This window comes from Lithobates pipiens, unplaced genomic scaffold (assembly GCF_037356315.1).
Source record: "Lithobates pipiens isolate NorthernLeopardFrog02 unplaced genomic scaffold, aLitPip1_a1.2 Scaffold_25, whole genome shotgun sequence".
Lineage (NCBI taxonomy): Eukaryota > Metazoa > Chordata > Amphibia > Anura > Ranidae > Lithobates > Lithobates pipiens.
Window position 1 is genome coordinate 92469326 of NW_027507787.1, and position 72089 is coordinate 92541414.

At 45.2% G+C, this 72089-nt stretch overlaps 1 protein-coding gene across 2 annotated transcripts; it reads right to left on the reverse strand.

The window, feature by feature from the left end:
- Window positions 1-24458: 24458 nt before the first annotated feature.
- On the reverse strand, window positions 24459-50940 carry LOC143930398 (NADH-ubiquinone oxidoreductase subunit 8-like). Of its 2 annotated transcripts, XM_077454690.1 has the most exons (8): window positions 50810-50940; window positions 42126-42179; window positions 38532-38606; window positions 37639-37701; window positions 35475-35564; window positions 34380-34552; window positions 32853-32981; window positions 24459-26278 (listed from the first exon to the last, which is right to left on the reverse strand). In XM_077454690.1, exons 2-8 carry the CDS (start codon window positions 42166-42168, stop codon window positions 26147-26149), a joined length of 705 nt encoding a protein of 234 aa, XP_077310816.1. In that variant the 5' UTR covers window positions 42169-42179; window positions 50810-50940; the 3' UTR covers window positions 24459-26146. The 2 variants fall into 2 exon arrangements, with proteins under 2 accessions (XP_077310816.1, XP_077310817.1); XM_077454691.1 differs by lacking the exon at window positions 38532-38606 and having other exon boundaries at window positions 50810-50935.
- Between the last annotated feature and the right edge of the window lie 21149 nt (window positions 50941-72089).

Consider the following 72089-nt stretch of genomic DNA (forward strand, 5'->3'; position numbering starts at 1 on the left):
AGAGTGTTGCAGGGTATTGCTGGGTGTTGCAGAGCATTGCAGGGTATTGGCGGGTGTTGCAGAGCATTGCAGAGTGTTGCAGGGTATTGGCGGGTGTTGCAGAGTGTTGCAGGGTATTGGCGGGTGTTGCAGAGCATTGCAGGGTATTGGCAGGTGTTGCAGAGCATTGCAGAGTGTTGCAGGGTATTGGCGGGTGTTGCAGAGCATTGCAGGGTATTGGCGGGTGTTGCAGAGCATTGCAGAGTGTTGCAGGGTATTGGCGGGTGTTGCAGAGCATTGCAGAGTGTTGCAGGGTATTGGCGGGTGTTGCAGAGCATTGCAGGGTATTGGCGGGTGTTGCAGAGCATTGCAGAGTGTTGCAGGGTATTGGCGGGTGTTGCAGAGCATTGCAGAGTGTTGCAGGGTATTGGCGGGTGTTGCAGAGCATTGCAGAGTGTTGCAGGGTATTGCGGAGTGTTGCAGGGTATTGCAGAGTAATGGCAGGGAATTGAGGGGTTAGATGCAGCCCACAGCGCTGCTGACACCGATCTCTTCCCCCTCCGCTGTACCGATCGGTACAGAGAGGGGGAGGGAGGAACCGGCGTCATAACATGACGCCGGTTTGTTTACAAGTGATCACTCCGTCATTTGACGGAGCGATCACGTGGTAATTGGCCGCGATGAGCGGCCGTTTACCGTGATCCGTGATGTGCCGGGTCCACTGGAACCGGTGGTCACGGATGCTCTCGTGTGCGCGCCCCAGGGGGCACGCGAGAGCAGAATTCTGGGAGGCCGTTAATTAACGGCCTCTCAGAGTTAAACAACCGCCCTGAAGCCGTTAATCGGCAATGGGCGGTTGTTAAGTGGTTAAACTGCACAACCTGATGCTGAGTAGGTGTCTAAGTTTTACCTGGATCCAATCCCCTCGGATGCTTACTGCCCACAGCTCCTGTGTCTCCACTTACAGCCCCCTGACGCTCTGGGCTTTTTAAATCTGCCGCCTGGCGCCTGCGCAGTACAGCGCCGTGCACACTGACGTGCACGGCTCACAACCACACGCCCCCCTCCTCCATTAGGCCGGGAACGCGCCCGGTGAGCGTGCATGCCCGCGCGCGCATGCACGAGGACCGCGGGATCCAGGGGGGATAAGGAGAACTCCACCGGAGCTGCGTGGGACCACCAGACTACGTGGGACCCCTGTGTTACCTTGTTGTGGCAGGGACTGCAGTGGAGACGTGAGACAGCTGGAGAACCAAGCTTCACTGAGCGTGTGTACTGAAAGGCATGTAAGTATGCATCAGGCTGCTCTTACTTCCTCTAGTGGTGGAAACCAGGTAAGACATACAACTACTCAAAATGAAGAAATCCATCGTATAATTACATATATAGGATAACTTCCCTTACCTGTCATTGCCGCAGGAATTGCTGAAACAAATTTCAGCCTTCACCCATCACGGCGGGCAGTGTTAGCCAACCTTCAGGTTTATCTGGGGCTCTTTCTTGGAAGAGCCTCCTACCTGGACCATATAAAAGACTCTGCCAGAAACTTTTGTGCGCTCTGTATAAACAGTACACCAAGTCTGGTTTTCCCAGAGCCCAGTCTTCCAATAGGAGAGAACTTACAGGCCAAACCTCGTTTCTTCGACTGACGAGGCCCGGGTACCATACCATCTTGGGAGTCAAATATCGGCCGAGGTATGGATCCGGTTTGTTGTAGCCCTTAGGCCCCTGCAGGGACCTGCACAGAGCTAAAGTTTTATGTGACCAACCACCATAGACACTGGCGAAAAAACTGAGGTGCCTCCCATATGGGAGGGGTTATATAGGGGAGGAATTCTCCTTAATTGGGGTTAACCAGTGTCCAATCACCAGAGGTGCCCATATAACCTACTATGTAATGAAGCTCCTGTGTCCCGTGATGTATGATCAAGAAATTTTATTATTTGGCCTCAACACCAAACCATATGTCTGGTGGAAGTCCAATACAGCTCACCATACAAATAACACCATTCCTACAGTAAAGCATTGAGGTAGTAATATCCTGTTACGGGGGTGTTTCTCTGCAGCAGGGACTGGAGCACTTGTCAGGATAGAAGGAAATGGATGGGGCAAAATACATCAAATTCTTGAGGAAAATCTGCTGCTCTCTACCAGAAAGTTGTCAATGGGAAGAAGGTTTACCTTCCAACATGACAATAACCCAAAACACACATCAAAAATTACCACACAGTGGTTGAAGAAGAAAAAGATGAATGTCCTTGCATGGCCTAGTCAGAGCCCAGACTTAAAGTGGTTGTAAACCCTGGTAAAAAACAAAACAAAAAAAACACTGCAAGACAAAGGCATAACGAGCTAGTAGCATACTAGCTCATTATGAATTACTTACCAGAGAACGAAGGCCCCGCAGCCGTCCTCATCTCCCCCTCCAGCCGCCAACATATCTCCCAGGGGTTACTTCCAGGTATCCCAGCTCCGGGGCTGTGATTGGCCGGAGCCGCGATGACGTCACTCCCGCATTCATGCCATTGCTTCAGTTTGTCCCAGTGCACATGTGCTGATGTCATCATGGACATTTTTGACACTTTTTTGAGACCAGTGACATTTATACAACGATCATTGCTAAAAATAGCCACTGATTACTGTAAAAATGACACTGGCAATCAAGGGGTTAAGTGATCCTAGGGAGGTGTTTATAACTGTGAGGGGAGTGTACTGACTGGGAGTATAGAGAGATTGCTGTTCCTTATCACTATGAACAGCAGATCTCTCTCTACTTCCCTGACAGAACAGGGATCTGTTTGTTTACTTAGACAGATCCCCATTCTGGCTCTCTGTGGAGCGATTGCGGGTGACTGGCCATGCGCATTGGCTTTGGCGGCATTCACATGCCTGATATTGCTCTTAAAGCGGATGATGTACACCTACGGCGGCTGGTCGGCATGCGTTTAAAGCAAAAGGTGGTTCAACAAAATACTGACGCAAGGGGTGATCCTTTTTATCCAACTCAGTGATTCTGTTTTTGAATGTTTTTAATTTTTTTTCTGACATGTTGTTATATATTTCTCTTGGATGTTATAAGTTGCAGTAAATACAGCTAGATAAAACAAAAACTGTGACTGTCTTCATTCCAGGCTGCAAAGCAACAAAATGTGATTATTTTACAGGGGGGTGATTTTTCTCTATACCCGCTGTACATAATGTACCTGAGTAATAAAACTTCATTTTTTTGTAATATTTTTATTATAAAAGTAAAAGAGGGCAACATAAAACTAGTGCGATATTTGACCTGGTTATTGATAAACTATCGATAAACGAACACATCAATATCTGGTTGGATGGATGTAGTAGCGATTCTCAATGAATCCTCACGGTGCTCATCAGATATTTTGGTTCTAATTTTGCCCTTCGTGTACTTCATCATTGAAAAAAGTTACTCACAAATATACAGTATCTCACAAAAGTGAGTACACCCCTCACACTGCTCAGGGTCATATCCAGGGGTTGTTTTTGGGAAATAGACATATGAGTGCTGCCAGCATTGCTGCAGAGGTTGAAGGGGTGGGGGGTCAGTCTGTCAGTGCTCAGACCATACGCCGCACACTGCATCAAATTGGTCTGCATGGCTGTTGTCCCAGAAGGAAATCCTTTTCTAAAGATGATGCACAAGGAAGCCCGCAAAAGTTTGCTGAAGACAAGCAGACTAAGGACATGGATTACTGGAACCGTGCATTGTGGTCTGATGAGACTAAGATAAACTTATTTGGTTCAGAGCGTGTGTCAAGCGTGTGTGGCAGCAACCGGGTGAGGAGTACAGTCAAGCATGGTGGTGGGAGTGTTATGGTGTGGTACTTCATGAGTGCTGCCGGTGTTCTGCCGAGAAAAGTCCTCCATGAAATAGTGTCCACCCTGTACTGCGTAGACCGAGCGCTTGCGCAGTACAGAGGACAAAGGAGACACCCGAAAGTCTCCAAACATGAACAGCTGTTGATGAGCTGTACATGGCGCATGCGCAATTAACACTACATTGTGCCACACGCTCCCGATGCATGTACAACTCTGCAAGGGGCGGGTGTAGGGGCCGATGCACACAGAAGAGACCGCATGATGGGCAGAGCTCATATAATGGGGTAAATTTCTCAAAGGGGCGGGTGTATTATTGAGAAGTGTGTAAAGGGTGGCTGCCTAGCCACCCATCAACATTGAACTACCTGCCCTCTCTGGCCATCATGGTAAAACGGTTCTGTCAAGAAAGGTCCCCCATCGGATAATGTCCAATCAAAATTGCAAAACCCACCCTTCAGTTGTATAAACACGCCCCGCAAAGACGTGTAGTTTATTGATAAAACCATCCCAAAAACTACCCTCAACTTATTAGCTCTGCCCATCATTGTAAAATATGGCCTCTTCTGTAGGCATCTGCCCCTTACATGCTTCTCAATAATACATCCGCACCTTTGAGAAATTCACCCCCATCGTATAAGCTCTGCCCATCATGCAGCCTCTTCTGTATGCATCAGCCCCTACACCTGCCCTTTGCAGAGTTTCATGAGCATCTGGAGCATGCGGGAGCATGTAGCACAATGTAGTCTTAATTGCGCAAGTACCGTGTACAGCTCATCAACAGCTGTTCATGTTCGGAGACTTTCGGCGTCTCCTTTGTCCTCCGTACTGCACAAGCATTGCGCCTGCACAGTACAGGGCCGACACTATCCGACGGGGGGACCTTTCTCGGCAGAACACCGGCACTGGGGAGCTACAGTTCACTGAGGGAAGCATTAATGCCAACACGTACTGCGACATAATGAAGCAGAGCGTGATCCTCTACCTTTGGAGACTGGACCGCAGGGCAGTATTCCAACATGATAATGACCCCAAACACAGCTGCAAGATGACCACTGCCTTGCTAAAGAAGCTGAGGGTAAAGGTGATGGACTGGCCAAGCATGTCTCCAGACCTAAACCCTATTGAGCATCTGTGGGCCATCCTCAAATGGAAGGTGGGCCCAATTTAGACATGTTCACTTAGGGGTGTACTCACTTTTGTTGCCAGCGGTTTAAACATTAATGGCTGTGTTGAGTTATTTTGAGGGGACAGAAAATTTACACTGTTATACAAGCTGTACACTCACTACTTTACATTGTAGCAAAGTGTCATTTGTTCAGTGTTGTCACATAAAAAGATATAATAAACTATTTACAAAAATGTGAGGGGTGTACTCACTTTTGTGAGATACTGTATGTGCTGCCAAAATCTGATGAAATAAATAAATAAATAAGGCGTGATTATGAAGAGTGGGATCATTTTCTTTGAGAAGATAAAACTTACACAAATCCAGAAAAGAGACACTGTCAAATTTCGGCCACATGTGTTTGCTGACTGTAAACGCATTTTTACAAAAAAGTTTAACATTTTCTGTCAGGCCACATTCACAGCTGCCTGGGGCCACAGGTTGGACACCCCTTTATTGTTTAGTACTTTGAGTTGATGACCAGAACAAGTATACAGAAATTGAATTTTTCTATGATGTTCCTTATCTGAGTACTTGCTCCAGTCAGGGACTTAAGCAAAAACATTTATTCATGATATCAGCATTGGCAATCTTTGTCCATCACTCCTGTGATGGTGAAGGTGAACAGTAACTACTAGGCATTTTTTAGCAATGTCCTTGGAGTTTTCCAGCCACGTTTCATGAGGTACATAAATGGCCTAAACCTATAGGAAGGACATTATTCTACTTTAGTCAAACCTGCACAGTTTGTGTTTTAGTGAAGGTGAACTATGCCTTTAACCACTTCCCATCGGGAGGGCGTATATGGACTTCCTTCTATTTCAGTGGTTATACCGGGATGATGCCTGCACCTACAGGCATCATCCCAGTTTTGATCTTTTCAGATGGCGATTCTCTTTAAGGCAGAAGAAAACTGCTAATTGGCTAATTAGCCACTCTATCACTTCTGTGGGTGGTGGAAGTGGGTCCCATCCCACCCCCCTCCCGCCACCGCCGCCTCTCCTGGGCTCTCTGGTCCCATCGCAGAGGCCGGGAGCCATGCGGTCAGCAGTGATGGCTTCCATGAACAGAGAGAGAGGAACTGACGTCGTTCTCCTCTCTCTGTAACCCTGGAAACTGGGAACAACAAGTAAGTCGCCACTTCCGGTTCTGCACCTTTGTTTACCGGGGCAGCAATGGCCAGGTAAGTAGCCGATCAGATCTGTGTCTGATCGGCTACGTGGAAGGTCAGTGAAGAGATTTGGTTTCTAATATACTACAAATCTCTCCATAAAGAGTACCTGTCATGGCCCATGCTATCACAAGGGATGTTGTTCACCCCTTGTGATAGCAATAAAGTTAGTACAAAACATAATGTGTAAAAAAATATATTTTTGTAAAAATTAAATAAAAAAAAAAAAAATAATTTAAAGTGCCCTTGTCCCACCGCGCTAACGTGCAAATGTGAACGCATACGTTACTCCCACCCGCATATGTAAACGGTGATGGAATCACACATGTGAGGTATTGTTGAAAATGTTAGAATGAGAGCAATAATTCTAGCAACAGACATCCTGTGCAAATCTAAACTGATAAAGGCGTTTAAAGCTTCACCTATGGAGAATTTTAAGAACCGTAGTTTGCCACCCTTCCACGGGCAGACATAATTTTAAAGCGTGACGTGTTAGGTATCTATTTACTCTGCGTGATATCATCTTTCACATTATGCATAAAAATTGGGCTAACTTTAGTGCTTTTATTTTTTTATTCATGAAAGTGAAAATTGCGTATGAAATACAGCTGCGCAAATACCCTGTGACATAAAAAAGTGCAACACCCACCATTTTATTCTATAGGTTCTCTGCTAATAACAAAATATATATAATGTTTGGGGGTTTTAAAATTTTCTAGCAAAAAAAATAGATTTTTACATGTAGGAGTGAAAGGGTCAGAAATGGCCCGGATGGTAAGTGGTAGACTTGAAATATGAAGGAAGCATATCCCTCTATACTATAGTGTATACTTGTTTTGATCCAGAGCACTAAGGGGGTTATTTACTAAAGGCAAATCCACTTTGCACTACAAGTGCACTTGGAAGTGCAGTCGCTGTAGATCTGAGGGGAAGATCTGAAATTAGGGGAAGTTCTGCTGATTTTATCATCCAATCATGTGCGGTTTTTTATTTTCCTTGCATGTCCCCTTCGGATCTACAGCGACTTTACTTCCAAGTGCACTTGTAATGCAAAGTGGATTTGCCTTTAGTAAATCAACCCCCAAGTGTAATTTCTGTCTGGTGCCTTGCTCCTCTGCTATCTGTATGATTTACATCCACTTCACTGGATATATGTGTAAGGGTTTTCAACCACTTTACATCAGAAATTACAAATCCTTCAAAGAACCTAATAAAGTGTACAGTTTTCAGAGCGGCCATTTTGTCCTAGTTGCACGCGATCGGCTTTGTAGCCGATAAGGACCTCACTAAGATAGCCGCAGGAACTAGCAACTTCGAACCTATCCCTTGTCATAAAACATTTGTGAAATGTGTTGATATATTCTACAAAAGCAGAAGGCTAACGGTTTCAATTTAAGCCCTTGATTTTATGAGACGTTCATGCTTGGCCGTGAAGTCTGGCTCAATATTGGCCTGGATAGGAAATCCAGATGTTCCAGCTGCCTTCAAAATTGAAGGGCAAAAAAACAAAACAAATATTTTTTCTTTTTTTTTCTTTTTTCGAACTCCAACTTTATTGTTGAATCTACACGAGTGATTCGGCGTTGTTGTTATACAGGCAGCGTCGTGAAGTGCCAGGCCCAGCACTCGGGCCTATAAACAACATGTTGAGCTGGTTAACGTTCAAACTCATATACTAGGCCTCAATCCTCACATGCCCCGTGCGAAAGACACGGATATTGCCTGTCAGAGCGCGAGTGAACTTGCGTAATTAACTGAACCAGTAATTGCCCCATTTGTTCTCAGGCGGGAACGCCTTTAGAAGTCGCCGCATTCGGCCTCCATAAATTCTGTCGTAAATTCCACAGAGACCTGCAAGAGACGGCTGTGCTGACGGGACGCTTTTGTAAAGCCCTGCGCTTTTATGGATATTCGTTATTAATTTTCCACCTTCACATTTGACCCCTGCGGGTTCTGAAGGGTACATTTTCAAAATTAGAATTTTTCAGGCAGAGAAAATATGCCCTGGTTGACTTCTGTATTCAAATAAATCACACCTTTTGGCTTATTGGGGAAAAAAAAAACATTCTCCAAACAGCTTGTAAAATAAGTCTGAACACCTAATTTTGCTGGGAAAAATGCAACAATTCCAGGTCAAAAATGGTAACATTATATAGGTCATGGCAGACAGATTCAGCAGGCTTTTCTCCGTGCTCCTGTGCAAGTATACAGCCATTTGTCACATGATGTTCCTTTCTACAAGGGAAGGCTTGCTTATATGTTCGGATATAGAAAGATTGGCAACCCATTGTGTCACGTACACAAGATCGAACTTTCCAGCAGACTAGGTCTGACGGCCTTCCCGACAGACTTTCGGCGGCGTTCCGACATACTTTCTGAACAAACGGACTTGGCCACGCACAATCACACCAAAGTCCGACGGATTTGAATGTGATGACGTACGACCAGACTAGAATAAGGAAGTTCATAGCCAGTAGCCAATAGCTGCCCTAACGTCGTTTTTTCCGTCCATCGGACTAGCATACAGGCGAACGGATTTTTCAACCGGACCCGAGGCTGTCGGAAAGATTTGAAATATGTTCTAAATCTAAAGTCCGTCTGATTTTTAGACAGCAAACGTCCGATGAAGCCCACACATGATCGAATTGTCCGGCGGATTCGTTCCGTTGGACTTTTGCTGTTGAAAAGTCCGGTCGTGTGTACATGGCATTAGATTAATTTATAACCAGCAATGTGCACGCTGGCAAGGCAATCCATTAAACAATATAAAAAAATTCTCCAGAAATGAATCCTTATTAATTTAAGGTCCGGTTCACATTCTAACACCCGGCCTTTGCATTCCTTTTTGGACAGTCCATTCAGATAACCACTTCAGGCCTGGAAGATTTTACCCTCTTCCTGACCAGAGCACTTTTTGCGATTCGGCACTGCGTCGCTTTAACTGACAATTGTGCGGTTGTGCGATGTTGTACCATACCAAAATTGATGTCCTTTTTCCCCCCATAAATAGAGCTTTCTTTTGGTGGTATTTGACCACCTCTGTGGTTTTTATTTTTACGCTATAAACAAAAAAAGAGCGATAATTTTGAAAAAAAAAAGCAATCATTTTTACTTTTTGCTATAATAAATATCCCCCAAAAATATATATAAAAAAAATATTTTTTTCCTTAGTTTAGGCCGATATGTATTCTTCTACATATTTTTGGTTAAAAAAAGTTATAACATCTACAAAATAGGGGATGGTTTTATGGCATTTTTTTAAAAAAAATTTTTATTAGTAATGGCAGCGATCTGCAATTTTTATCATGACTGCGACATTATGGCAGACACATTGGACACTTTTGACACTATTTTGGGACCATTGTCATTTATACAGTGTTCAGTGCTATAAAAATGCACTGATTAGAGTGTAAATGACACTGGCAGGGAAGGGCTTAAACACTAGGGGGCCACCAAGGGGTTAAGCGTGTCTTAGGGAGTGATTATAACTGTGGGGGGGGGGGGGTGGACTACCTAGGACATGACAGTGATCACTGCTCCCGATGTCAGGGAGCAGTGGATCTCTGCCACAACACAAGGCAGAACGGGGGAAATGCCTTGTTTACATGGGCATCTGCCTGTTCTACCTTTCCACATCACAATCGTAGGCCTCTGGCGAACATCAAGTTCCCAGAACCCACGGGCTTGCTCTAGCGACATGCGGTAGGCATGCGTGCTCGTGCCTGAAAGACGGCAAATTTAAAGGGACGTTCCTGTACGCCCATTTGCCTGCTTGTGCCATTCTGCCAACGTATATGTGTGTGCGGCGGTCGGCAAGCAGTTAAATGAGCTGCAAACTGCATTAGAAAGTGCAAAAAGTAATGCAAGCACTACTTTTGCAAATCGCACCGCATCGAACCGAACTGCATGGTACTGTGGTACCATGCAGTTTGGGGGTTGCAAGCAGGCTTTGTTTGCGAGATACGTTTGGAGTGCCGTTAAAGTGGTTGTAAACCCTTTCATATACCTAGTAAAGGGACTATGCTCATTTGATACAAAGAGATTAAACAAATCCTCCTATAAGTTGTATCGGTCTATCTGCAGTCTTCTGAGAGCTGATTGGAGGGAAGGGACACCCCCACCCTTAAAACAGCTCACAGGAACAGAGCTGAGGCTGTCAATCTGCTGGAGGTCCCTCCCCTGTCACAATTTTTCTCTTTGTGTCATGAAAAAATGTCAGAAGTGATTCATGCTGATAGTAGAGGAACAAAGCGGCAAACAGAAAATACACTTAGTGCTAATTGAGACGAGTACACACTATAGAAGGATATGCTTTTGTTCATATTTCATGTCTGAGGTTTACAATTAATTGGCACCCACGCAGGTCTTCCAAGGACAGTGCATTCATATGGTGCAGGAAACGCCCATGGAATGCGCCTTTCTTGCACCTCGTTCCTGTGTAAATGGGACCTAAAAGCAGAGGATTTATTTACAAACCTTTGCTAATACAAGTTAAGCCAGAAAGTATGGTCCTTTATGGTGGCCATACATGCTTTGATGATTAAGGCTGGGGTCACACTATTGCGAATTGGATGTGGATTTTCGGCATCCAATTCACATGTCAGGAGATTGTGACCGGCTCTCTATGGAGCCGGCTCACACATCTCCGGAGCGAACTGCTCAGGAGTCCTTGTGTCTTCTGGAGAGATAAAGAGGAAATGTCACCAGCACACCAGGAACTCCAAAAATGGGTATAAAAACTTTAATCACATAGTAGCAAAAAGCGACATTTAGGAGCCACGCAGGACCCCTTCATTAGGCATGCGACCTGGTGAAGGGGTCCTGCGTGGCTCGGAAACGTCACTTTTGCTATTATGTGATTAAAGTTTTTGGACGCATTTTTGGAGATCTTGGTGTGCTGGTGACATGTCCTCTTTATGACTGCATTCGGTCCCAGCCGATGGTCACTTCAGCACCCAATACAACCATTTGTGCAGCAATCTGTGCATTGGGAGTATTGCATTGGAGGTTCTGTGTGTCTTTTGGTCTGTTTCAGGTCCGAACTCAGCCAAAAATTCAGACCAAAATCGGATCGTGAAGGAGTGATGGTCCTTAACCTGGACAATGGACAATGGACTCTCATCTAAATATTAAATGAGATAACTGCAAGGAAAGGGAGTTCTGGATGGTCCATTATTTAACTAGTTGCTTAAAAAGAAACAAACTTCAGATGCCATCCACTTGGCTACAGAATTGCACTTGGTTGCATAGTTGTCAAATCAAGACAAGGTACACAGAATCAAAGGACTTCTGTCAATGGCATTGGCATCTCTTTAGCCCCAAATCCCAAGATTTATTTTTATTGCGAATCTCAATCTGGAGAGGAGTTTGGCCTTTCTTCATGCATTTTTGGTAGTCATCACAGTTATAGGTCAACATCGGGGCACATTAGATGGTGGGCCCAAATTTTCACTCCGTAACTCATATCAGTATCTTCATATTGAGCCCTCTCCTCCTAGTTTTCATAACACCAGAGGGGCTCTCCAATCAATCCCTTTTATGTGGACTGCCTCTTAATGCATTGATCCCCAAGAACATGTATTATGTACAGTAGTTAATGGAATCTATGACCTCTTTTCACAGCCCAGACTACTAAAAATAGTAAGAAGGGCGTCGGAAATCAGCAAATAACCCACTTACATTTACCAATTTTGTTGTGGCATAAAGTGAGCATGTAAGTGGTCTATCCCAACCATTTATGGGTTCATGCTCCAGCGGATCAAGGACATACAGGGGAGACATCAGGGGTCTATTTCACTTCCTCTCCAGGGAATGGGTATCACAAGAGGAACTAAGGGAAAATTTCTCCAAAGGGGACGCAAGCAATCCGCATCTGAGAGAAGACTCTAATATATTTTTATTGCTGGTTCTCTTCTCATGGGGAATCTTCTTCTCACTTCCTGACAACACTCAAATGGTAAAGCGAGATTTCACAATGGGGACAAAGACAGCAATATAAATGTGGGTTTGCAAGGAGGAAAATGCAGAGCGGAAAAAAAAATCCAGATTTAATTTTAATTAGACTCTTGTCATAAAAGGTCCACGCATTTCAGGGATTGCAATGGTCCCTTTTCATCAGGGCTTGGAACTGTTAAAGTATGTACTGACTGATAAAATTGGAGGTCCTGTGGGGTAATCAGTATGATCGCTCAAATGCTGGTTAAGTCTTAAAATAGAAGAAAAGTCTAACTAAAACTATCCTTAAAATCACATGTGCCACCGCATGGAGTCATGACATTGCGTGTACATGCCAGCGTGTGACGTCATCGTTCTGGAACGTGGGGAGTGTCCTTTGGGGTCCTCACAATCATGTGAGTTGAGGGGAGAGGATTAAAAATAGGTATCATGTTACACATGCATTGTCTGTTCGTTTTCCTTTAATAATTTGATCCCTTCCTTCCTCCATAGGTAAGAGATGCTCTGTAGAGATAGTCCCAACCTCTTTTCAACGTGGCTTTAATTTCTGTTCTGAGCACATGTAATTGCTGGAGCAAGACACACTATGATTTTTTTTTACCAATCCGATAGTCATCTATGACGATCTGCACAAGCTTTCTGCAATCTGCAAGGTGTCATTTGGATTGAGTCACTGTCTGACAATTCTACCAAGACTGTAAGTTACAGCTATCTTGCCAAAACTGGGTTGGTTATAGAGATAGCACTTGTAATACTTAGACTGGAGAAGCAGAACAATAGGTAAGTAGACAAATATATTTTATACAGGTTAAGCAGGATAGTTCGGAAGTGGGGGAGGGAACATTTTTAAGAATAGTCATAGTGAGGCTTTCCTTCCACTTACTAATCCCCAAAATGCATTGGATTTCTATGACATAAGAGGTTAAATACAATTAAATCTGGACTTTATACATTTTGCTTTTGCTGTGTCCTTGTAGATCTAGTCCCGACTTTAAGTGTTCCAACTGCAATTATTATTATTTTTTTAAGTCAGCAGCTACAAATACTGCAGCTGCTGACTTTTAAAATAAGGACACTTACCTGTCCAGGGTGCCCACAATGTCCTCACCCGAATCCGACCTGTCCCTCGGCTCCGGGCAGAGGCACTGGCATCTTAAGTAAGGGAATCAGGAAGTGAAGCCTTCCGGCTTTGCAGTCTGTTTCCATGCTGCCCATGTGTGAGTCACGCTGTACGTTCTGACTGGTCCCTGCTGTCTTCTGGGACCTGTGTGTCTCCCAGAAGACAATGGGGGGGGGGGGGCAGAGGATGGGCCGGACATAGCGTAGATCGCCATGGAAACTGCGGCAATCTCTCGCCAGAAGTGGGAGCAAATACCTGTGTTTCTGCCCACCCCCTACTCTGAAAGGTGCCAAATGTGACACCGGGGGGGGGGGGGAGGGAGGAGGAACCGGATAAGAGGAAGTTCCATTTTTGGGTGGAACTCCGCTTTAAGCAAAAGGCTGACCTTCAGCTACTATTCAAGGGAGAGCAGCCTAATGTGGCGTTGGTGTGATTATGCTCATGTGGCAGAAGCCTTTTTCAACACTTGCCAGTTATGCCAGCCAAAACTGCATTTTAGGGTGTGGCAGCCCACTCTTATTAAACAGAACAAAACAGTTCACATAGAAATCCGTTCCACATGCAGAATTTTCCACCATCAACATGAGAAGTCAGCTGAAAGTACCAAGCATTGGCTTACTTGTCAGCAGCACTGCTGCTCACCTTACCAGTCTTACCCAGCTCTCCTCGTTCATTTGGCTCCTTTAGCCTTTAGTCACAGTGCCCTGGTGCACAGCTTACTCTTGGCCTCTGGATAGGGCTTCTCCTGACACCCGATAGGAGCCCACCTGACTCCTGGGACTAGACCTCCTATGTCTTGGCTGGAGCACCTCTGACCCCTCAGTGGGACCTCCTATCTCCAAACTGCGAGCCCTGAGCTATACTCAGGCTTGAGTATATAACAACCCAGCACAACTGTGTAATAGCATAGGCTGCATAATATCCAGTAAATCCAGACACAGAATTTAAGGTTCTGTCCCACCCAAGACACTTTGGAACCTTCAAGTTCCAGGCCCCAATCTGGGACTACAAAAACACATCTTTCTCTGCTCAGAAATGATAGTATGGAACTTCACATTAAGCCCTAGTGCAAATCCTGTGTCATTTTCTCTTACGTTTTCAGAGGCAGGGTCTCACATTGTCACACTAAAGGGAATCATTTCCTCTACACTGCTTAAAAGACCCAGCACCCCTCACCTTTCTTCTACTTCCCATGCAATGTGAACTTGTTAGAGGCTCTAACATTTCCCTTATGTTTTTATTGCTCTGCCCCTAATGGAAAGATTCTCTTCACTTCCACCAAAATTCAAAACGAACGACAGATTGCAAAAGATAGTAGGACAAACCCCAAAAAATTCTTCAAATATATTAATAGTAAAAAGGTCAAGTCTGAGCATGTAGGCCCTTTACAAAACAATCTAGAGTTGGTGACTGGGGACAAAGAGAAGGCTAATTTATTAAACACTTTCTTCAGCTCTGTGTACACAAAAGAGCATGGGGGAGCGCATTTCCATAATGGGGGTGATAGTGACATAGCCCCAAATGATCCACAATGGCTCAAAAGTGATATGGTCCAGGAATATTTAGACAGAATAAAGGTGGATAAAGCACCTGGCCCTGATGGCATCCACCCACGGATCCTAAAAGAATTGAGCTCTGTAATTTCAGAGCCGTTGTATCTAATTTTTAGGGACTCACTAATGACGGGAATAGTCCCACTGGATTGGCGCAGGGCGAACGTGGTGCCTATATTTAAAAAGGGATCAAAGTCTTTACCAAGTAACTATAGACCTGTTAGCTTAACTTCTATAGCTGGGAAGATACTGGAGCGTTTAATAAAAGACCACATCGACGAGTTCCTTGCTGAACAAAAACACTTTAAGCAACAGACAACATGGATTCATGAAAGACAGAAGTTGTCAGACAAATCTGATTTCTTTTTATGAGGAGGTAAGTAAAACCTTGGACAGAGGGGTGGCGGTGGACGTGGTATACTTGGATTTTGCAAAAGCATTCGATACAGTTCCCCACACACGGCTCATGTGTAAGGTAAAGTCTACAGGTTTGGAAATATCAGTTTGTAAATGGATAGAAAATTGGCTAAAAGACAGAATTCAGAGAGTAGTGGTTAATGATTCTTACTCTGAATGGTCTAAGGTTATCAGTGGTGTACCCCAAGGTTCAGTGCTGGGACCCTTACTTTTTAACATCTTTATAAATGATATTGGGTCTGGGATCAAAAGTAACATTTCTGTCTTTGCAGATGACACCAAGATATGCAGTGGAATAACCTCCTTACAGGATGTCTCCAATTTACAAGCCGACCTCAATGCTCTGTCTAATTGGGCGACTATGTGGCAGATGAGGTTTAATGTTGATAAATGTAAAGTTATGCACTTGGGGGCTAAGAATATGCATGCATCATACATGCTAGGGGGAGTACAACTGGGGGAATCCATAGTGGAGAAGGATCTGGGGGTTTTGGTAGACCATAAGCTCAATAACAACATGCAATGCCAAGCTGCTGTTTCCAAAGCGAGCAAAGTCCTTTCTTGTATTAAGAGAGGTATGTACTCCAGAGAGAGAGATATCATTTTGCCCCTGTTCAAATCATTAGTAAGACCTCACCTGGAATATGCCGTTCAGTTTTGGGCACCAGTTCTCAAAAAGGATATCGAGGAACTGGAGAAAGTGCAGAGAAGGGCAACCAAACTGATAAGAGGCATGGAGGAGCTCCGCTATGAGGAGAGATTAGAGGAACTGAATTTATTCACTCTTGAGAAGAGGAGAATAAGGGGGGATATGATCAACATGTTCAAATACATTAGGGGTCCATATAGTGAACTTGGTGTTGAGTTGTTCTCTGTACGGTCAACCCAGGGGACACGGGGGCACTCTTTACGTCTAGAGGAAAAGAGATTTCATCTTCAAGTACGGAAAGGTTTCTTCACAGTTAGAGCTGTGAAAATGTGGAATAGACTCCCGCCAGAGGTGGTTCTGGCCAGCTCGGTAGATTGCTTTAAGAAAGGCATGGATACTTTCCTGATGGTACATAATATAACTAGGTACTAACATAGGTAAAGTTGATCCGGGGAAAATCCGATCGCCTCTTGGGGGATCAGGAAGGAATTGTTTTTCCCTGCTGTAGCAAATTGGAGCATGCTCTGCTGGGGTTTTTTTTCGCCTTCCTCTGGATCAATTGTGGGCATAAAATTGGGTATTTGGATTGTACGATTATTTTTTATTTTATTTATTTGTTTTTAAGGTTGAACTGGATGGACTTGTGTCTTTTTTCAACCTGACTAACTATGTAACTATGTAACCCATGATGGCACAACAGGATGCAAATGGAAAACTCTACAATGGGGACACAGAGGCCAAAAAAAAACTGACAGTAGTTCTAACTCTTCTACCTTTATCCACGACTTAAAGCTAAAAAAAAAAAAGGTTTTGTCTGTTGCTTCAACTTCTACTTGAAGTAGAAACGGGGTTAATCTTTGGTTTCCAAGCTTTTAGGAAGCATGCCTGCGATTCCTCAGTGGTCATTTCTGAGAACGCAGCATTAAACTAAATAGAGAACTAGATGCAAATTTTCATTTACTTGAAAGAAAACTACTAAACACTTGCTCCAGGCAAAATATAATTATAGCGAATCTTTAATATAGATTCATTTTAAAGGGTGAATGCACTCAAATTAAAAGTAGAACCATATGCTTTATTGCTTACAGGTTGCCTAGTGGAGCCTGTAGGATTTGTGCTGCCATCACTCCCCTCCCCGATGCTGTTCCATTGGGTGCCAAAGAGTTCCTTTTTAATTTGAAGGCGTGAAAACGAGTTAAAGCTAATATAAATGTTGAAAGGAAACTTGTAATATGTACAAAGACTCAGGCAATTTTCCTAACACTTCTAACTTAAAGGGAAAGCACTTTGTATTATCGTGAGAGTATACTTTATGTCTTTGTTGCAGCGTTTACCTAAAATTAATTTTGTTACATAATTTTTAAAATTTTCATGCGCTTTCTCTCTCTTTTTAAAAAAAATGTTTTATTGTATTAAAAGTAGTTTAACCTCCAGAGGGAGCTCGCAGTGGTTCAGTACAATTACTGTTTTTCCTAATTGATATCTGCCACATGGACAGTACGTTGTTTTCAATGCTTTGGCTGACTCATAGACTTTGAAAAGCACAATGATTGTATAACACCACAAAACAGGAAACAGAGTCTGAGTATGTCATTTACAACTATGGATGCCTTTGTGCACACACAAAACTACAAACTACACCAATTCTAGAGTAGTTACTTATAAATATTACATTTTAATCATATGTTGTGCATTAGGAAACACATCTAACCCACTCATAAAGCAATCTATCGAGCTTCACAGCTCTTATGCCGCGTACACACGATCGGAATTCTCGTTGGAAAAAGCTCTGATAGTTTTCCCGTCGGAATTCCAACGGAATTCCACTCAAACTGTCTTGCCTACACACAGTCACACCAAATTCCGACCGTCAAGAATGCGGCGACATACAACACATACGATGGGACTAGAAAAAGGAAGTTCGATACCTAGTAGCCATAGCTTCCATCTCGTAGTTGAATCTAAGCATGCGTGAGTTTTTGCGCTTCAGAATTGCATACACACGATCTGAATTTTGCTGACGGGAATTCAGCCAGCTAAATTCTGATGGAGCATACACATGGTTGCATTTTCCAATGAAAAGCTCTGATCGGTCTTTTGCTGGCCAAAATTCAGATCGTGTGTACGCAGCACTACTGTAAAGAACCCTTTCTGTCTACTAATGTATTACCATATTTTTCGCTCCATAAGACGCACCTGACCATAAGACACACCTAGGTTTTAGAGGTTGAAAACAAGAAAAAAAAATATTCTGAACCAAATGGTATACTAAAATATTTTCCAGTGCCCATGAAATGCAGAGTGACCATTACCATAGAAAATATTGACAGGGTATTGGCAGGGTATGGCAGAGTATTGGCAGGGAATTGCAGAGTATTGGCAGGGTATGGAGGGATGGCTGTGACTGCACTTGTCACAGAGCAGCGCTGTGGGCACTACAGATGCAGCCCACAGCACTGCTGCCATCCAACGCTGGTTTGTTTACAAGTGATCGCTCTGTCATTTGACGGAGCGCTCACATTGTAAACAGCCGACGGGTGCACCAAGATGGCCGCCGCTCCGGAGCTAAGGCCGAGGAGCGTTCCGGATCGCACGCGCGCGCGGGGGGGTGGGGGGCGGTGCCAATCGTATATTCGCACCATAAGACGCAGGCACAGAGACCTAGTTTGATTGTTGGTGATGGCTGCAATATAAGCCCTACCCCCCCAAATAAACCCTACCCTGTTTCCCCCGAAAATAAGCCCTGCCCTGAAAATAAGACCTACAAGGACTTTAACTAGGGCTTATTTGGGGGGTAAGGCTCATCACTGACTATCACGCTAGGTCTTATTTTCGGGGAAACAGGGTAGCAGAGAATAAACTGAGGTCAGCTTATGTTTCCTCAGAGCAGAAATTCTCCATGCCTCTTATTAATTTAAACACTCTTGACTTTTTCCATTTTCAACCTGGAGGGTGCATGGTACCACCTAGACTACATTTCCCAAATTGCCTTTTCATTTCAAAGCAGCCAGAGTTTGGGAAGTAGCTGACCCCGTAGGCTACTCCAATTTTAGAAGTAGAAGGGAACAGTCATAAACAAGAGGGTTTTTTTTATGCTTTACACCAGTGGTTCTCAACCTCAGTCCTCAAGTACCCCCAACAGGCCATGTTTTGGGAATTTCTCATAGATAAAATAGCTGTCCAAAATACCAAGCCATTGATTTAAAGCACCTGTGCAAGATAAAGAAAGACCTTCAAACATGGCCTGTTAGAGGTACTTGAGGACTGAGGTTGAAAACCACTGCTTTACACCATAAAAATGTTGCTGGAGTTTAAAGCTAAAGTTTGGTCAAAAATGTTTTTTCCCCTAGAGCTGCAGTCATATCACTTGCAACAATGTACAGTTTGTACTAGGGTGATCGGTCCTCTTCCTGGCACTGAATATCAAGCATGAAGGGTTTAATAACTGGGTCCTTGGGCTAAACTACATTCAAGACACGGGTCCACCCCCCCCCCCCCGCCCCCCCCACAGTGATGCCCAGTTCTCTTCCTGAACTTCCTCAACAAGGGTACCTTGGGCTGAGCTGCATTCAAGACAGAGACCCACCCCCTCTTCCCCTCGCATCCATTGAGAAAAGCCCTTGTATTGTTTACACTGTATGTAACATGATCTGTGAATGGAGAAGAGTCAGATGAATGATGGGACCCTCTCCCCCATTTAGAGATTGTGTAACAGTCAGTGTAGATAACGTATAGACCTCACTCAATGGATGAGAGGGGAAAATGTGGTGGATCCCGGTTTTGAATGCAGCTCAGCCCAAGTCCCAAAGATATCAACCTCTGTTACGCTGGAAATTCAGGAAGGGGACCGGGCATCGCTATAGAGATTTATACAGGAAGCAGCAGGCTACACAATATGGAACATACTTCATTAGGTCTCGTTCACACATCTTAAAAGCAATCCGCAGCGGATCACTTTTTAGAGAACAGTACAAGAGCAGCTGCCAAGCGGTGATGCTGTTGCCTCCTGATATTTATTTTTGGCAGCAGAACAGAGATCTTGAATGGAAATAACGTGCCATAACCACAAACCCAGCATTTGGTTCACAGTTGTAGTGCAGACCGTAGTGCAGTCGGGCCATCCTCTGCTGCTACAGAGCGGTGGTAAAACTGTATCTCAGTTGCCTATTTTTACTGCTGCCCCCTATATGATCCTGTAAAAGGTATGTGATGTGACTGCCACTAGAAGGGCATCTACACCAATCAGGCATAGTATTATGACCACTCATAGGTAAAGTGAATAACAGATTTTCTCGTTACAATGGCATCTGAAAGTGAGTGGAATATATTAGGTTACAAGTGTACCTGTTGTCCCTGACCTTGATGTGTTGAAAGCAGGAAAAAAATAAAATAAATGGGCAAGTGTAAGGATTTGTGCGACTTTGTCAAGGGCCAAATTATAATGACTAGAATCATGCTGACACTGTGTCCACAGCCAAAAGTGTCTACTTTGGGCATGTGAGCATCAGAACTCGACCACGGAGCAATGGAAGAAGGTGGCCTGCTCTGATGAATCACGTTTTCTTTTACATCATGTGGACGATGATGTGCATTGCTTACTTGGGGAAGAGATGATTGTATGGGGAAAAAAGGCAAGCTGGCAGAGGCAGTGTGTTGCTTTGGGGAATGTTCTGCTGGGAAACCTTGGTCCTGCCATTCACGTGAAGGCTACTTGACACATAGTCACCTACAATGTTTAGGTAGGTGGTAAGTACAGCACTTCATGGAAATGTTATTCCCTGATGGCAGTGGCCTATTTCAGCAGGATAATGCGCCCTACCACATTGCTAAAATGGTCCAAGGATGGTTTGAGGAACCCAACAGCAAGTTTAAAGGGTTTGACTTGGCTTCCAAATTCTCCAGATCTTAATCCAAATCGAGCATCTGTAAGATATTCTGGACAAGCAAGTCCAATCCAGGGAGGCCCCACCTCACAACTTAGACCCCTTTCACACTTCACAAAGAAGAAACTCACAATCACACTCAACATTTTGTTGGGGCGATTTTCACTTGATTTCGTGTGCCATGCATAGGGCAGTCCATTCACTTGAATGGGCTTCCCTATGCATGCGTGTTGGGACAAAGAAGCTCAAGGACCAACGTTAAGCCCTGTGCCAGCTGTATTTTTTTTTTTTTTTTTTTACACACACACGCATTTTGATGCGAGACAATCAAGCTTAAATCGTACAACATTTGGGCTCCATTAAGGACAATTTTGCCTGCAATTGCTAATCACCTAAGTGTGAAAAGGGCTTTAAAGGATCTACTACTGATGGCTGGATGCCAAATACCACAGCATACCTGTGTATACTAGCTAAAGCATGATGTGGATAAATCAGAACCTCCAGACAGGTACAAATACCCTCAGCTATCTGCTGAAATCTTGTGAACACTGTCAGTCCTCTACCCAAGGAGTAGGGAGGGAGTTTTTTAGGATGGTAAATCACCTCATTAGCAGGGAGTTGGTATTTGACTTCCAGTACCTGCACGGTGACCACGGCTCTGTGCAACGTGGATGTTGAGTACATGCTCCAGGGGGTGCACTCCCACAAACATCCGCTATAGAGAAGGTAAGCGTGCTTATGTAATATAAATAAAAAGGGAGCCAGCTTAGTCCCACACCCTGATGAGGGAATGCACGTACTATTGAAGTGATTTCCACTTTTGCAGCCAATTTGGGATAACACCTACTTTGATATTTGCGTCTATTCACATGGAATAGCCTCAAAAATATTTAAGAATTCCTTCTATCTTTTTTTACCTGCTGAAACATCCTCTTTAGCGCTTCCCTTCTATGGAATGTTAAAGAGGAACTAATCCCCTAACCTGTTATGCTGGGTTGTTCCTGATTCACATGCTAAACTGCCCTGCGAATTCAGGGTTGTTTTAGTGCACAATCCAATGCAGAGTTGCTATATGCAAAGTTCCACACCACCAGCTTTTCTTTGATGTCATTGGGAGTGAGTGGGTTATATGATATAGCAGTAATAGGGCAGGAGGCCAATGGAAAAAAAAAAAAAAAAAAAAAACATAACTTCAATGAGGGTTCCAGAGTGCAAGGGGGTAAAGTAATTTAGTGGAGAAAAAGTCTGCTTTAAGGGTTCACACTAGGAATCGCACAGGAACGTGTGGTTGTGTGTTCCTGTGCGATTCAGATACAGTTCAGTGTGGTGAACTTTGAGCTCATTCAATTTAAATGCGCTTAAAGAAGCACATTGTACTTCTGTACCATGCAATTTGGTTCAGGCAAACGCACTATGTTTGGAACCTGCATTTGGGGTGTTAACTTCACATGGACACTTGCTGCATATTGCAACTGCAGTGTGTTTGGAAAGCAGAGAGGGAAGTGCACACAGAACATGGGTGAAGGTAAATCTCCCCAATGGGGCACAGGTGGCAATTCCAGTTTGAGAGGTGTCAACCAAGTGATCGACTTCACTCAAACGGGACTGTTGGAAGATTTGCATTTGATCAACAGATGTAGCTCCAACACTTATCAGTTTATTCCGAAAGCTGGAGGAGTCTCACTTTCAAAATACAATAGTGAAGCCAGGCGGGGCATCCTACAGCCACCACAAATGAGTGGATGGGGAAATCCATTCATCTTTTCCTTTTTTTTTGGGGGGGGGGGGGGGGGGGATCAGCCTAATGGCTGATCAAGAAAAAAAACAAAAAACAAAAAAACACACCATCTATGTATTAGAGGTCGACCGATATTTGCCGTTTTTTAAATAATCGGCATCGGCCGACCGATTCTACAGCGGGACTTTGAAATGACTTCTGTAAGAAGTCAGTGTAAGTTGCCTGAGTCGTCATAGCAACACTTTCCTCCTCTCTGGGCAGACTGCCAAGAAAAGAACTAAATGATACAATGTTTACACTTGAATGAATGAAGTCATCTCTGTGTAGAAGTTCTCAGTTTAACCATTTAAAGACTAAATCTTTTCTGACACTTGTTGCTTACAAGTAAAAATCCTGTATTTTCTGCCAGAAAATCACTTAGACCCCCCAAAAATTATATATATTTTTTTAGCAGAGATCCTAGGGAATAAAATAGCGGTTGTTGCAATATTTTATGTCACACGGCATTTGCAGAGGTCTTTCAAATGCATTTTTTTGGGAAAAAAATACACCATTTAAAAAATAAAATAAAAACAGTAAAGTTAGCCCATTTTTTTTTTTTTTTTTTGTCCAAAAGTTTTGACTACCCGTTTTTATTTAATATATAGTTTTTTTTTTTTTTTTTTTTTTTTTTAAATCTAGATCATACATACAAGTAAACTGGTTGGAGGTTTGTTTTGTTTAATAAATGTTTAAAGCGGGAGTCCGCCGGGACTCCGCGTTTTTTTTATTTTTTTTTTTTCTTTAAAAGCCAGCAGCTACAAATACTGCAGCTGCTGACTTTTAAAATAGTGACACTTACCTGTCCAGCGCGCCCGCGATGTCGGCACCCGAAGCCGATCTCTAGATCGACACTCGAGTGCTGCCGCCACCATCTTGGGTATAGGAATCAGGAAATGGAGCCTTTCGGCTTAATTTCCCGGTTCCCTACTGCGCATGCGCGAGCCGCGCAATGAGGACGGTCCCCGCTGCCTCTGGGATCTGTGTGTTTCCCAGCAGGCAGCGGGGCACTTGCGGAAGGGGGCGCGCACTTGCGGAAAGGGGCGTAATGTACACCCCTTTCCGCAGAAAGCTAGCCCGGAAGTGGGTGCAGTTACCTGGATTATCCAGGTAACTGCACCCCCCTCCCCCCTGAAAGGTGCCAATTGTGGCGCCGGAGGGGGGGAGGAATCCGATGAGCGGAAGGTCCATTTTAGGGTGGACCTCCGCTTTAAGTGTAAGAAATTTTCTGTATCACTTATGAAGGCTGCTTTCACACTGGAGCGGGCAGACGTTGATGGTAAAACGCAAGTTTTAGCGGCTCTTTACCATCATTTTAGCGGTGCTATTTGGCTGCTAGTGGGGCACATATAACCCAGCTAGCGGCCAAGGAAGAGGTTAAATGCGCCCATGAAGCACCGCTGCCAAATCGCATTGCATGCGCTTCGGCAGTGGTGCCCATTCATATCAATGGGCAGGAGTGGTGGAGGAGCGGTATACACCACTCCAAACGTGCTGCTTGCAGGACTTTTTTTTTTTTAAGATCCTGCCAGCGCATCGCCTCAGTGTGAAAGCACTCTGTCTTTCACACAGACTGCAGGGGAGCCATTTTGCAGGCACTTTACAGGCGCTATTTTTAGCCCAAAAGCGCCTTAAAAAACACCCCAGTGGGAAAGGTGTGTTAGATCAAGGGGGATTAAAAATAAATAAATAAAATAAAATCGGCCTAACATATCGGCCCAAAAAAAAAAATCGGCATCATATATCGGCTATCGGCCGCCATGATTTCTAAATATCGGCATCGGCCAGAGAAAAACCCATATCGGTCGACCTCTACTATGTATGGCCAGCTTTACACTGCTACCCCATCAAAAAACATTTAGCTGCAGAACTGACAGGGGACTATAATCAAGGCAGATCTGAAAGCGCATGATTAAATGAAAGAATTTACGAAATAAAATAAAAAATGTGCCAAAGACTGACTTTAATAAAGACAAATAAAAGTAAATGGCGTGCTTTTAATGGTTATGAATAGAGTGTATTCCAGCGGGGGGACGGTCACCTGTGCTGTACAGGTATAAGGCCAGAATGCACACCATATACAGTTTACATTCAAACAAAATCAGATTTTTATTATGAAATATAATATTACAGCAGAGGCACAGATATGCAGTGCTATTGCTGGAGCTGCCAAAGCTTTCCTCCCAGAATCCTAGAGGCCAGTGAACACCAATCAGAAAATGAGAACACGCTGAAAGCCCAAACCACTGTTCTAGTAGATTTGATGCATCAAAATAACCAACTTTATAAATTATAGATATAGAACCATGCATATCTGGCTTGGGGATCCTGAAGCAAACACTCCAGGAAACAGCTAATTACATGGTTTAAATAAATATATGAAATTCTGTTCAGCCAGCCCCGTGATCAACACATTATTGGCACACAGTCTAGTTTAGCAGGTATCACCACTAATTCCCTTTTCAATTTTCTCGCTTCCTGTTCTATTTGCCTGCCTATTGGACAATGAGTCAGCAGTACAGTAACGCTCACCCACAGTCCAATCAGCATCTGAGTAACATTGGATGCTGCAAAGATTAGAAAGTGGTAATGAAAAGCACAACTCAGAGCTTCCCATTTACCACCTGGGCTGCCTCTTCTTTCCGTAAGGCCCCTCAGTAGGTTTTGTTAATTATATATACACACTTGCATTTTCTTAATTCTTCATTCAAGTCCTGTGACACCATATGGTCCTCCTCTCTTCCAGGCTGGGCCAGCCTTTCATCAAGCAAGTGGTTCAGAGGTAATAGCATCAGTCCCACAATGGCTACACTGGGTGTTAATCAACCTAGAAGACTAAGGACACCTTCTTGCGTGTGTTAAAAAAAAAAGTGGCTGGGGGACATTTTTGATAAATAAAATGTAGTCTGGAGTTGGGCTGTGCAGTGTGCCAAACGTATGTGGATTACACAACAGGCTGAGCAAAATTACAAATCTTTTGGCAGGGAAACAAGATCACTCTTCTAAACGATGTATTTAGCACTAAAAAAAACTGAAGTCCTGGATTAAGAATAAAAAAGGGAATCGTCACACGCTTTTATAAACATAAATGAAACAAAAACGAGCTATATGATTTACAAAGTTAACCATTTTGTTGCCTCATCCTACCATGTAAAATTCATGACGTGACTGTATTCAGTGCTAACCGTATCTACGAAAAGAGGTAACTCTGAACAGATACATACTAAAACATTTTCATAAATTGTCTAAAGCTAAAAATGACCATTAGATGAATTCACAGGCATTAACAGTGCTAAATGTCCCAGCACAGCAATCATACACACATGAAAAAAAAAAAGAAGCATGAACCTTTAAGTGGCATTAGGATTGGTGGTTTCTCACATTGGACTTCTCTTGGATAAAAAGAGGAAGAACTAATGAACAGGACACAGCACTCTGTATACCTCAAGGCTATGGATAAGATAGGATAGGAGTTTCACTGCAGGGCCCCAGTCATTAGCCTGGGCTTCTCCTGGCACAGAGTGGACATGTTAATAAGTGCTCTAGATGACAAAACCGTAGGGCGGATTTTTATTGGTTTATATTCTGTGTGCATAAAAGTTGGTTTTGAACGTTCAAGGGAGTCGGTTAAGACTCAGCGGTAGAGAAAGTCGGCCTGGATGTTTGCACCAATCTCAGCTTCCCACTTGTCACCATTGTTTAGAAGCTTCTCTTTGTTGTACAGTAGTTCCTCGTGTGTCTCCGTGCTGAACTCAAAGTTCGGACCCTGCAAGAAACAGAAAAAGTGAATTATGTTCTTTTACAATTATGGCATCCAGATGATATTATCACTATGATAGAAGTTGAACTCCAGGCATATGTCCACCCATACACTTTTTTGAGGAAGATTTTTAAATATCACTCGCGAGTACCTGACTTTATCAGCCTTCTATAATCACTAGCACAGCAACACTCAAGCAGGGAGACCGCAATGCTAGTAGCCAATCATGCTCTGTTGCAATTACTTGTTCTGACAATGAAGCATACTGCTGACCAATCAGAAAGGCAGGGGTTGACCAAGCTATGTGGAGGATAACTCTGCATTTAAAAAGGTAAGTTTGTCATAAAGTACTAGTATGTGGTGCAAATTAGCACATTGTGGCACAAGCTGCAGCTGTCCAGTAAGGGCAGCACTAACGGCCCTTAAAGTGGTTGTAAACCCTTACAACCAACTTTGACCTACAGGTAAGCCTGGATTAAGGCTTACCTGTAGGCCCAAGAAATATCTCCTAAACCTACACGGTTTAGGAGAGATTTGCCGAAAGACAGGCACCGCTGTCTACGGCGCATGCCGAGAAGATGGATGCGCCGGACTACAGGGGACAGCGGTGACTTCGCTGGCTCCTGTGTCAGGTAAGTGACACATAATGGACTACTATGTGATGCATAGTAGTCCATTTATGCTTTACCTTTGCAGGGAATGAAAGTTTAAAGTTTTTCCCAAAACAGGTTTACCATAGAAGAAAATTTACACACATCATTAAAACTCATTACAGTTTTGCAACAAACTACCAGGGATAGTGGGCTGGTAAACTAGCACTCTTCTCTACTGTTCTACATTTTTAGCTACTAAGAATAGCAAGTAACTCTGCTTGACCAAAAGAAATAAGTTTTCTGCAAAGATTGGCTCTAAAACATTCACTCAGTAAAAAAGGTATAAAGTTTATATTCTCCTTCCTTGCCCTCAGTACTCCACTGACAATACAGAGGTGCCATCTAGTGGCCAAAAAGAAAAAAACTTGGTTACTAAGCATCTTAAAGTGGTATTCAACCCAAAAGCAAACATTATATTGCAGCTTACCAATTCTTAGATGTGTTGGCTGTAATTAGTTTTTTTTTTAAGCCTCGTACACACAATCGGATTTTCCGACAGGAAGTGTGTGTTGACAGGCCATTGGCCTAAAATCCGACTGTTTGTACATTCCATCGGACAATTGCGGTCAGATTTTTCGCTGACAAATGTTGGATGGCAGGCATCTAAATGTTCCATGGACAACGGTCTGTTGTCAAAGTCCGTCAGACAAAAGTCCAAAGTACAAAACACGCATGCTCAGAATCAATGCCCACCAAACACAACATTAGACGGTGCCAAAAGCGTGGTGCTAAAGAGCTGAAAAGCCACGCAGTACGTCACTACGCTTGTGTTTGTTGGTCAACAATTGTGTGCCGTTTGTATGCAAGACAAGTTCCTGGCCAACACCAGAAAATGCGATCATGTGCATGAGGCTTAAGGCTTTCTTCAATATTCATCTGGTGAGCCAGTCTGCCAGTCTAGAATTCCAGTCTAAACCTAACTGGGGCACACACACGGAAAAGGTATGCGATGATGTCTCATAGTTAGTAAGGTTGAATAAAGACACCAGGCCATCCAGTTCAACTGGAGTGTCTACAATTGTCCCTATCCCTGTACATTGCACACTCTCATCAGTCCCTACCCTCAAGAAGCCACAATCCAAGGTCTCCATTCATATACTAGGGCCAATTTTGGACAGAAGCCAATTAACCTACCTGCATGTCTTTGGATTGTTAAACAAACGAACACGACTCTAGGCAGACATCTCATAATGCATCCCACCTGCTGATGGAAACAAGTGCTGGCGCTGCATGTAGGCATGAATCAAAGAAAAGACTGGACGGCCGCACTCTGACACCTTTTATTGAAAACGGTTTAAAAATTCTTCTGGTACAATAACCATCTATGGGGGTGCGAACAGGTCAGCTTTTCATTGATCCTGTGCCTCTGATGTTTTTATACCAGAAGAATTTTTAAACCGTCTTCAATAAAAAGGTGTCAGAGTGTGGCTGTCCAGTCTTTTTTTCCCCGATTCATAGGTGATGATCGCTAATGCGGAGCTCAAAATTTTGCCAGCAGAGCCAGTTATAATTTTCAAAAATAAATAAATGTATTAAAATTCATCTTTCTCATCTCAGATTTGTAAGGCTGTATCTAGAGCAGACATCAGGTTATTTTATTTCTATTGTTTCTGCAATTCTGATTCCAGACACAGACCTCCAAAGAGAGGCTCCTATTTTCCTGAATCCTCCCACATGTATACGACTGTTGTAGCCAGCAAGAATCCACCTTCAGATAAAGGACGGTTTTCCTAAAGCTACATTGTGGGTGATGTTTTTCCGTCACTGAGCATAAACATGGATGTTGTCATTGATGAAATTTCCTTTTACAAAGGTGCTAATCACCTTGTCTATACTGACATTTTCTGAGCTTCAGGCTCCTTTTAATATTTTTCCAGTTTCTTTCTACTATGGCATGTTTACAAAGCCAAGTAGCCCAAGCTGGAATTTATACACAGGTGAATGATCTCCCTCATCACAAAGTTCCATCCATCATCTGTCACTTCTGCTGTGTGGTGGCTTTAGATGCACTTAACACTGAGAATCATCATGTTTGAAATGTAAACATAAAAAATCAATTTAAGAATGTAAAAAAACTACTGTACAGGATACCAGGTGTGTGTCCTGGACAGCAGATAGGTTTCCCCACTATTTGGGCTGTGGCCCCTTTAAGTTCAAGGTTTTTTTTTTAGTTTTTTTTAGTACTCAGGGGTTTTCACCCATACAGGGTGAGGGGTTCTGGGGTAGTCTGGTTGGAGGAGAGGACCGATTTTCAGTACTCTTTGGACTGGTAGGTTCTCATTAAGGACCTGGAATTCAGAAACCTTTGGGGTGGGAAAACCTCCAAATCCTGATTACAGGGACTTTAGCCTTGAAGGGGTTAACCCGTCTGAATGCGAATCCAGAAAAGGAACCAATTAACAGATAGCGTCTGGCTATGAGAGAGTGTGAAGCAGTACACAGGGAGCAAGAGTGGTGGACTGCTTGTGACCGAGGCGGCCAAGTTGCTGGTGGCCATTTCCTTCAGGACCCCTAGAGCAGTCAGGGACTTTAACTCTGCATGAGACAAGGCTCACGTGGGCAGCAAGCCATCTCTTTACCATGAGCCACAAGCGTATGGACCATTTATTTTTTTCATTTAGGCTGAAGGAAGCTACTTTGTATTACCTGTTTATTTCTTAAGACTAAGTGCTCTTACCAACATGCATGGCTAATGATTACAGGCCTCAAGGTCACAGTACCTGGCATCAGTTCAGCCTTGAAGTGATTAACCAACAACCTTTACAAAATAGCAAACATGTTATCCACTTCCAGACCAGTGACACTGGACTACCAGTTATACCAGAATGACACCTGCAAGCATCACCCCGGTACCATTTCATTTTTAATTATTTTTAGAGCCAATGGTTGGCTTTTTCGTAAAAGCAATCCTAGCGGCTAACTAGCCACAGGACTGTTTATACAAGTAGCAGGAGGGGACATTTCTCCCCTCCCAAACGAAGCTGGGATCACTTTTGATCAGCTCTCTGCTATGGTAACCAGCAAGATGAACTGATGTCATTTCCGGTTTGCCTGGATGTCAACGACCCCATTTAAAAATAAATAAATTCAAAACCATTCAAAATCACCTATCTTGGTGTATGCAATGCTTTTAAGGGGTGAGGAGAAATTTGGGTCGTTTAGACCCCAGATCTCTCCAAAAAGAGTAGCTGTCACAAGAATGTTTACATTCCTTGTGACAGTAAGAAAAAAAATTAAATTAACTATTAACCACTTGCTTACTGGGCACTTAAACACCCTTCCTGCCCAGACCAATTTTCAGCTGTCGGTGCTCTCACACTTTGAATGACAATTACTCAGTCATGCGACACTGTACCCAAATGAATTTTTTGTCCCACAAATAGAGCTTTCTTTTGGTGGTATTTCATCACCTCTGGGGTTTTTATTTTTTTGCGCTATAAATGAAAAAAGACCGAAAATTTTGAAAAAAAAAACGCATATTTGTTTCTGTGACTAAATTATGCAAATTATAAAATTTTTCTTCATAAATTTTGTCCACAATTTATACTGCTACATATCTTTGGTAAAAATAACCCAAATTAGTGGATATTATTTGGTCTTTGTGAAAGTTAGAGAGTCTACAAGCTGTGGTGCGAATCGCACAAAATTGATCAAAGCTGATGTACTGGTGGCCGATCTCAATTCTTGTGACCCGAACAAGCCAGGAAAGTACAAATACCCCCCAAATGACCCCTTTTTTGGAAAGTAGACATTCCAAGGTATTTAGTAAGAGGAATGGTGAGCTTTTTGATGTTGTCATTTTTTTTCCCCACAATTCTTTGCAAAATTAAGATTTTTCATTTATTTATTTTTCCACAAAATTGTCATTGTAATAGGTTATTTCTCTCACATGGCATGTGTATACCACAAATGACACCCCAAAAAAAAATTCTGCTATTCCTCCTGAGTATTACAAATACCACATGTGTGGGACTTTTTCACAGCCTGGCCACATAGAGAGGCCCAACATGCAGGGGGTGCCATCAGGTGCTCTAGGATCATAAATTACACATCTAATTTGTTGATTACCTATTACACTTTTGAAGGCCCTGGAGCACCAGGACAATGACATGTGGCACTAATACGTGGCACCGATGACGTGTGACACTGATGACAGATGGCACGTGACACTGACACGTGGCACTGGGGAGAGATAGCACTAACAGGTGGCACTGGGGTGGATGGCACTTTTTTTCACACTTACGGCCGCTGCAGCCTTTCATCTCTCCCTCCTCACATGCTGTCTGTGTGAGGAGGGAGAGCGGCGCTGCGAGATGATCTCATATGTTTACATATGAGATCATCTCACATTGGACACGCCGATCGTGCTGTAAACGGCCGCTGTGATTGGCCGTTTACAGAGATCTGTGTTTGCCTGTCTCCGGGGGACACGGCAAACACAGAACTTCCCCGATGCGTGCCCGCGGCGGAGCGCATTGCGGAAGTAAACATCAGGACGTCCAGGGAAGGCCTCCCGGACAAAAGCGCCTGCTCTATGGCCGTCATTCGGCTATAGGGCGGGCGGTAGGAGGTTAAAAACGCAACAGTTTGTAAAAAATAAAAAAATAAACTCCCCCCCCATAAAGTGCCCCTGTCCGCCCACACAAATGCGCATATTGGTCCTGCCAAGCCTATGAGTGGGAAAATGAGCTGCTGCAGATGTGCACAACACTGGACCAGGATCAGGCTCAGGTGAGTATCTGTCAGGTGGCCATCTGAGCGAAGGATCTGTCCTGGGACCAATGCGGTTTAATCTATTCATAAATGATTGAGCTGTTTATCCCATCCTCTATCTTAATATTTGCGGATGATACAAATTTAAGCAGGGCAGTTATTTTTTTTAAATAACGGGGTGGGCAACTACATGGCAGATGAGGTTTAATGCCAAAAAATGTAAAGTGGTGCATCTGGGTGCTAAAAATATGAACGCAAGTTACTCACTAGGGGGTGAACCTCTGGGGGAATCTAGGATGGAAAAGGACCTGGGGGTCCTAGCAGATGATAGGCTCAGCAATGGCATGCAATGCCAACAGAATATTGGCATGCATTAAAAAGGGGATAAACTCCACAGATAAAACAATTCCCCCACTCTACAAGACTCTGGTCCGGCCTCATCTGGAGTATGCTGTCCAGTTTTGGTCACCAGTCCTTAGGTAGGATGTACTGGAACGAGAATCCAGAGAAGGGCAACAAAGCTAATAAAATGGGGTTAGAGGATCTCAGTGATAAGGAAAGACTACAAGCATTGAATTTATTCTCTCTGGAGAGGAGACACTTGAGAGGGTATACAATATATCTTACTGGTGACTGTAGCATAAGCAAAAGACTATTCAGGGAAAGGGAATTCAAAAAGATATGCGACCATTCACTGAAATTGGAAGATAAGCAGTTTAACCTTACACTGCGTAGAGGGTTCTTTACTGTCAGAGCTGTAAGGATGTGGAATCCTCTACCGCAAGCAGTGGTATCAACAGGGTGCATTAATTGCAGTGGTATCAACAGCAGTGGTATCAACAGGGTGCATTCGTTTTAAAAAAATTTTTTATAAAAAAATATTGGAAGAAGGGCAACTTAGCGATCACAACATACAGGGCTATACAATGTACTACTGACATACACAAAACACACCTTACAACTACTTTAAAGAAGACATTTACTTTTATATTGTGACCCCCACCAGTAAATTAGTAAAGATCTCCTCAATTAGCGATATATTCCCCCCCCACAGCTGTGCAATTCAAAAATTAGCATACTCCATCTTCAATGCAAAGCAGCCAGCCTCAGCGCAGGCTGTGCCCTCCTCTGACAGCCTGTGCCCATTTTTCTTGCTGATAAGTTGATCAGCAGTTAACCTTTTTACTGCTCAGGGCCGCCATGGCATGTTTTACCTCCACAATGGCATCCACGGGACAGGCTTCCTGGCAAAACCCACAGTAGATACACTTAGTCATGTCGATGTCGTATCTTGTGGTCCTGCGGCTCCCATCTGCACGAGGCTCCGCTTCAATTGTGATGGCCTGGGTGGGAAAAAAAAAAAAAAAAAAAAAGTTTAAGTGATGGAATTAGTAAACCTGAACACATCTGACCAGGTGTGCTTTGTTACTGCAGTAATAACGGTGGAAATACACATTTTCTGCTGTTTGCACACATTCAGTTTTTACGTCTTTTAGGACATATATGGACCATTTTATCCCTTTGTAACCAGAGGTCTTTAAAACCTAGAAGCCCTGACCAATTTAGCTGAGCCCATATACTTTGGTAAATACATAATTTTACAACTAAATCGGTCTCCCTAAAATCATTTTTACATGGTTTAAGAACATAGAATACTTTTAGTCGGTACATTGTTTAATGTCCCTGCTCTTTTTTTAATTTTTTTTTTATCATAAGCAGCTTACATGATTAAGTAGCAGAGTTGCAGCAAGAGCCAAAATGGCTATTAAATGCTGTTAGAAGGAAGTGAGGGGTGGGTCCAAGCCCTGCTGTGCGTGTCTAGGGGCAGAGGCTCCATAGAGACACGCATCCTGGGAGCGGGCGCACACTGTGTGCCCCCATAGCAAGCACGCACTGGAAATTCGAAAATCTGAAATAGTATCCAACAATTATAGGTATTGTAATTTCCTTTCAAATTTGGCCGTTAGTGAACATAATGAATACGATATTAACCGAAGTTACGAATTATCCAAAATAACGAATGGAACAAATAAAAAGTTATTAATTCATTACGTTCCATTTGTTTCAATGCGGTATTCATTATTTCGGATAATTTGTAACTTTGGATATATTTGTATTTGTTACGTTCACTAAACAGCCAAATTTGAAAGGAAATTCCAATACCTATATTTTAATAGTTAGTAGTAGTCATTATTAGTTAATTATTATTTCAGATTTCCAAATTTACGAAATTACAAATTTTCGAACATTTGAATATTTTGAAAAATGTTAAAATGGGGTTTTCGTTAATTCGGAACTAAACAAATTGCGCATGTCTAGGAGGACTGATGTCCCTTTTACAAAAGCTGGTAGTCGGCCATTTCCAACTTTTACATCATGTGATCAGCTGTCATTGGCCAACAGCTGATCACGTGGTAAAGGGACAGGATTGGCCCTTTACGTCGATCTGTGATCAGCCGAGCCCTAAGGACACGATGATCACAGAGCGTGCCACCTGCACACACGGGAGGACGTCCACCTGGAAATTTAAGCCTGTGCTGTAGCCATCTTTCAGGTATAGCATGGTTAAATATGAAAACATGGCTTCAGTGGATTAGGGAACAGACATTCTTTTAAGTTAACTACACCCCAGAAACCTGTATAAAAGGCAGAGAAATCCTCTGAGCTGGATTATATAGGTATACATTTAGACAATATTTTAGATCATTGACTTGTCTAACAATTTATGTCACTCTACATACCTGGGCAGGGCAAACGGCTTCACAAAGCTTGCAGGCGATACAGCGCTCCTCTCCTGATGGATACCTGCGAAGTGCATGCTCCCCACGGAACCGCGGACTCAACGGGCCTTTCTCAAATGGGTAGTTTATAGTGGCAGGCTCCCGGAACAAGTAACTAAGGGTCATTCCCAAGCCTGAAAAAACGTCAAACAAAAAAAGCTTTTAACCACTAGAACATTAAGTGAATCTGAGATTTTCCTATGTAAGGAAAAGGCTTACTGTGAAGCTACAGGCACATTTAGACTAAAATATACCTAGAAAAAAAAAAAAAAAAAAAAAAATATTAAAAAAAAAAACCACACAACATTCCGACACACATGTTGTTTATGCATTCACAGGTAAAACGCTGATGCATAGGTACATCAATGTTTACATGAGGACAGGGACATATTTCTATGGCTAGCTATATGCCGTTTTTTTTTTTTTTTTTTTTTTAATACTAATGTTTATGCTAGTTTTACATCCAATTATGTTTGTGTGCATGAGGCCTTATGGTGGCCCCACCAGCTGCTAGAAACCAACAGAGATGAAACGAGCTCCAATTCATGACCTGGAACTTACAGTGGGCTATCCTGCTGCTCCGATGCAACAGAATTGGCACCTACTTAGCCAATCACTAAGCCAATAGCACCAATATGCTCTTACCAAATACCTTGGACTGTCTACTTTTCAGACAATAGTGAAGTGGTTAACCCCTGACTAAAGTAGCCCAAGGGTGTGAACAAGTTCGGAATATTTAAGTGCAAATTTAATTGGGGCAAGGACTGCTGTGAATGGCTCTATATGCTCTGCAAAAGCACAGAGTAACATGCAGGCACAATACAAATACAGGAAATAAATAAGATGCAGGATATCCCTTTTGCATTGCAGTGTCTAAACAGAACTATGAAAAAAAAAAAAATAAAAAAAAAAACACCCCACAAACAATGGCCCCATGCATGGCAGAAAATGAATTCTTACAGTGTCATGTACTTCTACCACCAGGTAGAAGTACATGACGAGTTTGTTTTACTCTTAGGCCCCGATTGAAAGACTTCAGGTTCAGCAGCATCTCACCTCTGAAAAGCTCCGTCCACAGCAAGGTTTGAGCGGCTTTATCGGTCACAGACTTCAAATCAGTTAGCTCCTCCTTGGCATTTACAAGCTCTAAATAAAAAAATAACACATTATTATACATGTATAAAAGTCAATTACAAACCCAAACAATCTTTCAGTTTTGTTTGGCATGTAGCCTGACTATATACAGTTTTGCAACTTTACATAATTTTCATCTGAATACCCTCCTCTAAATGGGGGGGGGGGGGGGGGGGGGGTGGTGGTGAGGCACTGCTCTGGTCTTGATGTCAAGACTAGACTGGTAGAGCATGGGAGTGCAGACATTGCAGGGAGTGGTCTAGTTGCCTTCTCATTCTCTCAGCACACTTGGTGGTCAGAGCTGCTCCTTCAAGTCAAGGTACTGCTGTGCAATGGAAGTCAGGAGACTGAACAGGGTTCAAAATAGTTAGATACTTACACTTATAATTATTATAAAAGAATAAACAACTGCATTAAATTGTGTTCTTTGGAGTTCAACTTTGAAACAAGCTTGAGGGTAAATACTTAAAAACAAACCAGTTATGGGTTCATTAACAAAATCATCAAATGTACACAAGTTCAAATACTAGCACAAGTACCTACAACAATTCTCCTGTAACCCCCTGTATAGCAAAAGCTCAGAAAGAAAGGATCAGGAATACATTGGTTTGTGCGGTTCTGTCAGCTTATCCTGGTTAGATATGCGTACAGAATGGCAAACAGCTGTGATCCATGTGCAACTGCTCCTTTATTATCCAATTAGTAGGCTGGAGGAGAAAAGGTGACTAAGGGCCAGTTCACACTTGTGCGATGCCAGACATTACATGTAAATCACAGCGCACTGCTGTTCACATTACAAGCGATGTCTGTGCGGTATCAGCCATACAGATAGTATGGCTGATATCACACCGCATTCGGTCCAAACACGCAAAGGACCCTTTTTCTGTTCGGACCAGAATTGGATCGCATGTGTGTTCACACATATGCGATGCATGTCTGAACTGTCAGTTCGCAGTGCGATACGCAAGCTGAAATGGGGTTGTTAACATATGACACTCCCCAGCAGTTTGCCTATGGCCGTGTGAACTGCCGTGCGTGTCAGGTGCGATGCGGGAACCCGCAGTGTATTCGCAGGGTTCTTGCATCACACAAGTGTGAACCGACACTAAAGCCTGGTACACACAGCAAGTTTTTATTTTTTTATTTTTTTACTTAAAGCAGAGTTCCACCCACCCCTTTGAAAATTAAGTCAGTAGCTACACATGCTGTAGCTGCTGATTTAACATTAGCGATGTCAGCACCGTAGCCAATGTTTACCTCGGCTGCCACTGCAGGTTACACAGTTACATAGTAGGTGAGGTTGAAAAAAGACACAAGTCTATCAAGTAGCCTTTCAGCTTCACAGCCAGGTCCCGACTGTGCATATACTGAGCATGCTGCGAGCTCTCACTGGTCTGGCAGAAGGGAATGAAGGAGAAGGGGGGCCGAGCTGCTGACGTAATTTGCCACAGTCCGGTCTCCCAGAAGTGGGGGACAGGGTACCTGTAAAAAAAACAGGCACCCGCTCCACCCCAAAAAGGTGCCAAATGTGGCACCAGAGGGGGAGAGAATCAAATGAGTGGAAGCTCCACTTTTGGGTGGAACTCTGCTTTAAAATGGAGCTCACGAGGAGGTCTCTCGCAAACATTGGCTGAGAGCGCTGATTGGATGCTAGTTTTCCAGCAAGCTCGTTCAACAGAAGCCAATGTCAGCCGGTATCTAACGTATCAGCCAATTTCAGCCCGTGCTAACGGGGCTTTAGAAACCAAAACTTCAGAAACCAATGTATCAGTCTCTAGCCAGCCATCAATTAGGAGGCAGGAGACTATGCAAAAAGCAGAAGTAATATTTGTGGGGCATTAAAATAAGATCCTGAGGTTCCTGGAAGCCCGAGTGTCATGGTGCCTCCTGCATCCAGATTAAAAAAAAAAAAAAATAATAAAAAAAAAAAAATCAAAGAAATCTAACTCGAGTGCAGCAATGCCTCCAGTGAAGTCCGGAGTAATGGAAACAGCCAGCTGTAAAATCAATCCAGCAGTCTCCATCTAAGAATGAGCCAACCCTTTCAGATCAGTGTGGCACTTTCATCAGCTAATCTTTCACTTACTAAATGAATGCATCTGAGGAGCCAGACTGAAAGGTCGGACCAGTGTCTGAGAGCATGGCGGACCTGCAAAGAGAACGAGAGAAAGAAAGTTACTTGTAAAAAATAAGTGCAAAATTTACATGCAAGATATACAGTCTCAAAGACACAGGAACCATGCTGTAAACCCCGCTGCTCAGCCTGATGGAAGAGCAGAAAATTCTAAGTGCAGTAGAAGTCGTTTCAGGCATCTAAAGCTGTGAGCCCAGGACCACCACTGGGCTTCCTAGAATGGAGAGTGGTGGGAGATCAATGAGCTCCCATTCACCAATCTTTCCTGCATTGGTTAAACCCAGAAATGCACAGTTCTGAACAGCTCTGGGCCAAGATCTTCAGTACATGGAGGAACACCGAACAGTTAAAAGGAGAAGTAGGGTCAAAGCTCTTTTTGGCCCTACTTCTCTTGGGGCTCACAGGAGTGCACTTCATTCTGCACGCATGTGACCCATTTTCATCCAACAGTGAGCTAAAAAGTCTGCTGTTGGCTGATGTCGCTTAGCTGGTCCAGGCTCTGGATCAAGCCTGATTTTAATGTTGGGATCTACTCAGATGCCTGGATCTGCAGTTGCCTCAAACTCTTGGCGAGCTGCTGGGAGACTGAGGTACCCACTCCACAGCTCCAGCATTCCAGTGAGTGCTGGAGGGGCAGAGCAGAGAACCGATAAACAGCCACCGACTCTCTGCTCACTGAAGACAATGAACTGAGCCTTCAGCAGTCTTTGATCGCTCAGATCTCAGTCTTAGAAATGACAGGGGAGAGATGCAGCATCGTGCTGATGCTGTGCCCACTTACATGAGTATAACTGTTTAGAAATCTCATGGTGTCTCAGTATTAAAGAAACCAAACGGTTACTTACCGATAACTGTGTTTCTACTAGGAGTGTTTCTACTCCTTCCAGAACGACGACACATGAGAGATGATAGGCTCCTCCCTACAGGAAACACAATTAAATCACAGCTGTTTATAAACCCCCACCTTACTCCTTGTCCTTCAGCTGTAAAGTAATACTCCCAACTGATTCACAAGGGTTATTCCAACAATTAGGTACTTACCATCTAGTGTGTACATACTCCTCCACCCATAACAGGGCGAGAAGTAGGCCTGCCGTCCTGAAAGGTTTCGTAGAAACACCGTTATAACCGCCGGTTTTCTCCCCTCACTTTCCAGGACGGCAACACTTTCCAGGAGAGAGGATAATAAAGAAATCCACAGGCCTACCTTAGGGTGGCTGCGCTACAAATTTTCTCCCAGGAGGCTCCTGCTTTTTTGGCCCACGAGGTTGCTAGGGCTCTAGTTGAGTGGGCTTTCAACTTTTCTGGTGCAGGTACGCCTGAGCTTTCGTAAGCTATAGTAATAGCTTGCCTTATCCACCTAGAAACTGAAAAACTGAAGATTTTAAGGCTTGGAGTCCCTTTCTAGGTCCAGAGAAGAGGATTAAACATGCTTTTATCCTCTGTAGAGGAGTAAGGAGGCATCTCCTGACATCTAAACAATGACATTTCTTTTCCCCCCTCATTCTTCGGGTTCTCACAAAAGGATGGTAAGGTTATTACTTGAGTCCTATGGAAAGCTGAAGACACCTTAGGCAGATAGAATCATCCTCGAGCCATTATATCTGGTAGGATCAGCAAAAAGAGTTCTTTAAATGGAAAGACTAGCAGTAATAATTGCTAGGAGAAAGGCTAGTTTTATGCTTAAAAACTTAAATGAAACTTCTTCTAAAAGGTTTAAAAAAGGGTGACTAGAATGTCTGGGAGATTTCAGGGAGGCGCTACTGAAAGTGTCTTCAAGGTTGCAAAACAAGCCCTTCTTGGCTACGGCCTGAAACCTGGATGAGTTTCTGAAGGACTCACGGAATCAGTGCCAGAGGGGGGAGTGCAAGCAAACTGGAAGGTCCAGTTCTGTGGTAGAGCATCAGGGAGACAGAAGGTCTGGACCTGCGCTGGTTCCAGGGAAGATTTTTCCAAGTTTACCAACCAGCCCAGTCTTCTCAGGACAGAGCTCACCTCTTCGTTATCTGTTTGTTTCCACCTGAGCGGCTGATGTGCAGTCGTCCAGGTAGGGTATCACCGCTATCCCCTGGAGGTGGAGGAGATGGGACACCACCTCTGCTAGAATCTTCGTGAAGATTCTTGGAATTGCTGCTAGCCCAAAAGAAGTGCCTTGAACTGCCAGTGGGAAACTCCTTCCTGGGTTACTACCGCAAATCTTAGTAAAGCCTGGTGTTCGGGGTAAGAGAGAAAAAAAAAAAAAAAAAAAAAAAAAAAAAAAAAAAAAAAAAACACACACACCACACAAATCAGTGCATCCCTGAGGTCCAGGGTGGTCATATAGACATCCTTCAGTAAGTTTTTCTGCACTGAGTAAATACTCTCCATGGAAAACCTTTTGTATTCTAGGAACGCGTTTAAATTCCTGAGATTTATAATAAGTCAATACCTTCCTTGAAGCTTGGGTACCATAAAAATGTGGGAGTAAAAGCCTTGGTAAAAGCTGGCTGGAACTACCTCCTGTTCTAGTTCCTGAATCCCATCTAATAGGGCTTTTTCTGATGCATCCTTGGGATCAGACCGATTATGTAAGGACTACCTGAAACCCCGATTCTGGCATCACTTGGGATCTTTTGTCTTTTGGCCTGGAGAGGAAAAAAGCAAATTACCTTTCTGCCTGCCTCTACCATAACCCCACCTTCTGTTGGGTTCCTTCTTGGACCTTTGCCGATTTTGTCTCGAAAACAAAATGTATTGTACTTTTCCCATTTGGGTTTGACAGGAAATTTCTTCCCTTTTTCTGAGGACCTAGACAAAGCATCAAAGCCTGAGCCAAAAACAACAAAGATCCTTCGAAGGGGAAACCACACAGTTTGGCCTTAGAGGCAAGATCACCTTCCCAGGCTTTAACCCAAATGGCCCTCCTGGTCGATATAATAAGTGCTCCTGTTTTTGCAGAGGCCTTAACAGAATCCACCGCCGCTTCAGCCAATCTAGGATATCTAGAGACTTATTTCCTTGGGAGAAGTATCTACTAAGCTTCTCTATCAAGAAGTCTGCATTCCTGCCAACACAGGTTGCTGCTAATACAGGGACCATAGCCGAGGAATTGGCCCCCCAGACTTTTTTTAGCAGGGATTCTGACTTTCGGTCCCTTGCGTCCCAGATGTTTCCAGAGCCCTCAAAGGAGAGGTCAGACTGTCATCTGGGAGAGGGCGGCGTCCAACTTGGGGACCTTTAAAAAATGTCTCTGCTTCCTTGGCCTTGAAAGTTTGTATAGTGGCCAACATTTCCTCTTGGACAGACTATTTCATTAATCCTGAGGCATCTTTCCCAGACAGTTTTTTTAATACACCTATAACAAAGAGGCTTGGTGTGGTTTTTTGACAATCTTTCCCCACAATTACCAACTTTTTACTGGCACTGGTGCTAGCGGATGAGGAAGGTGGTTTGTCAGAGCCCTCCCGTGTTCCATTTGGGGAATCTGCAAGCCAAGAGGGAACAAGTCATAGTCACTCTTCCTGCCCCCTGTATCATTGTTGGAGGCCCTTTTCCCCGGAGGAGAAGGCATGGGGGATTACCAGGCATCTTCTAATCTGGGGCTGACCCCCAAGTAGGCAAGGAAAAATATTATAATTAATAATAATAATATGGCACTTACCCAGTCTCAACTTGCTGTTGCCTGCATCCACCTGTGCTGTCTTTCCATCCTCCTTGTCCACAAGGTGGGCTCAGACAGACTTAGCTCTTTACAGCTCATTGAGCCCTGCTGTGAGCAGGAATGCTTCAGTCTCTGCAACCACGTGGGTCCGGCATCTCCTCCATGCTTTAAACCCAATTCCTGGGTCATGTCTGGGCTTGCTCCACCTCTTCCTGTTGTGACAGGAAGTTTCAGCCTGAGAGTGAGGCTTGCAGCATGCAGAGTCCTCCCCTTTGTGCTTAGATCATTTGGACTTCAGCAAAATAGCACCCGCTGCACCAGAGGAAGACCAGGAGGAGACCCGAACTGCGTGCCACGGCAGGGGATTGAAATGCCTGGACCCCCAGGTGTTTCCCCGTTTTGGGGGCGACCTGTGAGAAGCTCTTAGGCAACAGGTAAATGCAGCCCTCACCGGCATTCCTACACCAGGCTCGGAGGGGGTACCATCCGACTCTTAGTCAAAAACACCCCACCACACACTTCGCTATGGGAGAAACAGAATTAATACTGGGAGAGACAAGGGGTAAGGTGGGGCCTTATAAACAGCTGTGATTTGATTGTGTTTCCGATAGTGAGGAGCCCATCATCTCATTTATTGCTATCCTGGAAGGTGGGGTGAGAAACATGTATTTGTAAGCCCGTGCAGAAAGTGGAGGAAAAAAAAAAAGCCCAGATAAAAACATAATTAGATGGGCAGGAACTTGCCCAGTCTGTGGATCCACATGACTCTGATTAAACTAATGACATAAAAACGGTTTACCTGCTCGCCTTGCAGCGTTGTATATGAGACGAGCGCCCAGCATGCTCACGGTGTCTGCAATAACAGTAAAAAGAAAAAAAAAAAAAGTGTGCACATTTAATAAACCAGAAAATAAAACACTTCTCTGTGTAAAAGCTAACGTCTTACAGCACCCAAAGAATGGAATCAGCTGGGTGGCTATACAAAGCAGCTTCTGAATATAAATGCATGAAGGTGAAAAAGCACCTTGCAGTCACACCCCCCCCCCCCCCCATTTTACTTACCTGAGCCCTGTATTTCCATTGGCGCATCCCCGCCATCCCTCTCTCCACGGGTTTCTGGCTCTTGATTGGATAGATTGATAGCAGCGCAGCCATTGGTTCCTGTTGCTGTCAATCAAATCCAATGAGACGGGCGCCAGGGCCGAGTTCTGCATTCGGCCTCTATGGACGCCGAATGCTGGACTCGCAAGCGTGACCATAAGGTAACCCCCCCCGGGAGAGTGCTTCTCCAAGGGGGTTATCTAATGTGGGGGAGGAGCTGCAAGAGCCACCGAGGGACCCCAGAAGTCATGGATCAGGGCCAAAACGAGCTGCACAGTGGCGGTAAGTATGACTTTTTTTTTTTTTTATAACACACACACACACACACACACACACACACACACCATATATAAAAACGCAGTCTGTCGGCCTTTCGTAAAGCAAGACTTGTGCGAGATCTCAATCACTCCAATTTTAAATAGACAATGAAATGTGCACTTGTTTGTCGACTTTGGAGCCTCGCTTCAATTTGATTTGCTCTCGAAAGCAGGCACATCCTTCACATTAAATTTAAAATTAAAGATATATGTAAAAATAAATAAGTTAATATAAATTGTTAAATCTTTTTAGGCGTGCCGTGAAAGTTTAGATCTTTTTGGTGCGCCGCAAGACAAAAAAAGTTTGAGAAACACGGATTTAAAGTGAACCAGTCAATGGTCTAAATAATTTAATAAAGCAGCAACCTCTACAGAACAGACACCTCTCCTTGTGCCATCAAACATCACTCCATTCAGTAGAAACGTCTCCAAAAGTCTAGAGAGAAACCAACACTTCTGGAACCGTTTATCTCCTGGGTCCCACACAGTTCTCTCATGGGTTCCTCCCGCTGAATTACATATCACCAGGGAGAACCCATGAGGGCTGCTGGAGGCCCAGGATATTAATAATCCTGAAATATTGGTTTGCCAGTGGACTTAACAAAACTATTTCTCCTACACAGAGCAGCTTTTATTAGCACAAGCAGCAGGGAAGATAAGCAATCTTAACAGTTGGATTAATAGGTTAAGTTCCGCTATGAAGTGAATCCAGGGAAAAGTTTTGGCCTCCTCCTAAAAATGTTAGATGCCAGGCAGTGTCTGACTTCAGAGAACGTGACCCGAAACGCACTGAACAAGCGGGTTATAACAAAGTGACAGCAAACATAGAGTGCACCAGCCTTATGAATCACCTAAGATACAACTTTTTTAAAATAAATTACAACCAAATGAAAGTAGCACGTATTCAACCATCCCTCATACCTTAAAAATGGAACCCAAGGCAGAAAAGAAATGCCTAAGGCCGTGTACACACGCGCGGACTGTTTGCCCAACCTTGTTCGGCAAACAGTCCGCTCAAAATTTGCATGAGCGGACTTGCCCACACACGAGCGGACTGTTTCAACGAACTGTTTGCCAAACAGTCCGCTCAACTTTTGAAATGAACGGACTCGCCCACGTAAGGCGGAGGCAAATCCGCCCATTTCGAGCGCGTGTACAGGTAGGCGGGGCCCGCGAAGGAGACGTCGCGGGCTCCGCCGCCTGGAATGGGCTTAAAGGGGAACCCCAACGCCGAAAAAAAATCGGCGTGGGGGTTCCCCCAAAGTCCACACCAGACCCTTGTCCGAGCACGCTACCCGTCCGGCCAGGAAAGGGGGGCGAGCGAGCGCGCCCCCCCTCCTGAGCCGTACCAGGCCGCGTGCCCTCAACATGGGGGGGTGCCTTGGGGAAGGGGGGGCCACGCGGCCCCCCCACCCCAAAGCACCTTGTCCCCATGTTGATGAGGACAAGGGCCTCTTCCCGACAACCCTGGCCGTTGGTTGTCGGGGTCTGCGGGCGGGGGGCTTATCGGAATCCGGGAGCCCCCTTTAAGAAGGGGGCCCCCGGATACCGGCCCCCCACCCTATGTGAATGAGTATGGGGTACAATGTACCCCTACCCATTCACCTGTGAAATAAAGTACAAAAAAAAACACAACACAGGGGAAAAAATATTTTATTGCACGGCTCCGGGGGTCTTCCGTCTTCGGGGGTCTTCTCGCCGGACTCCTCCGCTATGTGTGTGTAGCTCTTTTACTAGCGGAGGAGTCCGGCTTTCTTCCTCCCCGCCGCCGGCCTCTTCTCCCGACTTCGGGGGTCTTGTCCCCCTCTTCGGTTCTTCTGCCGGGCCACCGCGCCTTCTTGTAGCTCTTTTACAGGCGGTGGCCCGGTCTTCTGTCGCCGCTGTCGCTGTCGCCGCCTTCCGTTCTTGTTCTTCTTCTTGTTCTTCTTCTTCTTCTTCTTCTCCAGGCGATGTTGACACGTCGCTCCCTCCGGCCGGAATGCCAGGGACACGCTCCGCTGCCACTTATATAGTGACAATGGGGCGGTGTCACATGGTATATGTCACATGGGTTGGTCACATGGTGACCCCGCCCCCTTACGATGTCATAGTCCCCATGTGACATCAACCCATGTGACCAACCCATGTGACATATACCATGTGACCCCGCCCCATTGTCACTATATAAGTGACCGCACAGCGCGGCTCTGGCATTCCGGCCGGAGGGAGCGACGTGTCAACATCGCCTGGAGAAGAAGAAGAAGAACAAGAAGAAGAACAAGAAGAAGAACAAGAACGGAAGGCGGCGACAGCGACAGCGGCGACAGAAGACCGGGCCACCGCCTGTGAAAGAGCTACAAGAAGGCGCGGTGGCCCGGCAGAAGAACCGAAGGCGGCGACAGAAGAACGGAAGGCAGCGGCGACAGAAGACCGGGCCACCGCCTGTAAAAGAGCTACAAGAAGGCGCGGTGGCCCGGCAGAAGAACCGAAGAGGGGGACAAGACCCCCGAAGTCGGGAGAAGAGGCCGGCGGCGGGGAGGAAGAAAGCCGGACTCCTCCGCTAGTAAAAGAGCTACACACACATAGCGGAGGAGTCCGGCGAGAAGACCCCCGAAGACGGAAGAACCCCGGAGCCGTGCAATAAAATATTTTTTCCCCTGTGTTGTGTTTTTTTTTGTACTTTATTTCACAGGTGAATGGGTAGGGGTACATTGTACCCCATACTCATTCACATAGGGTGGGGGGCCGGTATCCGGGGGCCCCCTTCTTAAAGGGGGCTCCCGGATTCCGATAAGCCCCCCGCCCGCAGACCCCGACAACCAACGGCCAGGGTTGTTGGGAAGAGGCCCTTGTCCTCATCAACATGGGGACAAGGTGCTTTGGGGTGGGGGGGCCGCGCGGCCCCCCCTTCCCCAAGGCACCCCCCCATGTTGAGGGCACGCGGCCTGGTACGGCTCAGGAGGGGGGGCGCGCTCGCTCGCCCCCCTTTCCTGGCCGGCCGGGTAGCGTGCTCGGACAAGGGTCTGGTGTGGACTTTGGGGGAACCCCCACGCCGATTTTTTTTCGGCGTTGGGGTTCCCCTTTAAGCCCATTCCAGGCGGCGGAGCCCGCGACGTCTCCTTCGCGGGCCCCGCCTACCTGTACACGCGCTCGAAATGGGCGGATTTGCCTCCGCCTTACGTGGGCGAGTCCGTTCATTTCAAAAGTTGAGCGGACTGTTTGGCAAACAGTTCGTTGAAACAGTCCGCTCGTGTGTGGGCAAGTCCGCTCATGCTCATTCACGCGCTCGAAATGGGCGGACTTTCCGAGCGGGAACAGTCCGCTCATTTCGAAAGTACAGCGGACAGGCCCACACACGGGCGGGCTGTTCGCTCAAACACAGTTTCAGCGGACAGTTTTTCGGAATTTCCGAAAGACTTTGTCCGTCCAACTGTCCGCTGAAACTGTCCGCTGAAAGCCCACACACGAGCGGACTGTCCGCCCAAACACTGTTCAGCGGACAAGGTTGGGCGAACAGTCCGCCCGTGTGTACGCGGCCTAAGATAAGATAACCCTGCGCAGCTCACTTTACATTTCAACACGCTGCCAGTGTGCTGGGATGAGTGCACTCCCACACATGCGTCATTGAGAGTGACAATATCCTGAGTAGGCCAACATAACTGCTGAAGATCGGCACCTGCAAGAACCTGGGGAGAATATGCCAGCGGCAGACCTCATGTACATTGAGCTTAGGTGAGCATTTGTGAGATTAGTTTTGCTTTAAAGAGGAAGTGAAGCCAAAAAAAAAAAAAAAATCCCTGCAAGGCAAAGGCATAATAAGCTAGTATGCATAGCATACTAGCTCATTATGAATAACTTACCTGAGATGGAAGCCCCCGAAGCAACCCTGGTTCTCTTCCAAAGCTGCCATCTATCCTGGAGTGATGCTGTTACTGGCCGGAGCCATGATGTGCGGGAGCCGCCACTAAACGGCATGATCGAAATTAGCAGCGGCATGCTCAGTGCGCCTGCGCGCTCCTGTCTACAGCACATGCGCTGTAGACAGGGGTGCCGGTCTTTTGCAAATAGGAGATATTTCTTGCACCTATAGGTAAGCCTTAATCTAGGCCTACCTGTTGGTAAAAGTTGTCTGTAAGGGTTTACAACCACTTTAAGACAGGACGACATCTCCACAATTCCATCCTTTATTTGATCGATGGAATACTCCCTTAACAAAACGTGGATGAATGAGTGGTTTTTCACAGAACAGCCCAGATCCTCCTCTTCTGGGGTCCGCCGCCAGCGCTCTTGGTCCTCCTACCTTTGCTTTTCATCGTATATGCCAACCGTGAGTATGCCCCATCGGGCTATTTACATCAAAAATTCTGATGGCCCTAGAAAGAGAACATGTTCTATAGTTTTCTGATGGAACAAATTCCTATCGGGAAAAAAAAACACTCATCTGTATGCTGTTCCGATGTACCAAAAACGACACATGTTCTGAAGCAAATACGAGACAGAAGCTATTGGCTACTGAACTTCCATTTTCTAGTCCCATCGTACGTCACGTTCTTGATGGTCGGACTTTGGCGTGACCATGTGTATGCAAGACAACTTGAGTGGAATTCCGTTGGAAAAACCTTCAGAGTTTATTCCAATGGGAAAACAGGTCATGTGTGCACGGCCTTAGAGTGACCAAGCATCGACTTTTCAATATCATTGATATAATCAACTGGATTGCAAGATGATCATTTGATGCAACACAAACAGGAAAATAAAGTTTCATGCATATTGGGGAAAATAAACAATTCAGAATGAACCAACTGCTCCACAGACTACATGGTCAGCTTGAAAACAATAAGAATTTGTGAAGCCCAGCATTATCTATTCAAATGGATGTGTAGCCAAAGCCTTTGTTTGTTTTGAGTGATCAAATACTTTGCTGGTCTTTTATTGTGATGTCTTCGCCACTTCCATATGTCCTGGTAACCACTGTCACTGAAGCAGAAAGTGATGGGAAAATCCAACATTTTACCGTTATCAGAACAAAACATGAGGGGAAAACCTTCCAATGGGGAACATGTTCAATAAGGGAATTCTTCCCTACACTCCAACTTCCTATTGTGCCTTGGGGCAGAAAGTGAAGAGAAATCTCCCCAGTAGGACAGAAAGCAAAACCTAAACCAACAATAATAATTTTAACCCTTCCCAATAAGAGATATCCATCTATCTATATCTCAATTGATTTGCCTTTAAAATATACAAAGTCCAAATACTTCTATCCCTCTGCAACAGTCTCCCAAATTAATGGATCAAAAGTTCATAGAATAACCAAATTGATTTGGAAAAGTGAGTTAAAAACAAGTGTTGATAATACGTGACAGATCCTCCACCAATGTGATCACCATATAAAAAGGAAGGCTTACCAGCTAGCAGGCAAATAGAGCTTTTGACCTAAACCTGGTCGGGGCCTTTACATTGGAAGGTATGGCGGGTGTCTCCAATTTTGGGCTCCTATCTCAAAGGCAGGTAACACCAAGAATCCTCTCTCCACTAAAAGAAAGGGGATTCAACAGGCTCTCCGGAGCAAAAAACTCCAGGGGCGGTCAAGGGCAACCCAAAAAATAAAAAAAATAAAAAAAAAAGACTCCCCATGACATCACTCAGGTTGAACTGGATGGACTGGTGTCTTTATTCAACCTATGTAACATAAGTGTAAGCATTTTAATAAAAACTTTAAAACATTACACTTACAAATTCAAATCTTCAAAACTAGTCGGCCGGCTGTGTATGGACGCCCCCTCCAAGAGACCAGGTACGTGGAGACGTCAGCATGTCAAACTCCTCCCGATGCACATTTCGTGAATACAATGACATTGTCGTAAACAGGCAACGTCCCGCGCATTATATAGAACCATCATGAACCCAGCCTCAATGCGAGTTGAAAACCGGAACTTCAGAAAAAAACCCATACAAAACTAACAGGAAGCCAAAGCTACCATGTAAGATGTGGGCAAAAAAACAATATACATCACCAGGATACATAATATTAAAGAGTAAAAAACATGTACTAAAACATAGTTTATATAATTTTTTTTTTTTATTTATATATTATATATCCATAACTTGTGAACACCCACCAAATATTAAAGCGGGAGTCCACCGTTTTTTATTTTTTTGTTTTTTTAAAAGCCAGCAGCTACAAATACTGCAGCTGCTGACTTTTAAAATAATGACACTTACCCGCCCAGCGCGCCCGTGATGTCGGCACCCGAAGCCGATCTCTCAATCGTCTCTCGGGTGCTGCCGCCGCCATCTTGGGTGTGGGAATCAGGAAGTGGAGCCTTGCGACTTCATTTCCCGGTTCCCTACTGCGCGAGTCGCGCTGCGCAATAAGGATGGTCCCCCCTGTCTCTGGGATCCGTGTGTTTCCCAGCAGACAGCGGGGACTTTCGGAAAGGGGCGTAGATTCTGCGGAAAGGGGGCGTACTTTCTGCAGATATCTATGCCGGAAGTGGGTGCAGATACCTGTACTGTACAGGTACCTGCACCCCCTCCCCCCTGAAAGGTACCAATTGTGGCGCCGGAGGGGGGGGGGGGGGGGTTCCAATGAGCGGAAGCTCCACTTTAGTGTGGACCTCCGCTTTAAGAAAGTCCCACTTTTGCTGCCAAAACAACCCTGAACATCACTATGGATCAGGCTTGTTTTTCCAGAACATCCCACAGATGATCGATTGGATTGAGATCTGGAAAATTTGGGAGGCCAAGTCAACACCCCCAACTTGTTGTTGTGTTCCTTAAATCATTCTTAAACCATTTTTTGCAGTGTAGCAGGGGACATTATCCTGTTGAAAGAGGCCACTGCCATCAGGGAATATGGTTTCCATGAAGGGATGTACTTGGTTACCAACAATGTTTAGGTAGGTGGTATGTGTGAAGGAACTTCCACACAAATAGCAGGAGCCAAGGTTTCCCAGCAGAACATTGTCCAAAGCATCACACTGCCTCCACTGGCTTGCCTTCTTCCAATAATGCATCCTGGTGCCATCTCTTCCCCAGCCATCCACATCACGTAAAAGAAAACGTCATTCATCAGACCAGCGCATCTTCTTCCATTGCTCCACTTCTGATGATCACGTGCCCATTGTAGGTACTTTTGGCTGTGGATACGGGTCAGAATGAGCACCCTGGCTGGTCGGCCGCTACACAGCCCCATACGCAACAAACTGCGACACTGTGTTCTGACACCGATCAGAACCACCATTCACTTTTTCAGCAATCTGAGCTACACAGGCCAGCCTTCCCTCCCCACATATATCAACAAGCCTTGGCTGCCCATCACCCTGTTTCCGGTTTGCCAGTTTCTCTTACTTGGCCCGCTTTTTGTCAATCCTGACCACTGCAGACCGGGATCACACAAGAGGTGCAGTTCTGGAGTTTGCTCTGGCCCAGTTGTCTAGCCATTATAAAAATTGGCCTTTAACAATGCCGCAAAACAGCTTTGCTCATTATCTCTGATATCAAACACGTCAACTTCAGAGACAAACATGTTCACTTGCTGCCTAATATACCCCACTCATTTCTAGGTGCCATTGTAATCAGATAATCCATGTTATTCACTTCACCTGTCAGTGGTCATAATGATATGACTGATTGGTGGACAAATTCAGCCAAAAACCAACATGAGTATACAGTCATTGAGATTAATAGTACAAGGAGCCCACATTACATGGAGTACATGTTCAGTAATGATAGAACACTGGGCTGACACACAAATAGGGAGCTCTGAGCACACGTTGACATGACACCATGTACTATGTTTGAATAGGGTGAAGTAGGACATAAACCACGATATTGCGCATGTGCCATGGGTTAGGAAACCTTCCACGCATGCTCATTAGGAGCACATGACCGACGGAGCATGCGCAAACGCCATTGCCTGTGCGTTCCACGGGGTAGATCCTTTGTGGTTACCCTTCCAGCCGGCTAAGGAAGTAACAAGCGGGCAAGAGTCAACGCCGCATTGAGCGGCACTGTGATACCCGCTTCTCCCATATCTCCCACTCTGGTTAATAAGCAGTCTTCTCAGAGAAATGCCCGTGCTCACCTGACAGCTACCGCTGACCTTGCTGCTTGCGGGCGACCGTACAAGCTTGAGGAGCTACGATTGGCCAAAGCAGACGTCATTCAGGCGTGCTACGAAATTACGTTCTGAGGTGGTAATTGGCTGGTTCGGCCCACGGCTTACTACTGGTACTCCGTGGCCACCGCCTAGCTGATAGCTGATTGGATAAAGAGTTTTGTAGTGGAGATTGGCTGGCCTGGCTGCTTACATAAAGTTTTTCGAATTGCGATTGGTTTACGGGAGCCGGGCTGTAATTGCAGGCGGGTCACGTGATTGTAACACAAAACCCTCAGATTTATAAATGGCATTGATGGGGTCACGTGTAGGATATTTCTTTCTCTTATGAAGTGGCGCTGCCACAAGGACAAGCCAGATCCCAGCTTTACTCTGTAATTCACTTTATATGAGAACTGTGTGTAGAGCTGCCATACACATTACAATCGGATTTTGTACAATCTCTGAGATTTGCAAATACTGTGCAATGCTGGAGCCCAATGGCACAATCCAGCAAGTGAGCCTGGCGCAGTTATGTTTTAGAGACTCCACTTTATATTTGTTTCAGTTTTTTAAAGTTTAGTTTGCTTCAGTTATGCTGTCAAAAATTGAGATAGCATTCAATCGATGTGGGAAACCTGTGTTTCGTGTGCCCCCCCCCCCCTCTCCCTCAAAACGCACTGTGGTTTGTAATCTGCAGAAGGTGTCAGTGTGAAAGAGAAGCTCCATTGTCTCCCCAAATTAACAGAAGTCAGCAGCTACAAATACTGTAGATACTGACTTTTAATATACAGATATTATATATGCTCACTCTGCAATTGGAAAAAAGAAAACCTGCCGCTCCAGGTGACATAAGGAAGCCTAACGATCCAGCAGGTGCTCGCCTCCGCACACAATGAAATAAGAAGAATGGTAGATCAAAATCCTCTTTATTTGGAAATCCCTAAAATTACAGGCATCCGAATGCTGGGTGGACGCGCTTCGCACACTTCACGTGCGCCTTGTCATTACCCAAGACTGGGATGCCATTAAAGTTCACGTGCGTGTAAAGGCAGATGTCACAATACGTTTGGTGATATAATGTGTGTGTGTGTATAATATAATATATATAGATGTAGCACCCTGATGTTTAGGCAGGGTTGTTCTCAAATTTATTTGCCAAGTGATAGTTGCCTTGGCCAATTGATAGGAGGTCAATTGATTTCACCCTAATTCTACCCATCCATTAAAGAGCCTGGACTTGCCAGTTCTTTAGGTCGTTCGCTACACTACATAGAGGGTTCTTTACTGTAAGAGCGGCAAGGATGTGGAATTCCCTTCCACAGGCGGTGGTCTCAGCGGGGGGCATCAATAGTTTCAAGAAACTATTAGATAAGCACCTGAACAACCACAACATACAGGGATATACAATGTAATACTGACATAATACTGATCCCCTACCCCTCCGTGTAAGATTAAAAATGCTAACCATAACAAACAAGGCCATTCGCAACCTCGCCCCCTTCTACATCACCAACCTCATTTGCAGATATCGTCCAAATCGTCCCCTCCACTCCTCCCAGGACCTGCTCTCTAGCTCCCTTGTTACCTATTCTCATGCTCGCCTTCAAGACTTCTCCAGAGCCTCTCCCATCCTCTGGAACTCTCTGCCACAGTATATCTGATCAGCCCCTAACCTGTCCACCTTTAGGAGATCCCTGAAAACTCATTTATTCAGGGAAGCCTATCCCACACCCACCTAACTGTCCCCAAAGCCAACCCCATCAAATAATTCTCTGCAGCTATTACCTTTTGTACCACTCCCTCCCTTTAGAATGTAAGCTCTATGAGCAGGGCCCTCCTGTACCTTTTCTATTGAACTGTACTGTAATTGTGTTGTCCCCCCTATACATTGTAAAGCACTGCGTAAACTGTTGACGCTATATATATCATGTATAATAATAAAATAATAAGGGCCGGTTCACACTGCAGGCGCGGCGAGGCGTCTCCGACTTGCCTCGCCGCGACCTGCGGCGACCTCAGCGGCGACTTGCAGATGACTTCTGTATAGAAGTCAATGCAAGTCGCCCAGAAGTAGTACAGGAACCTTTTTTCTGAGTCGGAGCGACTCGAGTCGCTCCTCTCAGAACGGTTCCATTGTACAGAACGGGGGCGACTTGCGGAGGCGAGGCGAGTCGTGTCGCCTCGCATCGCCCGCTGTGTGAACCGGCCCTAATATAATCACGCAAGGGCTTGTGTCTTTTTTTTTTTCGACCTCACCTACTATGTGACAGGTCATCAGCAAATAGAACACATTTATGTGTTACGCCAGCACTTAAAATCCCATGAATATTAGGATTAGACCTGATGGCTTTTGCCAATATTTCAATTGCTATCAGAAAGAGGAGAGGCGAGAGAGGGCATCCTTGCCTGGTCCTCCTCCGGATGTGTAAAAGACCTGATTTATGACCCTGCCTAATAATATTAGCTGAGGGGTTAGAGTAGAGCACACCTAGAAGGGTGAGAAATTTAGGGCCACAGTTCCCTTTTCTCAGTATGTGGAACAGGAAGGGCCATGATAAAGAGTCAAAGGCCTTGTGTAGGTCCAATGACAGCAACATACCCGGCCGAGCGCCCACCCCATCCCAGTTAGCACGGACTAAAGTGATCAGATCTTAAGTTTGTTGGATCTGGTCCGTGGCCTGTCTCCCTGGGACAAATCCCACCTGATCTATGTGTATATATTGTTCCAGAAATGTATTAAACCAATTTGCGTATATTTTAGTTAGGAATTTAAAATTGTTTACCAGGGATATTGGTCAATAGTTGGCTATATCACTATGATCCCTATCAGGTTTAGGAATCAGGCATATATGAGCCCTGTTGGAGTCTGTTTCGAGGGCTGACCCTTCCTGCCCTAAAGAATTTGAGTAGGGGAGGTGCCAATTGTGGGGCAAATATTTTGAAATAAGAGCAGGGAAGCCATCTGGACCCGGAGTCCTTGAAGCATTATCTTGTTTGAGGACAGCTAAGACTTCCTCCAAAGTAATTTCTCTCTCTGAAAGCTTGCAATGAGGGGGCGATAGAGAGTGAAAAGTGACGTCTTTAAGAAATTCGTCCAAAGTTTCGGGCAAGGGGCTTCCCTATTCACTGTATAAGGACTTATATTAGAAATGAAAGAGGTCCATTATCATCTGTGGGTTCTGAGTCAAGGTACCATTAGCAAGCCTGATTTTAGGAAGCCCAGTGTGACGAAATCTAGGTGTCAGTTTATGAGCCAGCATAGTGCCCGGCTTATCCATCAACGTGTAGAAGGATGCCTGGTTCCATCTGAGACTCTTTTCAACCTTGGTCGTAAGGCAAAGATTCAGCTCCAGCTGTACCGAATCTATTTTGTCTCTAAGGTCCAAGTGTGAATTCTGTTTATTTCGAGATAGCAGGTCAGACAATTCCCTCTTCTTTTCTTTTATAAGTAAATCTGCATTCTTTTTAAGGCGAGATGCTATTTGAATAAGATAACCCCTGATCATGGCTTTGTGAGCTGCCCAATTGGTCACAGGAGAAGTGTTCGCTTAGTCATTCAGAGTAAAAAAACTCCTTAAGATGTTCTATATCGAAGCAGACTGAGAGGTTACTTAACAGTGTTTCGTTTAGTCCCCAAGGGGTAGCGCCTCTAGAATATGTTAAGGTATCACACAAAGTCCAGAGCAAAGAATGGTCAGACCAGGTCACATCTACTATTTTACTAGCCCAAAGGAGAGGTATATTCTAGAATAAGTATGATGAAAATGAGAAAAAAATTCAAAGTCTTTCCTGGATTGGTTAAGTTCTTGCCATACGTTAAACTGTGATAGCGCAACATTTTGACCAGTTTTGACCAGATTTTTGAGTAATGCCTAGGGGAGGACAGGGGTCATCTAGATTTATCATAGATAGCATCTAGGGCTACATTAGAGTCTCCTCCAAAGAGCACTAGACCCCCCCCCCCCCAAATCTGAGGACACAACATAGGCTCGGAAGAAGGGTAATTGGCCTACATTAGGGTCATAGTATGAGATTAGGGTGACCAGGTAGCACTCCAATTGCCCTACTAGCATCAAATAGCACCCTTCTGGGTCACAAATCTTTTTTTCTAGCAAGAAAGAAATCCCTTTGGAAAAGCAGATCGCTACCCCCCAGTCTTACCCGGTCCAATCGCCAAATAAAAGTGGGAATAATAGTCGTGCAAAAAGTTTGGGTTATAGTTCGGTGGGAAGTGCATTTCCTGGAGGAAGAGCACATCCCATGTAAGGTTTTATAATGTTGGAAGGCCATCGTCCGTTTGACTGGGGAATTCAACCCCTGAACACTGTGTGTGACAAATTTGTAGGGGAGCATTTTCTCAATTTGTAAGGACTACGTGTCCCATGGTACCTTGCTGCCTGCAAGCAGGGATTCCTGTAGTGACTCCGCCTCCTGTAACTCCTCCTCTCAGCTCTTCTGTAGTTTAGAAGGCAGGCTCTGTGAAATGTGTGACACAGCAGTGCCTACTCACAGAACATAGAGACTGTGTGTCACTGTAAATGTGTGCAGAGTGTTACAAAGTACATTTTCATATATATTTCTGTTTCCAGTTTCCACTTGGGAGAACCAGCTGCAATTACAACAATGGGTGTAAGGGGCATTTTACACAATGACCCCAATAAATTGATTTAAGCAGGGAATCCCCAAACATGTAAATTATTTCAAGGGTTCGTCTTGGGTAAAAAAAAAGTTGCAAAAGTCTACACTGGATGAAAATTGTATAGTTATTATCAGACAAGGACAGTTTATGACCTTGTCATTTTGTATGGTTATGCTTGTGTCCCTAAAGGGGACTTTTCCTTTACTTCTGTGTGATCAGTGAGGCAAGGAAGCAGTAGAAAATGTTCCTGTCTGGGTCACAGAGAACAACAAAAACTATTAGAAAAAAGTTAAGGGCAGAGGCATGTGCACAGGGTGTGCCTGGGCTCACCCTAATCACCCTGTGCAGTCCTTGTTCCCCCTGCTTCCTGATGCCCCCGTCTTGCAGTGCTGCCAGCTTCCCATCTCTCCTGCCAGCTGCTACAGGGGATGTTTCAGGATGAATGCATGAACACAATGAGTGATCTGTATTGATCACTCCTGTGTTTATTCTTAATGGAAGCATAGTAAACTGTGTTTATTATGTGTTTACTATGCTTCAGTTTGTGAATTAACATGCCAGCACTTCCCATTCATTCACTGTCCAGTGTAGCTGAGACTGCAGAGAAAGGCACTGGGTAATCTCTGTTCTCAGTCCCTTTCTCTCTGTTTAGACTCTTGGTACTGTATTTCACCAAAGCCCCCCAACCTAAAAAAAATTGTAAAAAGAAATAATAAAAAAATAAAATTGTAAAAAAAATAATAAAAATAAAAACTACTGACACCATCCATTGCCTCACTGACACCGTCCACTGCCCTACTGACACCAATCTTTGCTTTGCTGACACCGTCTCCTGCTCTGCTGGTATGCACGCATGTGTCTTTGTGCTCTGGGGTGCACACCCTAATGAAGGGATCCTCAAACTACCGCCCTCCAGCTGTTGCGGAACTACACATCCCATAAGGCATTGTAAAACTCTAACATTCACAGACATGACTAGGCATGATGGGAATTGTAGTTCCTGAACAACTGGAGGGCCGTAGTTTGAAGACCCCTGCCCTAATCCAACAGGCTGTGCACACCAATGGGTAATGGTTAGCACCCCTGAGGTTTTTACTGCCTGTGCCCATTTGTTAAAATTTACCTTAACTTCCTTTTGTGTCACCAAGACAGCAACTGAGAGAAAATCTCCTAAACAGAGACCCAACCAACAATAGCAACTTGACAACAGAACACTTTTTTTCTACTTTCAAGGCCCGATCACACCAGAAGGCAATGCAGGAAAAGTGTGTTCAGTGCGAGCTTCCCAAACGTCAAATTCTCGAACTTTGCAAAATGTACATGGGTTCTACTAATTGTTAATGGAACCCCAATTGCATCTTGCACACACAGTGCGTTTGCAGCCCCAAACTGCATGGTACTGCTTGGTTTAGTGTGATGTGATGAATGTAGAGCTTTGCGCAATCCTGTGTATTTGGCAGCCTATTTAAATGAATGGTCTGTCAAAACCGTGGGACCGCATGGGAATGCACACATTCCAGTGTGATGCAACCCTAACAGTCTAAAGCCTTGTACACACGGTCGGAGAATCCATCGGAATGCGTCTTATCAGACCGTGTTGTCGGATAATCCGACTGTGTGTGGTATGCATCGGACTGATTCCGTCCGAATCTCCGTCGGACCCAATTTTCCAACATGTTGGAAATATTTCCCCACTAGGGATGAGCCGAACACCCCCCAGTTCGGTTCGCACCAGAACTCTCGAACGGACCCCGCGTTCGTAACGAACGTTAGAACCCCATTGAAGTCTATGGGACTCGAACGTTCGAAATGGAAAGTGCTAATTTTAACGGCTAATATGCAAGATATTGTCCTAAAAAGGGTTTGGGGACCTGACTCCTGCCTCAGGGGACATGGGTCAATGCAAAAAAAAGTTTTAAAAATGGCCGTTTTGGCGGGAGCACTGATTTTAATGACGATTAAAGTGAAAAAAAAAAAGTGAAATATTCCTTTAAATATGGTGCCTGGGGGGTGTCTGTAGTATGCCTGTGAAGTGCCACGTGTTTCCCGTGTTTAGAACAGTCCCGCACAAAATGACATTAAACGGAAATAACACCATTTAAAACTGCTTGCGGTTTTAATGTTATATCTGGTTCCTGCAATATGGTTGAAAATCATTCAGAAAAATGGCATGGGTAGCCCTCCCTGCCCATTACCAGCCTATTTGGGTCTTGTACGCATATTAAGGGGAACCCCGTACCCATATTAAAAAAAGGAAATGCGTGTGGCCCCCAGGCCCTATATACTCAGAACAGCAGTATACAGGCGGTGCAAACAAGACAGGGACTGTGTAGGTTTGTTGTGTTAAGTTGAATCTGTTTGTAAATTTTCAACTGGTACATTTTTAAAGTGTAGCTCCAGTCAAAAAAACTATTTTTAAGCTTTTTGGAAAACATAGGGAAGGGTTATCACCCCTGTATAATTTGTTTTGTCGTCCATCTTTTTTCATCTCACTTGCTGCTGTCTGATGTTTGTAAGTTGGATGTTTGAAAGTAGGGGCCTGCCCTATATTCTCTGCAGAAATGGCGGAACAAGGTGTTGGTTTTGCCACAACATTGTAAGCCCTCAAAGTGACTCTTGGTGGGCGCTGGAGCGCCCTGCTGTGAACGATTATATCAAGAATTGTAATTACATGCCATTGTTGAACAGTGGTAGAAAAATGTACCTTTGGTGGTTGTGGTGCTGGTGCCACAACACTATAAGTCCTCACCGTTACTCTGGGTGGGCACAGGAAGGGGCCCTCCTGTGAAATATTATATCAAGAATTGTAATTACATGTCCCTGTTAAACAGGGGCAGAAAAATTGGGCCTTAGGCACTGGTGCCATCACACTGCAACCTCTGCCATATACTCTAGTTTTATTGCAGGAATTAGCCCTGCTGCAAAGCATTGCATCAAAAATTGTACTTAAACGCCCCTGTTAAACAGGGGCAGAAAAATTGGGCCTTAGGCACTGGTGCTGGTGCCATCACACTGCAACCTCTGCCATATACTCTAGTTTTATTGCAGGAATTAGCCCTGCTGCAAAGCATTGCATCAAAAATTGTACTTAAACGCCCCTGTTAAACAGGGGCAGAAAAATTGGGCCTTACGCACTGGTGCTGGTGCCACCACACTCCAACCTCTGCCATATACTCTAGTTTTATTGCAGGAATTAGCCCTGCTGCAAAGCATTGCATCAAAAATTTTAATTAAACGCCCCTGTTAAACAGGGGCAGAAAAATTGGGCCTTACGCACTGGTGAAAGAACGCTGGATGCAGGACAGGCCAGTAGCTCAATTGCATACTGTGCAAGCTCTGGCCAGTGATCCATCCTCAAGACCCAGTAAGCCAGAGGATTTTCAGTGGGAAAGGTGTCCAAGTCTGACCTTGCCCCTAGGTATTCATGCACCATGTAAATCAGACGCTGGCGATGGGTGCTGGAACTGATCATACCTTGGGGCTGCGGACTAAAAAATTGTCTGAAAGCATCAGTCAGACGGCCACCTTCTCCACCGCTCCTTCTGACTGATGCCTCAGCAACACGTTGTCCAGGACCAGGAGTTTGTGACCTCCCAGTCTCTGGGAACGCGTTGCACAGAGCTTTCTGCAAGGCCTCCCGGAGATGTCTCATCCTCTGCTCCCTCTGCGATGGCAAGATAAGGTCGGCAACCTTACCCTTGTACCGTGGATCAAGGAGAGTGGCCAGCCAGTAATGGTCCCTCTCCTTGATCCGAAGAATACGAGGATCCTTCCGCAGGCTTTGCAGGATCAGGGAGGCCATGCAGCGTAGGTTAGCTGAGGCATTCGGTCCGGAGTCCTCTGGGTCACTAAGGACAACATGATCCGCAGCTACCTCCTCCCAGCCACGTACAAGTCCACGTGTTTCTTGGGACTGTAAATCATCCCTATAAGACTGCTGCTGCTGATGCTGAGTGCCAGCCTCCACCTCCATGCTGACACAATCATCCTCCTCCTCCTCTTCCTCCTCCTCACCCTCTTCCTGTGTGATGGGTGGCACAGCAGGAACACTGTCTGGATAAAGGGGGCCTTGAGAGGCAAGGAAGTCCTCCTCTTCCTGCCTCTGTTCTGCCTCAAGTGCCCTGTCCATTATTCCACGCAGCGTATGCTCCAAGAGGTGGACAAGAGGTACAGTGTCACTGATGCATGCACTGTCACTGCTCACCATCCTTGTGGCCTCCTCAAACGGTGACAGGACAGTGCATGCATCCCTGATCATGCCCCACTGGCGTGGTGAGAAAAAAACCAAGCTCCCCTGACCCTGTCCTGGTGCCGTAGTCGCACAGGTACTCATTGATGGCCCTCTGCTGCGTGTGCAGCCGCTGCAGCATGGCCAATGTTGAGTTCCATCTGGTGGGCATGTCACATATAAGGCGGTTCTTGGGCAGGTTCAACTCCTTTTGGAGCTCAGCCAGCCGAGCACAGGCATTAAATGATCGGCGGAAATGCACACAGACTTTCCTGGCCTGCTTCAGGACATCATGTAAGCCGGGGTACCTGCCCAAGAACCGCTGCACCACCAGGTTAAGGACGTGAGCTACACAGGGCACATGGGTCAGTTGTCCCTGTCGGAGGGCGGAGAGGAGGTTGGTGCCATTGTCGCAAACCACCATTCCTGGCTTAAGCTGGCGTGGCGTCAACCACCTCTCGGCCTGCCCCTGCAGAGCTGACAAAACATCCGCCCCAGTGTGGCTCCTGTCCCCCAAACAAACCAGCGCAAGCACGGCATGGCATCGTTTTGCCTGCGTACTTGCGTAGCCCCTGGAACGCCTACGGAGCACCGCTGGTTCTGAGGACAGAGCACTGGAAGAGGCCATGGAGGAAGAAGAAGAGGAGGGGGTGGAGGAGAGAGGTGTGTCACAAACAATAGTAGCATTTTGGAGGCGTGGTGGTGGAACAACCTCCAACACTACTGCACCTTGTCCTGCATCCTTCCCAGCAGCCAGAAGAGTGACCCAATGGGCCGTGAAAGACAGGTAACGTCCCTGTCCATGCCTGCTGGACCATGAGTCAGCGGTAATAAGCACCTTACCGCTGACCGCCCTGTCCAGCGAGGCAAGGACATTGCCTTCCACATGCCGGTAGAGAGCCGGAATCGCCTTCCGTGAGAAAAAGTGGCGTTTGGGGACCTGCCACTGAGGAACCGCACATTGTACAAACTCACGGAAGGGGGCCGAGTCTACCAACTGAAAAGGCAGCAGTTGAAGTGCTAGCAATTTAGCCAAGCTAGCATTCAACCGCTGGGCATGTGGATGGCTGGGAGTAAATTTCTTCCGCCGGTCCAGCAGCTGGGGCAGGGACATTTGCCTGCTATAATCGGACGTGGATGTACCACTAGCAGAGTTCCCGGAAGCACTTGGCTGTGACACACCTAATTCTACACCTTCATTCCTCTCAGAGCAGGTTTCAGAGAGGACTGAAGGTCTAGTGGGGTTGGAGATGCCAGCTGATGAGGAGCAAGGAGAGGTCCGCTTTGTTCTTTGGTGTGGGTCTTTGAGGTACGCTTGCCAACGAGCTGCATGGCAGGTCAACATATGTCTGGTCAAGCATGTGGTGCCCAAGCGGCTGATGTTTTGGCGACGTGAGATACGCTTGAGACATATGTTGCAAATAGTAGCGGTGCGATCTGATGCACTCGTCTCAAAAAAGGCCCACACCAAAGAACGTTTAGAATAACGCGCAGAGGAAGCGCTCTGCGCAGGCGGAGCTCTGCGGTGTGATTCAGTCGGTGTGCTGCCCCTAAGCTGGCCCCCGGAGGGCATCCTGCCTCATTGGACATGTGCCTCCTCCTCCTCCTCCTCCTCCTCCTCCTCCCTCCTTCCAGGCACCCACGTGGAGTCAGTGCCCTCATCATCCCCTCCCTCTTCATCACTGTAGCAAACCTGGCAGTATGCTGCAGCTTGTGGAACATGACTGCCAGATTGCTGTGCTTCTTGAGCATCCTCTCTCTCTGCGCTCACGCTACTGCCTTCCTCTAGCTGAGTGTCATCATCAGAGCCCACCAAACACTGGGCATCCTCCTGGAGCATGTACCCAACACTGTGCTCAAAGAGTTCAGGAGACTCCTCAGGAGGACGTGGTGGGTCTAGGGAAGGAGTCACTGATGATGACATTGAGAGGAGGGAAGACGATGCGTTGGCAGCTGCTTTGCTACTACCCTGAGACTGGGTGAGAGAGGATGAGGAGGATGAAGAGGGCTTGGTCATCCACTCTACCAAGTCGTTGGCATGTTGCGGTTCAACATGTCCAGCTGCAGAAAAGAAGGACAAGCATGTCCCATGGCCACGTGCTGATGACAATGCACCGCGTCCACGACCAGCACTGTTGTCTCTAGACACAGAGCCTGCTTGCCCTCTTTTATCGGCTCGCGCCTGTCTGCCTCTCCTTGCTGGCCTTCCAGACATGGTAATGGCCTGAAGGGAGTTGGGTAAAACAGTAGTTGGGTAGTTTATATTGTGCTGTAGGCACACAACACCCACTAACTCCTGCAGATGCCTTTTTTATAGAACAGCAGAGTTAAAGGGGTATATACAGATGTATACTGTGCTGTGCTGGAAGCACACACAACTTCCAATAACTCCTGCAGATGACAATTGGGCCCAAATAGAGAACAGCTATGTAGGTGGATTATAGCGGTATGTACTGGGTACAGAGCACGCAGACAGCACGCACTATCTCCTGAGTGACACTACTGACTGCAAGCTCTATTGTTAAAGATGGACCACTAGCTATATAGGTGAGGTGAATATCACGGTGTATACTGCGGTCAGGGCACGCAGACAATAACCAGAAAACAGCAGAGTTAAAGGGGTATATACAGATGTATACTGTACTGTGCTGTGCTGGAAGCACACACAACTTCCAATAACTCCTGCAGATGACAATTGGGCCCAAATAGAGAACAGCTATGTAGGTGGATTATAGCGGTATGTACTGGGTACAGAGCACGCAGACAGCACGCACTATCTCCTGAGTGACACTACTGACTGCAAGCGCTATTGTTAAAGATGGACCACTAGCTATATAGGTGAGGTGAATATCACGGTGTATACTGCGGTCAAGGCACGCAGACAATAACCAGAAAACAGCAGAGTTAAAGGGGTATATACAGATGTATACTGTACTGTGCTGTGCTGGAAGCACACACAACTTCCAATAACTCCTGCAGATGACAATTGGGCCCAAATAGAGAACAGCTATGTAGGTGGATTATAGCGGTATGTACTGGGTACAGAGCACGCAGACAGCACGCACTATCTCCTGAGTGACACTACTGACTGCAAGCGCTATTGTTAAAGATGGACTACTAGCTATATAGGTGAGGTGAATATCACGGTGTATACTGCGGTCAGGGCACGCAGACAATAACCAGAAAACAGCAGAGTTAAAGGGGTATATACAGATGTATACTGTGCTGTGCTGTGCTGGAAGCACACACAACTTCCAATAACTCCTGCAGATGGCCTTTGGGCTCAAATAGAGAACAGCTATGTAGGTGGATATAGTGGTATGTACTGGGTACAGAGCACGCAGACAGCACGCACTAACACTACTGACTGCAAGCTCTATTATTAAAGCTAGATCACTAGCTATATAGGTGAGGTGAATATAGTGGTGTATACTGCGGTCAGGGCACAGACAGTAACCACTACACAAGAGCAAGATAGTAAATCAGCCAAAAACGATTGGTGTGTAACTGTGTTGAAGGTACACAGAACACCCACTGCTTCAGATGCTAACTAACACACTACACGAGGCCGCCTCAAAGGCGGCCTTATATAGTGTGGGGCGTGCACTACACAGCCTGAGCTATGATTGGCCACAGGCAGGATGCCTGTGGCCAACCATGGCTCTCCTCGCTGCTGGCGCTGCGATTGGCCAAGCATGCGGGGTCACAGTGCATGCTTGGCCAATCGTGAGCCAGCAATGCATTGCGCCATCGCAGTGCATTGTGGGCCACACAAATTTTGCCGCGAACGGCCCAAACGTTCGGAATTCGGCGAACGCACGAACGACCAATGTTCGAGTCGAACTTACGTTTGACTCGAACACGAAGCTCATCCCTATTCCCCACCAACTGGGCCGGTCGGACCGAATCCGATCATGTGTAGAGCATTTTGATCGGACCAAGTGCCACGCAGGCTCACATTCAAATTCCGACACGGAAGCGCTCGTTCAGGTAAAACTACTGCTCGTAAGCGATATAGCACATTCGTCACGCTGCAATGTTAAAAATTCATTCATCAAGCGCATTCTCTTGTTCTTTACAATGCTGCAAGAACCAACTTCTTTTGATGCTCATAGTCACACACACTTCTCCCGAACGGATTTCATTACTCTTTTTTTAACCATTTCAGCAATACAATTTTAGTTTGCGTCACATCTACACAATTTTAGATTTGTTTTTTTATTTTTTGGATGTTTTTTTGGGGGGGGGGGGGGGATTCCTTAAAAATCTCCTTTAAAGACACTTTGCTCATTTCTCCTTATTTTTATTTTTTTATTTTTGTGTAAACTTACAACAACATTATTGTATTTTTTATATTTTCTTTTTTAATCTACAGGAGCTTGTTTAGTGTTGGTACCCCTTGTTATTTAGTTCACTTTGTATTTTTGAAATGTACCTGCCTGCTCACAAATAAACTCTACTTTTTGAAGGAAAACACATTACACAAGTATTTCATCAAAGAAAATAAAACTAGGAACGCAGCACTGGAGAAACTTCTTAACTTTGGTGCAGCCTTTGGCCCCCAGGGCAGACATGACTAAATGAGATATTAAAAAATTGGTGGCCTGAGGAGTACATATCTCAGGGAGAAAAGTCTGGTCCCGAAGTCCTAGAGAGCAGGAAATTCAGATGCCATTTCTGTCCCCAGGATGTGGATCTTCAAGAGGCTGCATCTTCTGGCACACCAGACTCAACCCAGGCCATCACTCTCTGGTCTTCCTTTGGGACTTACCACCAGGCATCCTTCCAGGCTGTGGCTGGGCTCCTGTAGCTGGGGCAGGAGGAGGAGGGCGTTGGTGGACCTCCTGGCTGCCACTTGCCACAGCCTCCCCCGACTGAGGTCATCCTGTGTATGAAAAGGGGACATAGTTTTAGTTTTTTGATCATCAATCACACCATTTTGTGCTCCTGGCTTTTGCTAATTGAATGTTACCAAATAGAACAGACTATCATTCTGAAACCAGCATTTTTCTTTCCCGTCCCAAACATTTTTGGTCACTACTGTCTCTTGAGATGTAAACCACTTGGAGAAATCTAAACTTACTGATCAATAAGAACATCTAGTTAACATCATTAAATGTAACACAAGAAATATGTTCAACAATGCAATACCTGTCTCAAGCTGGGCCCCACCACATGGTGCTTCCTGGAAGGCCCAGGTTGGACATCAGAAGCCTCAGCTGGGGGTGAAGGATGCCTTTGAGGAAGCCTGGAGAGTGGTGGCCTGAGTGGTGGCCTGGGTACCCCTTGGTCTACCAGAAAATGCAGCCTGTCAAAGTGCACCATCCTGGGGTAATAAACAGCATCTGGATCTCCTGCTCTCAAGGACTCCAGGTGCTTCTTTCTCTCCCTGAAATATGTAAGCTTCATGGCCGCAATTTTGCGATTCAGATAGGTCATGTCTGCCGTGGGGACCATGATCTGCAACAAAGCAAGCAGTTTCTCCAGTGCTGCGTTCCTCTTTGATCTGTCATTATAAAACTTGTTGTGGAACTGCCACAGGCAGGGCATCTCCATGTACAGTTCTATGAATAGCCCCATAAAGTTGGCATTGTTGAATGGATCCGTTTTATCTGCAAGACACAACACAAGACAAACCCTCAAATACTAATAATGCAATTAAAATCCCTCCCAATCTTGTCCCAACAGCGGCCTAGATACAAGCAGTCTAGTCTAGTGAAGCACCAAGTTAAAAATGTTATCTTCGTTTCCACATTCGCCGCGTCCGTGCCTCACACTCTCCTCCCAGATCGTACGGACGATACACATGTGTTGCGTTTTATATACAGTGTGCATGCGTGAAACTCCGCCCGCCGCTGATGTTCTTTCCAGACTATTCCCCCCCCTTCGCTTCCCGCGCAGTGGGGAGAGCACATGGCGGAGAGAACGAAGGTACGCACTAATAGTTCCACTAACGAGGAGGAGGGTGAGGAAAGCCCGGAGCCTGAAATGTCCCGATCCAGGAAGACAAGATTTAAGGCCTCAAATATGTCTTTTGGAGAGATGTTGGAGATGGTCGGCATATTGAACAGGACCGTCTATGATGGGAAGTATGGACCTTACCCAAACCCAAATATCAGAAAGGCCAAGATCATGAATAAAGTTGTGAAGAGTCTTCTGAAGAATTTTGGGGTACGCCGATCCAAGGATCAACTGAGAAAACGCTGGTCAGACCTGAAACTGAGGGAGCACGAGCAGTACCTAAGGATCAAGCGTGTTCTTAAAAAAAGTAAGTTGTCGTGTGTTCATATGATTATTCTTGCTTGCATACATGCTCCATGTGCTTTGATTTCATGTTGTGCATTTTAAAATGGCCACTTTCAAGGTCATGGTTTCATTCGTTTGTATGAAACATCGTTCTGCAGGGAAGTATTCCAGCTTAACAAAGTGTCCCCAATAATGTTGTCACCTTGTAACTCGGCCCAAAAACACAATTGTACAACACTTCCAAGCAATGTTTCATATTCCTATTTCTGCCCTCTGTGTGCTAATTAATCTTTGTTTACATTCTCATAGTGGAGAGAAGACTCGGCAAGTATGAGGACACCAGGGACCATGAGGACACCAGGGACCACACCCCTTCCAAAGAAGGGTAACTTCCAAAAGAAGAAACAGAGGAGCAGGAGGAGGAGTGTGTTTGTTTGCTTTGTTTTCTAGGTGATGTGGAGGAAGATTCCCGTTTTACCAGTGAAAGTGCCCAGATCTTGATCGGGAGATAATGGGGTGCAATAGGGATTTGGAAATTGTACAACAAAACATCAATGATGTTAAAAATAAAATGAAGAACATCATTGATGTTTTGGGGAGAGTGTGAAAACGAAAAAACTAGATAGGGTTTTATTTTTGCTTTTTAACATAAAAATGTTGTATTTTGCATAATTAAAAATTTGGAAGATGCACAGAGTGTGTAAACATGTGCTATCTCCCATCATGGGGGATCAATGTACATGTTTTGTGGAAAGTGTCTGAGATGAAGGGGTTGCAGCCCCAAAGCATGTACATTGATCCCCCATGATGGGAGATAGCACATGTTGACACACTGTGTGCATCTTCCAAATTTGGATTTTTCAAGGGTCACACCCCATGTGATGAAGGTAATATCAGCCCAGTTTGTACATACTCAGGTCTGATATTGTCTTCACTTTTCCAAGTTCAACTTTGTAAGTTCCTGTGTTCTGTATTTTACGCTTTGATACATGCCTGTTTACACAAAAAAAAAAAACAAGTAAAAAAAATATGATTAAACTCTGTTTTGGATACACAAAATCTCTTGGTTTGTTGTAAAAACCTTTAATAAACGCACATATGAATGTGCTTGTATTAAAAAGTTGAATTCTCAACAATGTGTGGCTTCCTTTTTCATTGGGCTTAAAATGTATTTGTAGTCAAATTTGAGTTTGTGCTGAGAAGGAGTGCGATTTACTAAAGGCAACTCCACTTTGCACTCCAAGTGCAGTTTCAGGTGTACTTTTGCAGTGCACTTGTAGTGCATAGTGGATGTGCCTTTAGTAAAAAGCACCCACAGTGAGGTGTAAATTTTGACAATCATGCCATTTTCCTGCCATGGTGCTGAAAATGAGCACGATTTTGGTCAGTAATTCACTACATACATTAATTACAAAAACAAGGTGTGTGTGTAGCAGACCCACAACATAATAAGATTATCTGAAGAAGAGACTGTCCCCTCATCTCACTCTGAACTTGGGTTTGCACTGTTGCTGAAAAAGGCACAACTTGACGAAAAATGGCAAAGTGGGAGGCCACAGTCTGCCATTCCTGTGGCGTTGAAGGACACTGTGTAGTGACACAAGAACAAAAATTAGTAATTTGACAAATCAACATTGCATGCAGATTAGACACCCACATTTTTGGACAAAATTAGTATAACATTTTTTTAAATGAGTATTTAAAGCCTAAAGTATAAGGTCCCCTTATGAGAGTCATATCCCACCCCATCTGATGGGCCCTTGCTAAAAAATGAGGGGGGATGTTTAGGACAGGTAACGCTCTCCACTTGATTGAGAGCTGAATGCCTAAATAATGTGTGATACTTTGGGAAGCCCCTCCTTAGTTACGCTATTGGCAGCCCACCGTATAGGTAAGAAGTGTCATAATAACAAAATGGAAGGACATTTTGACATTCTGCTATTACATAGCAAGAAAATTTATGTGTTAAAAAAATAAAAATGGCATTTGAAAGTATTGAGGCAGGTCCTTACACTACATGCTTTAGAGAATTTTTCCATAAATGTGATCATGAAAAAGGTATTTAGAGTGTGTATTGGGTTGGGTCAAGTAATCAGATAGAAGATTGCTATCAGCTGAGGTAGCAGTTGGGGAGAGGGGGGTTCCTAATGAATTTGGCACAACTCCAAAAAACAAAAAAAGGTCACTTTGCATGAATTGAAGCACACACATAACATTTTTAGAGATTTTTAGGGGGAGTATAGGGGAAAGCAATACTATGGAGCTGACAAAAGACATTGTTAAGTGACTAGACTATAGTTTTAGGGGCCAAGAAGAGCATGGTGGGGAAGTTAGTGAGGCAAATCTGCATGAGGACAAAGGGGCAGAGCATATGAATTAGAGCATATTGCAATGATGGTAATTAGGAAATGAGGAAAGAAATGCAAGACATTAGCAATCATGAAATACATAGAATGTGATGTTTAAGGATAAAACTTAGCATAATATAGTCCTTCTGCAGGAGCTGAATGATGGCAGAACAGGTCTCTGGAATAATGATCCCCAGAGCCTGGGGGGAGATGCCTGTAGAGAACTTGAGGTCATGAAGGCTTCTCCCTGTCGCCAAGTAGCGCAACGTGGCGATGAGCCTCTGCTCCGGAGTGATGGCTTGCCGCATGCAGGTATCCTGCCTGGTGATATAAGGGGTCAGCAAAGCCAGCAGACGGTGAAAAACGGGGTCCGTCATCCTGAGAAAAATCCAGAAATGATCAGGATTATTCTCACGGATCTCACGGAGCAAAGGCATGTGGGAGAACTGGTGATGCTGGCGCAACCAATTCTTGGTCCACAAACGCCTCCCCTCCCTGCACAAACTGTACAATGAGTACGTAGATGAAACATGTTTGGAAAACGGTTGGTTGGTCAGAACGGACACCAGAAAGCACCGATAAACAGCAAGGCCTGAAAGGACGACCTGAATAGCAGAAGCAAGCAGACAATAAAAAATGCCTTTCAAAGCGTACTATACCAAGATATAGTCCACAATGAGAAGCAAATACTTAATGACTGCACGCACTGATAATCAGATATGCAAAGAAAGCACAAACTGAAGAGCGGTAGCGATCTGAATCACTAATCTGAAAAGCGTGAATCGTCTCTCACCAAACTTCTACTAAAACACGAGATCAGCAGAAGGAGCCCAAAGGGTGCCGGACGTGGTGCTGAACTTCCCTTTTCTAGTCCCGCCATACACGGCTTACGTCACCGCGTTCTTGGCAACCGCTAAATCAGACAACTTGGCCCGACCGTGTGTATGCAACAGTTTCGGACACAATCCGTCGGACTAAATCCGACGGACAAAATCCGACGGATTTGGTTGGCAAAATCTCCGACCGTGTGTACGTGGGCTAAGTTGAGCTAAAAATAAATCACAAGAGGATATTTTTGGTTTTTCTATCCTAAAGTCATTTTCTTCATAAAAAAAAAAAAAAAACAGAGATTAGGTTCCCCTTTTATAGTCTCTAACCTCCGGCAGACAGCTCAGTGTGGGGTATTCAAAGGTGAGATTCACTGGAATTCCCTTGATGTCATATACCATTAACTTCACAGTAGGATATACAATAGTATTACATTCATTGCCTTAGGTCTTGTTCACACCATTTTCAGTGATCTGCACTTTTTTAACACTGGATAATTGCAGATCACCCAGAAAACAATTCTATGTGCCTCATTTACACTGCAACGCTGCTGTGATGTGCGAGGCAGTGCAGAAAAACTGCCGCTGATGTTTCTCCAGACAGTAAGTAATGGGAACTCTCCAACAGCAACCCAAAATCCTCAACCCTGTTTAACCAGTTGCCGACCGTCGCACGACGATGTACGTCGACAGCATGGCACGGGCAGGCATATTGGCGTACATGTACGTCCCTTGCCTCCCGCGGGTCGGGCCCCCGACCGGTGCCTGCGGCGGTCGGTTTTCGTCTGGGAGCGATCCGGGACGAGGGGGCGGCCATTCATTCATGGCCACCCCCTCGCGATCGCTCCCGACGAATAGGAATCCCCCGTGACATCACTTCCTCTCCTGTAATGTAAACACAGGAGAGGAAGTGATGTATTCTCTCCTCCGTGTCGGTATTTTTCGTTCCGACACGGAGGAGAGCGGATCGGTGAGTTGCACCAACACTCTACACACACAGTAGAACATGCCAGGCACACTCACACCCCCCCTTTACCCCCCGATCACCCCCCCAATTACCCCTGCCCCCCAGTCACAGTGACACCAATGTCATTTTTTTTTTTTTTTTTTTGCATTGGTGTCATTTGTGACTGTAATAACTGTTAGGGCAGTTAGAGTTAGCCCCCTTTAGTTCTAATGTACCCCCCTAACCCCCCCAATAAAGGTTTAACCCCGTGATCACCCCCCGTCGCCAGTGTCACTAAGGCTGGGTTCACATTGCAGCGGTTTATGAGAACGAATGTGATTCGCACCGCACTGCAGTGCAAATCACATCCGATCTCTGTGCGATTCGAGTTCAGCCATTCGCCGCACCCGCCACACCCGCCGCACCCACCGCAAATTCGCACGGGACCCTTTTTTTGGCCCGCAGCAGAATCGGATCGCATGGGTGTTCACACCATGCGATCCGAGTTTGCAGATCGCACTGCGATATGCGAACTGATCTGGGGGTGTCAGTAACATTTCACTGACACTCCCAGCAGTTCGCATAGGGCAGTGTGAACTGCCGCCGGGAGGCATGCGATGCGGGAACCCGCCGCGGATTTGCGGCGTTTCCGCATCGCTCCAGTGTGAACCCAGCCTAATAAGCGATCATTTTTCTGATCGCCGTATTAGTGTCACAGGTGACGCTAGTTAGGCAGGTAGGTATTTAGGTTCGCCGCAGCTTTTTATAGCGCCAGGGACCCCCATATACTACCGCATAAAGCCCCCTGATTGCCCCCTAGTTAACCCTTTCACCAGTGATCACCATATAACTGTTACAGGTGACGCTGGTTGGTTAGTTATTTTTTATAGTTTCAGGGCACCCGCCATTTATTACCTAATAAAGGTTTAACCCCCTGATCACCCGGCGGGTGTCATTTGTGACTAATAACTGTTAGGGCAGTTAGGGTTAGCCCCCTTTAGTTCTAAGGTACCCCCCTAACCCCCCCAATAAAGGTTTAACCCCGTGATCACCCCCCGTCGCCAGTGTCACTAAGGCTGGGTTCACATTGCAGCGGTTTATGAGAACGGATGTGATTCGCACCGCACTGCAGTGCAAATCACATCCGATCTCTGTGCGATTCGAGTTCAGCCATTCGCCGCACCCGCCACACCCGCCGCAAATTCGCACGGGACCCTTTTTTTGGCCCGCAGCAGAATCGGATCGCATGGGTGTTCACACCATGCGATCCGAGTTTGCAGATCGCACTGCGATATGCGAACTGATCTGGGGGTGTCAGTAACATTTCACTGACACTCCCAGCAGTTCGCATAGGGCAGTGTGAACTGCCGCCGGGAGGCATGCGATGCGGGAACCCGCCGCGCATTCGTGGCGTTCCCGCATCGCTCCAGTGTGAACCCAGCCTAATAAGCGATCGTTTTTCTGATCGCTGTATTAGTGTCACAGGTGACGCTAGTTAGGCAGGTAGGTATTTAGGTTCGCCGCAGCTTTTTATAGCGCCAGGGACCCCCATATACTACCGCATAAAGCCCCCTGATTGCCCCCTAGTTAACCCTTTCACCAGTGATCACCATATAACTGTTACAGGTGACGCTGGTTGGTTAGTTATTTTTTTATAGTTTCAGGGCACCCGCCATTTATTACCTAGTCTCACTAGTGTACCCCTAAATTTAGGGGTGTCTACTTTCCAAAATGGGGTCATTTGGGGGGGGTTTGTGCCATCTTGGCATTTTATGGCCTTCAAAACTGTAACGCCCTTAGAAAGCCTGAAGGCGGTGCTTGGTTTTCGGGGCCCCGTACGCGGCTAGGCTCCCAAAAAGTCCCACATATGTGGTATCCCCGTACTCAGGAGAAGCAGCAGAATTTATTTTGGGGTGTCATTTCACATATGCCCATGGCATGCGTGAGCAATATATCATTTAGTGACAACTTTGTGGGAAAAAAAAAAAAAAAAAAAAGTTTGTAATTTTCCCGCAACTTGTGGCAAAATAT

Excerpts from the sequence above, each read along its gene's own strand:
- LOC143930398 (XM_077454690.1), bottom strand. The coding sequence starts at position 42,168 with ATGCTGGGCGCTCGTCTCATATACAACGCTGCAAGGCGAGCAG. Across the intron at positions 38,607-42,125 it reads CAACGCTGCAAGGCGAGCAG|GGAGGAGCCTATCATCTCTC; the intron begins GTAAACCGTTTT and ends TGTTTCCTGTAG. Across the intron at positions 34,553-35,474 it reads GTGGACGGAGCTTTTCAGAG|GCTTGGGAATGACCCTTAGT; the intron begins GTGAGATGCTGC and ends ACGTTTTTTCAG.